Source organism: Hypanus sabinus, chromosome 18 (assembly GCF_030144855.1).
Source record: "Hypanus sabinus isolate sHypSab1 chromosome 18, sHypSab1.hap1, whole genome shotgun sequence".
Classification (NCBI taxonomy): Eukaryota; Metazoa; Chordata; class Chondrichthyes; order Myliobatiformes; family Dasyatidae; genus Hypanus; species Hypanus sabinus.
Genome location: NC_082723.1, coordinates 53,407,147 through 53,479,235, shown reverse-complemented (window position 1 = coordinate 53,479,235; position 72,089 = coordinate 53,407,147). Strand labels below are relative to the sequence as shown.

General features: G+C 44.6%; 1 protein-coding gene across 1 annotated transcript; it reads left to right on the top strand.

Annotated features, from left to right (window-relative positions):
- Positions 1-47,631: 47,631 nt before the first annotated feature.
- Positions 47,632-68,939, top strand: ccn1l1 (cellular communication network factor 1, like 1). Its single transcript, XM_059994322.1, has 5 exons — positions 47,632-48,018; positions 57,780-57,993; positions 59,865-60,230; positions 61,127-61,320; positions 63,970-68,939. Exons 1-5 carry the CDS (start codon positions 47,971-47,973, stop codon positions 64,270-64,272), a joined length of 1,125 nt encoding a protein of 374 aa, XP_059850305.1. The 5' UTR covers positions 47,632-47,970; the 3' UTR covers positions 64,273-68,939.
- The last annotated feature ends 3,150 nt before the right edge of the window (positions 68,940-72,089 follow it).

The following is a 72,089-nucleotide window of genomic DNA, read 5'->3' as shown; positions in this document are numbered from 1 at the left end:
ATGGTAATGGACTGAACACAGACAGCTGGGACTAGCAGAGAGGATGTGGTGGACAGCATGGACCAATTGGCCGAATGACCTGTTTCTATGATCTGTTACTCTATGACTCACATAGATGAAGCACAGATCTGCAGTAAGACACCATTCATATTTCTTTGCAAACAGAATGGTGAATTGTGCTGCTGAACCATTACACTGCTGCTGGGCGGGGAGTCCCATGACTTAGACCCAGTGACGACAGATGACCAGAGGTAAATTTGAGCACGGCGTGCGATGTGATGGTGGACTGCAGGCAGTGGAGTTGCTGTACAGTTGCTAACCTTGTCTTCTAGAAAATGGTGGCTGTGGGTCATTGGCACACATGGGGAGGCAACCTTGGCAAGTTACAACAGTGCGTTTTGTCATTGGACATTATGCCACACAGTGCACCCATTACTGAGGTAATGAATGTTTATAGGGTGGTAAATGAGTAGCCAATTGACTTTGTCTGGGGAGATGTCGCTTCTTGACAGAACTGATAACGTCTGGACAAGTGGAATGAATTCCATCACTCTCCCGAAATATGCCTTTCAGATGGTGGAAATGTTTTGGTGAGTCACTTACCACGAAACACTCAACGCCTGTCCCTGGCCTTGTAGCCACCTTAATTCTGTGGTCTAGGAAAGTCTATGGTCGATGACTCGCCAATGGTAATGGCGCAGAGTGTTAAGGGAGTGAGGTAGGTTCTGTCTAGCTGTACAGCGGTCATCTCCCACATTTGTGTGGCAATTACTACATATCATCACATTTGCCCAGTTTTGCTGCACAGTGCATATTGGAGAGCAGCACAAGCTGAGCTAAAAGTGCAAGCTCAGAAGTCTTGAATCGCCATGGAGCCTAGAAGGAAAACATCACTCTGCCACCCAATTCTCCATGAACTCCTGGCTCTGAGATTTGCAGTGCACAGAAGATACATCAAGGGGGTATACAAAGATGAGGGATTTTTGTTGAGACAGGTGATATCATTGCTTTAGGCACAGGATTATTTCCCGTTTATAGGATGGACAGACATTGCTGCTGTTAATTCATATGTTTAGGAGAGTAAATTCAGGCTTAAACAGCATTAAATATTTACGTTGAAGCCGATCTTGGGTTCCGTCTGCATAGAGTTTTCACATTGTGGCAGTGCGTTGGCCCCTGGTGCTTCAGCTTCCTCCTAAATCTCAGTGGCACGAGTGTTGGTAAATTAACGGGCTCCTCATATGTAGGCGAGTGGCAGATTAGTGGGCAACTTGATAAGAATGTGAGATAATCAAAAATGAATCAGTGCAAGTGGTGGCAGATAGTCAGTACAGAATCAATGGGCTGAAGGGCCTCCTTCACTGCTGTACAACCTCCTCTCTGACACTATAACAACAGAACAATGGGGAACTTTTTTAGTAGACAGATAAATCCTTAAAACTCTAGATATTTGTATTGATATTGGTTAATTATTTTCATAAGTACCAATTTATTGTGAAAATGTCGCAAAACTGTTCATACAGATCAGATCGTTTCACAGTGCATAGTGTGGGATTAGTACTTTCTTTAAGGAATATATGGATCGGCACAACATCGAGGACTGAAGGGCCTGTACTGTGCTGTAGTATTCTAGTGTCCAGTGGCATTGACGTAGAACAAGGTAAAACAACAACAGTGCAAACTAAAGTGTAAAAGTTGCAGAGAAAGTGCAGTGCAGGTGAACAATAAAGTGAAAGTTTATAAAGAGGTAGACTGTGAGGACAGGATCCCATCTTATCGTACAAGAGGTCCATTCAAGAGTCTGAGAACAGGGTGGAAGCTGTCCTTGGGCCTGGTGGTAGGGGCTTCCTTCTGCCCAGTGGGAGGGGGGAGAAGAGAGAGTGGGCGGTGTCTCAGTCACTTGCATTTGACCATCTGCTAGAGTTCTGAAACTGAAGCAACACGCACAAAATGCCGGAGGAACTCAGCAGGCCAGGCAGCATCTACGGAAAAGAGTAAACAGTTGACATTTCGGGCCGGGACTGCTGAGTTCCTCCAGCATTTTGTGCGTGTTGCTTGGATTTCCAGCATCTGCAGATCTTCTTCTGTTTGCGCTTGGATTCTGAGGCTGTTTCACTGTCTTCTCAATCTTTACTTAATCGGTTTAAAGCATCTTCATCTACAACAACGTTGCATCCTCTTCAGGTAATGCATTAGAAGCGAAGGCTCGCCATGACAACTATGTGCTGGTAGCTATGGCTTATACTTTCCAGGGAACGTGAGGCTCCCAGAAAATAAATAATAAATATTTGCTCTAATTTTGAGCCAAATTTCAAACATGTTTGTTTTGATAATAATAAAGAAAAGCAACTCTTTGCAACTTTCCTAGCAGAGGCTCAGAACAGAACCTGATGGAATTGAGGAATATATTTGGTTTTGGTGGTATTTTGTAATTAAAATTGCAGACATTTAGCATTAACTGATATTTTACATCCAGAAATTTGACCCTATGATCCATAGCAGCCTGCTTTTTGGAGCAGAGCATTCTCGATAGGAACAACATCTTCTGCACCGGTGCTCATTTCCACTTCCACCGTAGCGACGTTGAATACCAGAATTGGAATTGGCAATTGTTTTTGTATTGTTACATGCACCAAGGTACAGTGAAAAACTTAATTTTGCAAGTCAACGATACAGATTATCAAGGACATGTATTTAAGTTGAGAGGGGGAAAGTTTAAAGAAGATGTGTGGAGCAAGTTTTTTTTACAACATATGTAGTAGATGCCTTGATCAGGCTGTCAGGCAAGGTGGAGGAAGCAGGCATGTTAATGCCATTTAAGAGACCTTTAGACAGACACATGAATTATTCAGGGATGGAGGGATACGGATCTGTGCAGGCAGAAGAGATTTAGCTTAACTTTGCATCATGGGTCACAGGGCTTGTTTCTGAATTGTACTATTCTATGTTCTATATCTATTTTCTTCTGTACAAGATGGCACTAAGATGCGGTTTCCATCCAGGTCCTGGCTCGGACATAGTTGCTTTTTAGTGGACATGGGACATCCATGGTTGGATGTCTGGCCGGCCTACCAGTGAAGATGGGAGATGGTGGATTCCCTAGGTCAATGAATCTCCCGGGCAATCGTACAGTCAGGTGGCACGAGGGCCGGTGACCCCCTCGGTACGTGAATCGGCATGGCTGGATTTCAAGGCCTAGAGTTGAGAGTCCCAGTCATCGGGGAGTCCAGAGTTTGAGGCCTAATGTTCGGGGTACTCATTCATCAATATCGGTGAATCCTAGAGTCAATAACAAAGATCAAAACCCAAACGTCCATTGGATGTCCAGAAATCCAGGCCGGGACCCTGAGTCCACTGCGAGCCCACTGGGGAAGCTGAACTGCAAAGTCTATGAATCTGTGAGCCCGCTGGAAGCCTGACACAGCCTGTCCTGGGGTTGCAGGACTGTATGTGTGTGGGTGGGGTTTGTTTTGTTGTTATTATTTTGTTGTTTGGTGTGTCTGTTTTGTTGTTTTTTGTGTTGTTCTGCTGAATATTGTGGGAATGTTACCATGGTGCAGGGATGTGTGCATATTCTCAGTCTGTGTTGATTGTTAATCTAAATGACCCACTTCACTCTGCATTGCGATGTACACGTGGTAAATGAAATGAAAATGGATCTGTTGTATGTTCTTCACAAGAAGCCAAAGGGCATTTGACAGTCATTTGATATTGGACAGCTGAACCACCCCTGGCATCGGGAACAATTTGCAGACAATTTGGAATACTGATAGTTCTAGTCACCTCACTACAGAAAGGATGTGGATACTATAGAAAGAGTAGGAGATTTACAAGGATGTTGCCTGGATTGGGGAGCATGACTTATGAGAATAGGTTGAGTGAACTCGGCCTTTTCTCCTTGGAGCGATGGAGGCTGAGAGGTGACCTGATAGAGGTGTATAAGATGCTGAGAGGCATTGGTTGTGTGGATAGTCAGAGGCTTTTTCCCAGGACTGAGATGGCTAGCACAAGGGAGCATAGTTTTAAGATGCTTGGAAGTAGGTACAAGGGGGATGTCAGGGGTAAGTTTTTCATGCAGAGAGTGGTGGGTGCGTGGAATGCACTGCCAGTGAAGGTGGTAGAGGCGGATACAACAGGGTCTTTTAAGAGACTCCTAGATAGATACATGGAACTTAGAAATATAGAGAGGGTAATCTAGGCAGTTTCTAGAGTAGGTTACATGGTCCGCACAACATTGTGGGCCAAAGGGCCTGTAATGTGCTGTAGATTTCTATGATTCTATGAATCTGGTTGACAAGTTGATGTTGCACTGGAAAACCCTCACAGAAATGGGAAAACTACAAAGCCCTGGTAACAGAGTCAGCTAAATCTGTTCTGGGGTCTGGAAAGGGGAACCGCCAAGACCGGTTTGATGAAAATGATGAGGGTATCAGCAAGATCTTGTGAGAAGAGCAGAAAGCGTTTATCGCACGGCAGAATGACTTGTCCTGCATTTTGAAACGTGATCAGTTTAAGCACCCCCAGAGACAGGCACAGAGCGCACTGCGCAAAATGCAGGATGCCTGGTGGGAGAGAAAGACGGAAGAAATTCAGTGCTGCACTGACACAAAAAACTGGAAGATGTCCTTTAGGGCCATCGAACCGGTCTATGGACCCCACAAACTGAATCACATGCCGCTTTTATCAGCAGATGTTCAAACCCTGCACAGGAACATCAATGGAGAGAACATTTTTTAGTAGCCCACTCAACATGCCGGGTACTGTAGATCAAACCATGCTTGATCAGATTCCCAGAAGCCTGTTACCAACACCCTTGACCTTCCTCCTACCCTGGATGCAGTCAGGAAAGCCATTTCCCAGGCAAACTTTGGTAAGGACCCTGGGAGGGATGGAATTCCTAATGAGCTCTTTAAGTCAGCAGGCCCACTAGCACTTACAGCGTTCCACAACATCCTCACATGAGAGGAAGAAGAAATGCCGGAGGACTTCAAGGATGCCATAATTGTTCCACTGTTCAAGGGCAAAGGTAGCAGAGTTTACTGTGGCAACTACTGGGGCATATCTCATCTGTCTGTCGGGGGGAAAATCTTAGCTCCCGTTATCCTCAACCAGTTGATCACCAACATATCAGAGGCAAACCTTCCTGAGGCACAGTGTGGCTTCCTCCCAGCTGTAGTACTTTCGACATGGGTTTCACCGTTCATCAGATTCAAGAAAAGGGTACTGAACAGAACTTGCAACTTTTTGCCATCTTCGTGGGTCCAACCAAAGCCTTTGATACACTTGACAAGGTGAGTGCTGTCAAAACTTGGGCGCCCACACAGATTCGTCAATCTCTTCCGTCTCTTCCACGATGACACGAGAGGCCTTGTTCTGCCAAATAGGTGGACTTTGATGCCATTCAGTATCTCAAGTGGCCAAAAGCAAGGGTGTGTACTGTGCCTGGACTGCTTAATCTGTTCCGCACTTGTGGATCACATCATACATTCGGCGCCGAACAACCCAGGATATAGGTAAACTACAGGATGGATGGATGACTTTTTGACATCCATTGCTTGAGGACCCATATGAAAATAATCAGTAATCTCATTCAAGAAGTCCCGTACAGGGATGATTGTACCCTCATGACACACACAGAAGCCGATCTTCAGCTGCTTGTCGATAAGTTTGCAGAAGCCACTGGTCTGTTTGGCCTCACTCTCAGCCTATGGAACCCGGTACAAAGTCTGCCCCTGCCCCGAAGGCACAGCGGAGGAATTGAAATACCTCAGAAATGTTATTTCTAGTGATGGCTTCTTAGTGCTAGGCCAGCCAAGCCCTCGGGCACTTGTGTTCATGAGCACTGAACCAGCATTAACATCTGAAAAGCCATGGAGCTCAAGGTGTACAAAGTGGTTGTCCTTAGCAGTCATTATATGGCTGTGAAACCTGGAGTGTATGCAAAAGACATGTTAAAATGCTGGAACCCTTCCATACACGTAGCCTGAGATCAATGCAGGACTGTGTCACCAACCTGGAGGTCCTTGAAAGAGCAGAGAGCACAAGCATAGAAGCAATGATCCTGCAGGCTCAGCTTCACCAGACGTTATGCACATGGAGGATTCCAGAATTCCCAAACAGTTGCTATATGGAAAGCTGTTGCAAGAAGAAGGGACCGGGATGACCTTGTAAGAGGTTGAAGGACTGTATGACAGCCAACCTCACACATGCTGACATCACGCCTAAGCAGTTTGAGCGGAATGATCAGGCCCGGACTGGATGGCATGCCCTGGTGAGACGAGCCTCCGACAACGTGGAGAATAGTCATGGTGCAGATCTGGTCGCTGCTCAAGACGGGGGGGGGGAGGGGAAATGGCCATATCAGCTGCTCCAACAGCAGCTGGACGGTTTACAGTACCTGCCTCACTGTCGCTGTTCATACCTTTCTAGAACCGGACAACTGGATGACTGTGCAGACGAACGTCATTGTCGGAAATGACAGACAATCAGCTATGGAAGTGAGTTCAGTAGGAATGAAAGCCACTCTACTCACATCCCCAAATTTTCATCACCATGAGGTTCCTGTACACTCTCCTCACTAGCCCAGTGCAATAGGAAGATGCTTCTTGTGCTAAGTTAATGTGACTCCACCATAGCAAAAAGACACCAATTTTTTCCTGCAGCAACCCTCAGTGACATCGACCATCCGTTAGACACTTACCAAAGGGTCAGAGTTTGGGAGGGATGGATTATGAGGAGTAAGAAATCATGGCAGTATCTTACAAATACGGCAAATGTAAGTTAACATAAACTTAACTGAAGATAAATTATACATATCTTAACTGACTCGGTAAACACTGTGACACTTGTGCACATAGAGAGAAAGAGCCATATAGTCCAAAACAGTGCATGAGTTTTTTTCAGGTCGGTTCAAGAATCTGATGGCATTGGAGAAGAAGCTGTTGTTGAACCTAGGAATGTGGGTCCTTAGGCTTTTGTACCTCCTGCTTGATGGCAGCATTGAGAAGAGGACGCGGCCCGGATGGCGGGTGCTTCCATTGCTGTCTGGAGCCTTCCCAAGACATTACCCATGGTAGATGCCCACAACAGTAGGGAGAGCTGTTCCAAGAGCTTTTGAACACAATGAGGTGGAATTTGTTCTCCCAGCCTCTCATCGTCCTGATTTGGAAATATATTGCCATTCCTTCACCGTCACTGGGTCAAAATCCTGAAAAGAATCCCTCCAGAACAACTTTGTGGATAAGCCCACACCTCAAGGACTGCAGAGGTCCAAGAGTGGAACTCACAAGCACTTCTCAAATGGGTAGCTAAATGCCAGCTTGGCTGCAAGGCCCACACACCTTGAATGAATTTCAAAAAATATAATTAGCATTGACGCAACATGATCATGCTTAGGCGTTAAGCTGATTGTTGGCAGCTCTGTACTGGCATGGACTGAAAACTGCTTGCCAGGTGGGAAACCAAGAGGAGAACTGAGTAGTGTTTTCTTGGGGTGGCTGTCAGTGACTGCTGGGGTTTTACAGGGAGCAAAGTCCAGGCTCCAACTATTTGCAATATCCATCCACAATCTGGATGAGAAACAAGGGTAACATCGATAAGTTTTGCTGATGACATGAGGCTGGGTGGGATTTTGAGACGTGAGGAGGCTCCAGGTTCTGGCGGGACACAGGGAGCCAAAATTCCACATCTGGATCTATGGCACCACACACAAAATGCCAGAGGAACTCAGCAGGCCAGGCAGCATCTATGAAAAAGAGTAAACAGTCGCCGTTTCGGGCTGCGACCCTTCGGCGGGACAGGAGAAAAAGAGCTGAGGAGTAGATTTAAAAGGTGGGAGGGGAGGGAAGAGAGAAGCACAAGGTTCCATAGATGCTGCCCGGCCTGCTGAGTTCCTCCAGCATTTTGTGTGTGGTGTTTGGATTTCCAGCATGTTTTTGTCTTGATCCACGGCACTGGAATTATGTCAGACAAGCGCCATAGGTTCCTCATGTGGAATGCTCTGCCATGTTCTCTCCTTGCTCCTCTGACGCCAATGGGACCGGTACCGAGAAACCAAATAGCAAAAAGAAGGTGGCACAGTAGCACAGCAATTAGCATAGTACTTTACAGCACACCTACTGCAAGATCGGGGATCAGTTCCTGCCTTTGTCTCTAAAGAGTCTCTCCTCATGACCTAATGAATGCTCTATTTTCCTCCCGCATTCCAAACATGTAGAGTAAGGGTTCATAAGGGATGTTATGTTGGCTCCAGAAACATTGTGACCCCAGAACAAATTTTGCTGACATAAGCAACACAAGTTGACTTGCATTCTTCCCCCAGCACAAATCTCGCTGATGAAAGCTACACTTATCTCTGTATTTTGCGACGTTTAATGTACTGTACACGTCACAAATAAAGCTAAATGTTAATCTTCAAGAACACCTTGCAAACTCAACACACAAAAAAATGCTGGAGGCACTCAGCAGGCTAGACAGCATCTATGGAAAAGAGTTAACAGTTGACGTTTCAGGCCGAGATCCTTCTTCAGGACTGTCCAGCAGAAGGGTCTCGGCCCAAAATGTGGACTGTTTACCCTTTTCCATAGATGCTGCCTGGTGTGCTGAGTGCCTCCAGCACTTTGTGTGTGTTTCTTTGGATTTCCAGCATCACCAGATTTTCTTGAGTAGGCAAAGTCAAAGTTGAGTTTTTTGTCATATGCGCACGAACACGAAGACACAGGTGCAATTGAAACCTTACTTGTGGCAGCATCACAGGCACAGAGTGAAAAACTAGTGTGTTGAGATTTAACAAAGTTAGGAAACTGTTCATTAAAAGCGAAGGGGTAAATGCAGCCTTGCTAAACTACTCGTGAGAAAATGCCACAAACCACTGAGGGAATCATGTGCTGGTGCAGATTTCCTGCAAGTATTTTACTGCAAGCTCCCTCTATAGTTCAGAATAGTGTTTTCTTCTATAAAGCCATGCCTGTGCAGTTATGCTTCGGTGGAGCCCGTGGCTCATGTTTGGCAAGCAGTTTCCACAGAAATTTCTCCGGATAAGAAATAAAACTCCACGCATGGAGATCCATTCTTCCTGGATCACTCCCCAAAGATAACCAAAACAGGGCTGGAAAAATTGCCCCTGTTCCTTGCTCCTCGAGTACTGGCTATCCTGATGAATAAATTCAGCAATTCCAGTTTTATTTACGATCCAATAAAAGTTCTGGAAGTGAGATCACCTTTTAGTGGGTGAAAATGTGTAATCATTGTGATATTAACCCAGTGGGTATACTTGGCGGATGCAGAAGCACTTGAACAGTCCTTAATACATCTGCAGTCCTCTGCTGTGTAAATGAAAAGATGTAAATAGAAAGTCACTTTGTAAAGCATCTTTTCATTCAGTTAATTAATTCATGTTCCACAGTGAAAGCTTCAAAGCAGTAATGTTACACACTGTGCATTACATGTAGCATGAAATGATATGGCACTTTCTCTTATTGACGTACAATAAAAACAAAGTATGCTGGAAACTCTTAGCAGGTCAGGCAGCGTCTGTGAAAAGAGGAACAGAGTTAAAATTCCAGGTTGGAGATCCTTTTTCGGAAATGAGACGTGAAAGAATAATTGTGTTTCGTGCTGTAGGATGAGGACAGGCACATGGATGAAAGAAAAATAGAGGGTTATGGGGTAGTGTGGGTTTAGTACTTTTTTTTAAGGATTATATGTGTCGGCACAACATGGAGGGCTGAAGGGCCTGTACTGTGCTCTAGTGTTCTATGGTTCTATGGAAGGGAACAGAGGGACTGAGGAGAATGGAGGGGGGAATCTCATTGAAACCGACCAATTATTGAAAGGCCTAGATAGAGTGGAGAGGATGTTTCCAATAATGGGTGAGTCTAGAATTACAGAGTACAAGGACATCCTTTTCAGAACAGAGACGAGAAGGAATTTTTATAGTCAGAGGGTGGTGATCTGTGGAATTCATTGCCATAGACAGCTATATACTGCATTCAAAGTGGAAGATGATAGGTTCTTCATTAGCAAGGGTGTCAAAGAGTACAGGGAGAAGGCAGGAGAATGGAATTGTGAGGGAAAATAAATCTGTCAGGATCCATTGTTGGAGGACACCCAATGCTCCAAAAGGCAAAATTTTTTCTCTATGTCTTGCGGTCTTATGGTCTATGGAATGTCGATGCTCGGGTGGAGGCCGAGGTTGTCTAGGTGACTCAAGTGCTCTGGGGTTGTCTAAGAGAGGGAAATTAATGCTTGATATATGAGGGTTGTGAATACAGGTGGGTGAATGAGGGCAGTGGAGAGATAACAAAACATACTGGAATGGTGAGATGCAGGAATTCTGAAACAAAGGAGAGTGCTGTAAATATTGAACAGGTCAGGTAGCAGCTGTGGAGGGAGAAGAACCCAGGTTCACAATCTTACATCCGAACTGGCTGGGTCTGATATAAGTACTAGAAATTGTTGAATTCAATATTGAAGTCCTAGGGCTGCCACATGCCCATGTAGAAGATGAAAAACTTACCCCTGACAGCCCCTTTGTACCTACTTCCAAGCACCTTAAAACTATGCCCTCTCGTGTTATCCATTTCAGCCCTGGGAAAAAGCCTCTGGCTATTCAAGGGATACAAGCAGATGTAAATGGACACAGCCAGTCAGGAAGTAGAACTGTCTGTGAAGGTATGAAGAACTAAGATACTGCAGACTTTATTCCCAGCTGTGGACCACTCCTGTGCTCAGTTCTTATGGCCCTTTAACACCACCACTTTAATCATAACAGTTATTGAATAAAGATCAAAAATGAATTGGGAAATGGAGATCAAAAGACAGGCTTTGTTAGTTGACAAGTGGACAAATATACATTGATTCCTGCATTTGATGGTTCAAATTATGTAGCAGGAGCAGTTAATCAGTCATACAGTATGTGACGGCTTAGAAAAGCAGTTGCGTTTGCATTTTGTACATTGATGTGTGAGATAACTCAAGCTCACACTGAGAAAAGTCACTGACACAAAATGATGACTGTTTTCTCTTCCTACAGCTGCTGCTTGGCTGGCCGTGTTCTTCCGGCGCTTTGTTTATGAGTCATTAGGAATTTTTCTTCAGGGTGAAATGTTTAAATAATTCATCTGAAGTGGTGCTTTTAACTCAGTCAGAAAACACAAGCAATTCTCAATCCTAAATCAGCAACAACAATAATAACTGCATGAAGAATGCAAAGTTGGACCTTATCTTACCTCAATATGATTACACAGTCTATGATTATACATGTTCTAAACCAAATGCACAGCTGGGTTTCCATATCAGAAATCAAACATTTCGTCTGAAATCATAATCTTGAATCATTAGTATAAAGGATCAATTTCTGCTTACAGTTATAGAGGTACTGAGAAGACACAAAGATGTGAACAGGTGAGTAAAAACCAACAAAACTGTAGATGTTGTAAATAAAGACAAGGGTCTTTCAACTGAAATGTTCACTCTGCTTCTCCTCCCAAAGATGTGGCCTAACGTACTGAGTATTTCCAGCTTTTTCTGTTTACTACGATCAGGTATCATTCCAAAATGATAAAGGAGATCAGCTTAAAACCACACAAATGTCCAGATATACTAGAATTGATAATACATATTGTTGATATAGAACACCAAATAAATATCCTGGTGTTATAGGCATGAAAGCAATAGCCAGAAGTTCAGTTTATTGACTAGATTAGATGGAGATCTTGAAGATGTGGTGGACAACTCCACCATCTGTTGCAGAGCAAAGCCAGCAAAGACACGGTTATAGAAATGAATGAGCAGCGTATGTTTCATCCTGAGACCTGAAGAAGGGTCTCGGGCCAAAATATTGACTGTTCATTCATTTCCATGGATACTGCCATGACCGCGTTGTGTGTGTGTTGCTTTGGATTTCCAGCATCTGCAGAATTTCTTGTGTTCACCTTTATAGAGTTGGCTTGGCTCTTTTCTGACGTGTGCCACATTGGTTATTGCAAGTAGTGGACCAATGATTTCTTAGTATCAGTTGTTGCGCTATACCAGAGGTCGGCAACCTGCGGCTCCAGAGCCACATGCGGCTCTTTGATCTCTGTGATGCGGCTCCCCGTGGTTTGTTAGCTTTTGAAATGTAATTCGAAATTTGAAGATTATGGTGATCTTGTACAATCTGAAAACTTTGCGGAGACACCGTTTCCTGGCACATCCGAACCGGCTCACAATTAGCCAGCGTTCAGGCTAAGGGAGATAGCCTACGGGGGTTTGTGAGTACGTGTCTTTTGGAGCATCCGCGCCCACGGGGGGTGGGTTGAGGGAGGCTTTAAAGCAAGGCTGTTTAGTTCGAATAAAGTTACCTTTGACTGCAGTCTTTATTTTAGCGCTGCGTGTAGCACTACACCGCTACAATGTGTTTTTTATCGCTATTAATATACATCACCACTGCCAATGCCTGACACCCGCCAGTGTGCGCTTTCTTTTAATTCTTCGATCCAAGGTAGGCTAACTATGGAGTAACCTTCAACCCAACGTCTTTTTTTTCGGAGTTCAAAATGTTTTTGTTGCATGCAGAAATGTAATTTCGTTTTCTCTGCAGGAGTTCATCAATTTCATAAATGCAACACATTATAGTTTGTTTATACATAGCATAAAGGCAAAAAAAAAACCCGTTGTATGCAGTGTTATTTCATTTTGTGGCTCCCAGTGTTTTCTTTTCTGTGGGAAATGGGTCCATATTGGCTCTTTCAGTGGTAAACGTTGCCGACCCCTGCGCTATACATTGTATATCACAACCACAGACTCTGGATACCCTTGTAGGTGGTCAGTCGGCAACCACACTTGTGTGTACCATGTTCCAGTCAAATAGTGTTTCATTGTGGTTGTATTTAACTCCCTTCCTCTCATTTCAGTCTGGTCGAGAATTAAACAAAGGACAGTGTCATCAATGCTCACTGCTTACCATGTCCTTGTTCTGGGATAGAAGGCGACTGTTTCAATTGGCGCTGTAAAGGAGCAGTATTTATTTAGTATTTAGTTATTGCTTCTGAGCCGCAGTGTTGGCATTAGGTTTCAGTTGAGAGTTTTTGTTAACAACCCTGTTGGCCTAGTGCTTATTATCTTTCCTTTTGTTCTGCACAGTTGTCATTAAAATTCAGTGAGCCGTTCATCCACATCAGTGTCTCTCCCTCTGCACTCAGCCCATCACCGGTCATCGACGTCAATATAAGGATGCGATTGCACTAGAGAGGACGTAGAGGAGATTCACCTGGATGCTGCCTGGGATGGAGTGTTTCCATTATGAAGAAAGATTGGACAGGTTGGGTTTACTTTACCTGAAGTAGAGAAAACTGCAGTAGCACCTGACAGGTGGACAGGGACATGGGAAAGGTAGATAGAAAGAAACATTTCCACTTTGCAGAGCTTACCTAAACCAAAAGGGCAACATTAAGGGTGAGGACTAAGAGTTTCAGAATGCATCTGAGGAAGGATAGCTGAGTCTGTGGTGAAAGTAGGTACACTCATAACACTTAAGAAGTACATAGACAGGCACCTGAATGGGCAAGTTAAGAAGTATGTGTATTGGGATTGACGTAGGTCGGGGAGTTCCTAACCATTTTTATGCCATGGACCAATACCATTAAGTATGGACCCCATATTGGATATTTGATGATATGGACTTGGTGGGATGAAGAGCCTGCTTCCACATTGAATGACTAAGATTTAGAGGTGGGAGAGAAAGAGAGGAAGTAGAGATAGAGACAGCATACTAGCTCAAGCCATAGAACGAAGTAATTCAAACAACCTAACAGAGGCTCCTCCTAGACTCCTGGCACTTGGAGATGGGATGCCTGAATCCTTCAGTACAAAAAAAATAGAAGATTGAACTCAAAGTGTAAATATAAATTACTTAATTCCAGCAAGTGAAATACTGTGGTTATGTGAAGCGGCGAAGGTCCAGAGCAGGGTGTGGAAGAAGTCACTTGATATTAAGGTGACTTCATCCTCAAACGTTCAAAGTTAAAAGTAACATTTATTATCAGAGTCACCACATACAACTCTGAGATCCATTTTCCTGCATGCGTACTCAGCAAATCTATAGAATAGTAACTGTAAACAGGATCAATGAAAGGGCAAGAACATAGAAGACAACAAACTATGCAAAGGCAAATATAAATAAATTTCAATAAATAATGAGCATGAAACAACATGGTCAAGAGTCCTTAAAGTGATATCATTGGTTGTGGGAAACCTGCCCTTTCGTACAGCTGTAGGTCGTCCTTTTTGTCCAGGTCATACCTTCCCCAAGGTAAATACTCAGAGTCTTTTTCCCAGAGAGGAAGCGTCAAATATTAAAGGTCATAAGTTTAAGGTGAAAAAAGGAAAGCTTGAATCAAACATGCAAGGTAAGTGTTATACACAGGGAGTGGTAGGTGCCTGGAAGTCATTGTCAGGGCAAGTGATGGAAGCCCTTATGAAAGTAATGTTTAAGAAGCACTTAGTCAGACCCACGAGCAGGCAGGCAGAAAAGGAACTTGGCTCGTGCGGACAGCTGGGAATAGTTTGGACTAGCAACGTGGTTGGCACACAGACATTGCGGGGTAAAGTCTGTTCCTGCGATGTACTGTTCTAAAACAAAGACTGTGGATGCTGGTTATCTAGTATAAACAGAAACTACCAAGAAAATCCAGCAGGTCAAGCAGCTTCTGTGGGAGGGAAATGAAGGAGATTAGTTGCTCTTTTGTTCTGCTATATCAGGGCTGGGCATTATAGCGTACCTTTCCTCTCTTCCCATTTCCCTTCATTTATACATTCTGCCCTGCTGGGTAAGTCCTGGTAGACCAGACTATGCAACATCAACAGATTTCAAAACACCGGCAAAACATTACATAGGCAAAGGAAATGAAGTGCTGACTTAATGGCTTACATTACTGCAGACATTCCTTCTGTTTCAACCATTGCCAACTCTTGTCTTTTCTGCTACCTAGACTAATTACTTTAATTCTTTCTACATTCTGATGAAAGCTCTTCAACCTTCGCCTTTGCATGGTTCTGCCTGAGCTTTTGAGTATTTCCAGAATTTTCTGTTCGTATTTGTGCTTTTTACTGTATTTCTGGAACTACCTACAATTGGTTTGCAAACCAAAGCATGTCATCATTCAGAATACAGGGTATTAGGATCTGGATTTATGTGCTAAACATCATAACTCACTTGAATTAGCTTGTCAATTCTGTACATCCCAGAGTCTTTGTAGAAGCTTATATTAAAACAATATCCTGTCATCTAGAGTCACAAATTCATGGAGTAATATAGCAAGGAAACAAACTCTTTAGCTCAATTGGCCTTGCCAACCATGATGCCCATTTGCCCTCATTTTGCCAAAACCCCTCTCCCATCCGTGTACTTATCAAATGTCTTTTGAATGGTATTATTGTACCTGCCACAACCACTTACTCTGGCAGCTCATTCCTTATATGCCCCAGCTTCTGTGTGAAGGAGATGCCCCCCCCCTCCAGATCACTTTCACCTCCCACCTTAAGCTCCACATTTTTAGTTCCCCTTCCCTGGGGGAAAAAAAACGTATGTAGCCATTCAAAGTATTTGCTGCTTTGCAAATTAAATAAAACTGTTATGTTTTGTAACTTCAAAACATTAAACTGATTCAGAGAAGACCTAAATGTGAGTCTAACTTCATGGTGCTTTCAGAGAGGCATGCACATGTCACATGATGAGGTATGCAATTCACATTTTTTTACATATAACCCATAATGAATTATTTAAAATGAGCAAGAATGCTTTAATCAAATAATATATATCCAAGGTTACTCAAATATTAATGAAATATTGAGTACACAGCATTCCTCCCTCCTTGACTATAAACTCCAGCACAAAACAGAATACATCTCTCCTATATACACAGTATAGTATATAAAACAATCAGAATGGTTTCCTTAAGGAAGAATTTTGCCTGACAACTCTGATGGAATTCTTTGAGGAAATAACGGAGGATAGACAATGGAGAGTCGGTTGCTATTGTGTACTTGGATTTTCAGAAGGCCTTTGACAAGCTACTGCACATGAGGCAAGCTACTGCACAAGACAAGAGACCATGGTATTACGGGAAAGATATCAACATTGTCAGAACTTTGGCTGATAGGCAGGAAGCAAAGAGTGGAGGTAAAGGGATCATTTTCTGGTGGGCTGCCATTGACTAGTTGGCAGGGGTCAGTGTTGGGACCGCTTCTTTGTCTGCTATATGTCAGTGATTTGGATGATAGAATTGATGGCTTTGTGGCCAAATTTGCAGATGGTGTGAAGGTAGGTGAAGAGACAGGTAATGTTGAGGAAGCAGGAGGCTGCTGAAAGACTTAGATTAGGAGAATAGGCAAAGAAGTGGTGGATGGAATACAGTGTTGGGAAGTGTATGATCATATATTTTGGAAGAAGGAACAAAAGTGTAGACTATTTTCTAAATAGCAGAAAATTTAAAAATCCAAGGTGCAAAGGGACTTGAGAGTCTTTACTTTAATGTCACCAAACAATTGACACTAGAGCGTACAATCATCACAGTGATATTTGTTTCTGCGCTTTGCACTCCCTGAAGAACAAATCGAAATAAATATAATAAAAAATTTAAATTATAAATCATAACTAGAAAATAGAAAAGGGAAAGTAAAGCAGTGCAAGTCAGGTCCGGATATTTGGAAGGTACGGCCCAGATCCGGGTCAGGATCCGTTCAGCAGTCTTATCACAGTTGGAAAGAAGCTGTTCCCAAATCTGGCTGTACAAATCTTCATGCTCCTGAACCTTCTCCCGGAGGGAAGTGGGACAAAAAGTTTGTTGGCTGGGTGGGTCTTGTCCTTGATTATCCTGGCAGCACTGCTCCGAAAGCGTGCGGTGTAAAGTGAGTCCAAGGATGGAAGACTGGAAGACCGAAGATTCAATCTTCCAATAAATCTCAAAATAAGTCGTTGAGCAGGGTTCCATAAAGGATAGCTTCCAGGTTGAGTCAGTGGTGAGGAAGGCAGACATGATGTTAGCATTAATTTCAAAAGGACTAGAATATAAAAACAAAGATGTAGTGCTGAGGCCTTATAAGACACATGTGATGGGAACGCTTAGAATATTGTGAGCAGTTTTGTGCCCCTTATCTAAGGAAGGATGTGCTGATACTGGAGAGGGTTCAGAGGAGGTTCACAAGAATTGATTCTAGGAATGAAAGGGTTACTATATGAGGAGCATTTGTTGGATCTGGACCTGTGCTCACTGGAATTTAGAAGACTGCGTGAGGATCTCATTGAAACCTATCGAATGTTGAAAAGCGTAGATAGGTGGGATATTCAGCGGATGTTTCCTATAGTGGGTGATGTTGGGACCTGAGGGCATAGCCTCAGAATAGAAGGATGTCCCTTTAGAACGGAGATGAGGATAAATTTCTTTATCCAGAGGGTGGTAAATTTCTGGAATTCATTGCCACAGAAGGCTATGGAGGCCATGTCATTGGTCATGTTTAAGTTCTTGATTAGTCAGGGTGTGAAAGGTTATTAGGCGAAGGCAGGAGAGTGTGGTTGAGAGGGAAAATGAATCAGCCATGATGAAACAATGGAGCAGACTTGATGAGTCAAATGGCCTAACTCTGCTCCTATCTCTTATGGTCATGGTTGTCCAAATCATTGAACCCACCCCCGGGATTCCTACATGGAATGATTATTAGCTTTGGTTTGTTGGCTACCTGGATCTCTAACCACAAGAACATAGTCATTTCCTAATCAAACTGTGTTAAATTCAGAAATTCATGTTTCTGTTTCCAAGGTAACCTATGTATATCTTTCCCATGCCAATACCTCTCTTCCCCACTCCCTCTACGTCCAGCCAGTCCTTTGATCCTGAAAACTGACAGGGTGTGTTTACCGAAGAAAGTGCAATGAGTTTACCATTTAGTTGACAGAAGCCTGTGGAACCACTGAGGTTACACATCACGGTGTTTTGCAACCAATAAACAAGCACCTCAGTCAAGCAGAGGACCAGAGAACTCCAGGTCTTCAGAACAAGGCAGGGCATTGACATTAGGATCTGATGGAGTTTCATTCATTTAAAAAATGCTGACTTCCTTTGGACTCCTCCCTGGGTACACCATGTACTGAGTAACAAGAATCTCAACGGACCAGGAAAGGGAGAGAGAACAGGGTTGAAGTGTCTGGTAAACTGGGCAAAAAAAATTCTGAAAGTTTGAACATTTCAGGAACATATTTAAAAACTCTTAAGGATAATTGCTCCTTGAGTTGAACAGCTAACAAAATAATAAGAAAACAAATTAATGTTTTTGCAACAAGAAAGGGAATGGAAGAAACCAAACTGTTTACCCAATTCCCCCTTCTTATCCCATGGAATTTCCAAAAGCAAAGGCAGTGTTGTGGCTCTGAACATTACAATAAAAAGCCTACAAAAACACAATAGAAATTAGGAAAAAGAAATAGAGGGTACAAAGAGTTTTCTCAGTCTTCAGTTTCTTCCTTTAACACTTCACAATTGCAAATTTCCCATTCCCATCCTTGTAAAGGACCCAGTGAATAGGAGCTGGATGGGGTCACTCCATCCCTGGACCCAGCTCTGCCGTTTAATGTCACGGCTGATTTGACTGGCTCCTCGGCTCCGCCTTCCCATCTGCGTGTGATAACCTTTCGTCCTCGTGCTTATGAGCAATCTCCTTACCTCCGCCTGCAAATGTCTTGAAGATCTACTTCCGCTGCTCTTCGAGGAAGAACGTTCCAAAGATTCAAAGAGAGAAAGTGCACTTGTCTTAAATGGGTGACCCTTTATTTTTAAACAGTGACCTTTAAATTCTAGGTTCCCACACAGGAGGAAACACCCTGTCCAAATTTATCCTCTCGCAGTTAAGTGCCCTTATAACTTAAGTTGTTATGAACTCAGCCTGTCCATATTCTCCTCATAAGACAATCCTGTCATTCCAGATATTGGACCTCAAAACCTTCTCTGATCTGCTTCCAATGCATTATCATAAGGAGACTAATACTGTACTGAGTACTCGAGGTATGATCTCACCAGTGTCTTATATAAATGAAGCATAAACCTCCCTAATTTTGTATTCAGTTCCCCTAGGAATAAACTCTAACATTCTGGAGACGCTAGAGACTTGCAGGTTCTGGCATCTGGAGCAAAAGAAACAAACCCCAGCAATCCGTTTTTTAACTCTAACATTCTGTTAGCTTTTCTAATTACTTGTTGTATGTCAATACTAGCCTAGTATCATTAGTGCTTTTCGCTTAATATTTACTGCCATCGCTATAGAAGGCGATCTGGTAAAGGTGCCTGCTGATGAACTCTTCCACGTAAAGCTGCTGAGATGACACGATTGAACTCTGTATACCAGCGAACTGGGTTTATCACAACTGAATCAATTAATGTTGGCTTAAAGTAGTGACTTCAGGAACAGGTTACAGACATCACATAACCACTGGTTCATCAAAAGATGCAAACCCAATTGACCAAAGTGGCTTACGTACTTCCAGTCAGTGCTGAAAATGTGTCCACTGCACTGTTCCCTCTATGCTGGGCAGGTGGCACAGCCTCGCAGTAACTGAAATTCTCCTGCGCACATAGCCTTCGTTGAAATGCAGCTGGAATTTTCTTTTATATAATGTTGATATAATTTTGAAATTATGTTTTTAATGTTGAAATTATGCTAATATAATTGTGAAATGACCTATGATTAATTATTATTAATAAATATAACCAGAATTATAATTATAAATATAACCATAATTAGGGGATCGTTGCTTGCTGATGCTTACGTGCAGGAGGGAGGGGAGCTGGGGGGTCTTTAAGGTTCTAATATTCAACTGTCGTTCATTCTTTGGGGCACTCCTCTGTTTTTGCAGATGGTTGTGAAGAAAAAGCATTTCAGGATGTATATTGTATACATTTCTCTGACATTAAATGTACCTGTTGAAACCTTTGACTATTTTAAAATAATAACTGTACCACAACCTTTACTTTAAAATATTTTAGAACTTCAACGTATTTACATTGTCAGTGTTTCAAGTGACAATGCTGTTACAAGTTGCAACAATAGACACAGAATGGAAGTTGGTAGCTCAATGTTGATAAACTGCAGATGCACATTACAAAAAATATATATATAATGCGCAGCGCACTTTTCAGGCTGTAAAAAAAGGTCCTGCTCAGAGCAATGGTTGGCCCACGCAACTGTAAAAAAAAATTTGGAGGGAATGTTGATCCATTGCAAGGTGACTGTTGGGAATCTAACTAATTGCACCTTGTGTTGTGCAGCTGTGTGGTAGAAGGTTGACAGATTTAAATACTTAGCTTGGAGCGTTAAAGCTCTAGTACCCCATGGAAGGAAGATGAGCTGTTCGGGAGGGTCTCCCATCTGCCTAGACCATGCTGTGATGTTGCTTGCTCCAAACAGTATGGAAGGGGATGCCCCAGCCCCTGATGTGGCTATAGAATCATGTTGCTCCCTAAGAGAGAAAAGTTTAATACAAGAAAGAAAAACTGCAAAGGCTTCAGTCCATGGTTATCGTCATATATTGGTTATGGAGAGGGGACACTGCCTTTTGATCGCTGGGGGATCGCTCTGTTACTGTTTTATCACTGGTGGGATCGCTCTGCTATTGAGAGGGGACACTGTCTGTTTTATCACTAAGGAATGCTTTGCTACCAGACAGGGATAAGTCTACAACTGTGCCTAGAGAATGTTACCCAAGTTCTCTGTGTCTTGGACATGCACTTGAACTATAGACCTTTTTCCAGTTTTATAGTTGTTTTTATTCTACGTTTTTCACTTGATCGTTCTTGTTTTCTTTTTGTGTCGACTTGGGGGTCGGTGTACCTGTTCCGTTTTTGTTCAGTTTTTTGTGCGGGGCGGAGGGATTTGGGTGTTGATAACCATGCTGCCATCCTTTTCTTCCTTGGTCTCCTGGTTATCTGGAGAAGAAGAATTTTTCAGAGCTGCATACTTCGATAATAAACGGACCTCTGAACCTTTGATCTTCAGTCCAGAATCTAATTATTTCTTTTACATTTGATATGCAACCCATCTGGGTACCTCAACCACATTCTAGCACCAGTTTACACCACTTTAAATCCCACACACTAAACCTCTCTAACTTGTTACTACCTTTAATGTATTCCCCAGCCTCCATTAAATAAATTCAACTCTTTTTTTTATTCTGGTTTCTTTCTCATTCTGTATCTAAGCTCATGGATCCCTCAATTATAAACCGATCCTAAAGCAATGAATTAACCCCAAACACCCCATCCCCTTCCACATAAATTGGGTGTAGAATTGCTAATTATGAGTCATTCCAAAATCAAATGTGGGACTGGAAGCAGCAATACCCAAGGAATGTAGCTGGTGTGAATGAGGTTATTGATGATGCTGTGCAAAGTATTTGTGTCACACATTTCATGGCTTGGCTTTGCGAACGAAGATTTAGGAAGGGGGCTGCCCACGTCTGCTGCAGGCTCACTGGTGGCTAACGAGGCCAATACGGGACAGGCAGGCCCGGCCGCAGCGGCTGTTCAGGGAGGCTGGTCGTAGACATGGGCGTGTTCTTCACCCTGCGCAGTGGTTTCTTTAGGTGGAGTACAGTGTGTGCTGCAGTGGCCCCACCCTTTACACCTGGGGTTCATCGGCCATAGCCTAGCAAGCTGGGACAGTGACAGCGAGGTCCTCAGGTCATAGGAGTTACGTCGGAGTATCCTTCTCCTAGGTGGATGGCCTGACAAGGCTGACAAGCCCCACCTGCTCGGGTTTGGAGTCACAGTTATCCTTCTCTTAGGCTGGCTGCCAACCAAGGCTAACGAGCCCAGCCTACCCACCTAGGTATACTGCTGGACACTCAGTCGCGTCATGACGTAGCAAAGTCGGTGGAAATGGGGGGCACCGACGAAAAGCTGTTGCTACGGATGCAGTAGTGTAGGAGAGGCCGTTTGCAGTGGCCTCCTGCCTAGCAAGCCAGACAGTGACCGCGCGGCGATCACTACACTAAGAAAGGAGAGACGATGTATTGTGCGTGCACCTTCCCTGGGTGAGCAGGACGTCAAGGCCAGGCCTCACCCGCCCCCCTACACATTTACTGCTAGGACACATCATCGCAGCCTCACACCGTGTATGAGCATTCTGTCTGCCGTGCTCCAGTTGCCCAATAAAAGAGCTATACTTTGGTTCCATTCCTTTGAACTTCTGCCTGGTCAGTCCTGACTCTTTAAATGACCAACCAGGCACCTTCTCGATAGAGTTAAGCGTTTCTACCATTACTGTCCTTTCAGGGAGTTCTAAATTCCAACTACAATTTTGGTGAAGAAAACTAGCTATCTAATTGTTTTATCATTTTGCGCTCGATATCCTTCCTGTGTGGTCTATCTAATCAACATAAAGGGAACAAACTGGGTCAGAAGCAGGCCATTCAGCCCATCAAACCATCCCTACCATCCCATGATCCTCAATTTCATGCCTTATCCCCATAGCTCCGGTAGCCGGAAATTAACCAGACTTTGCAATCAATGGCTGAGTTTTGTGGGGTAAACGTTCTGAAGGTACTCCACACTGTGAGTGAAACACAAGCTCTTTTCAGAATCAGGTTTATTATCACTGACATGTGTCATGAAATTAGTTGTCTTTTTGGCAGCAGTACAGTACAAGAAATGAAACAATTACTAAAAGTCACAAGAAAAATAAATAAATAAATAAATAAATAAATAAATAAATAAATAAATAAAGCGAATGAGAAATAATAAGGTAGTGTTCATGAAGCACTCAGGGGTGTGACGCCAGTGCAGAAAAAGCTGTTCCTAAGACACTGAGTGTGGGTCTTTCAGGCTCCTGTACCTCATCCCTGATGAGAAGAGGGCATGTCCTGGACAGTAAAGGTCCTTACTGATGGATGTCCCATTCTGTAGGCACCACATCCAGAAGATGTCCTTAAGTAAAGGAAGGCTCGTGCCTGTGATGGAGCTGGCCGCGTCTATAACCCTCTGCAGCCTTGTTCGATCTCGTGTATTGGAAGGTCCATTCCAGGCTGTGATGCAAGTAGTCAGAATGCCTCAATCTTAAATGGCTTCTTCCTAACTTTGATACTGTGATCAATGGGTCCTCCACCAGGGGAAACATCCTCTTCACTTCCACTCATTCCAGCCCTCTAAATTGTCTGGATCTTTCAGCGGGGTCACTTCCCGTTTTCCTAAACGCGTATTCAATTTCTCCTTGTGCAATGGACCTGCTGTTTGGAGGCCTGACTGGTGAATTTCTGTCACCCTTTCTCTTTCACAATCATATCCTTCCTTAGAGAAGGAGCAAAATTTAGTCCAGGTACAGACTCACTGCAGCCTGTCTAAATGCAATATAGCATCTTTCCCTTTTGAGCAAAATCTTCCAGCAATGAAAGACAGCATAACCATTTGCCTTTCTAAATGACTGCTAGCTTTCAGTGGCTTCTGTATAAAACCCAAGTCCATTTGAACATCCACATTTCCTGTCCCTCACTATTTAAAACAGAACTATATCTCTGTATTTCAACTAAAGTGGATCACCTCAGATTGATCCATATTGTACTCCATCCTCCATGTTGTGGCCCACTCGCTCTGCTTGGCCATACCCCATTGCACTCTCTTGCTGCCTCATCACTTCAGATTCCCGTTTAGTTTCATGTCAGCGAGATGTTACTCTTGATTCCCTCAGCCAAACATTTGCTTTGATCCCTGTGGTATCCCACTAGTCACTAAAATGACCTGTAAATTCTTCTCCTTTGTCCTGTTTCTGCTGACAAACTTTCACACCACTGCAGTGCAGTTCCACGTGTCAATGCCATTCACTAGATTCCTGTGTGAGCCTCCGAAAATCCCTTCTGGTATTTATGAACAGGACACAGTGCTCTAAGTATGGCTTTGTGTTTCTGTGCATGTATGTTTATATATATGTGTATGTGCACCTGTTTGCATCATTACACACACACACACACACACACACACACACACTTATATATATATATATATATTTGTATACATGCTTGTGTATCAGGGTGAATATGTACAGTAAGTGCATGTGTTTGTGTGTCCATGTTGCTTTGTGCCTGTGTGCACGTGAGGTAGGTGTGCGTGCGTGCGTGCGTGCGTGCGTGCGTGCGTGTGTGTGTGTGTGTGTGTGTGCGTGTGTGTGTCCACACTTGTATAAGCATGGGCTTGTGTTCATATATTTCTGTGCTATGTCAACGACTGCATTGGTGCTGCTTCCTGCACCCATGCCGGGCTCATCGATTTCATCAAGTCTGTCTCCAACTTCCACCCTGCCCTCAAATTTATGTGGTCCATCTCTGGAGATAGACTGTCTATTGATAACTTATATAAACCTACAGACTCTCACAGTCACCGTGCCCATAACTCTTCACACCCTGTTACTTGTTTTCTCCTGTTTCTCAGTTGCTCCATCTCTGCTACATCTGTTCTCAGGATGAGGTTTTCCGTTCCAGAATGTCCTCCTCTTTTAAAGAACAGGATTTCCCTTCCTCTATTACTGATGCTGCCCTCATCCGCATCTCCTCCATTTCCCGGGCATCCGCACTCTCCCAATCTCCCTGTCACTATAACAAGGATAGAGATTCCCCCGTCTCACCTTCCACCCCACGAGCTTCTGCATCCTGCAGGTCATTCCCTGCACCTTCCATCATCCTCTTCGGGATCTTATCACCACGCATTTCTTTCCCTCTTTCCCCCCCACTCACCACTGATCTCCTTCCCAGCCCTTATCCCTGCAAACGGGACAGGTGTAACACCTCCTCCCTCGTCACCATTCAAAGCCCCAAACAGTCCTTCCAAGTGAGGCAACACTGCATCTGGTGCTGCTGGTGTGGCCGTGTCTACGCTGGTGAAACCTGATGCACCATGGGGGACTGCTTCATCCAGTTGTCTGCCACAATGGGATCTCCTGGTGCCACCCACTGAAATTCTACTTCCTATTCTCATTCCAACATGTCGGTCCACGGCCACCAGGAGGCCACTCTCGGGTTGGAAGAGCAACACTTCACGTGCCATCTGAGTTGCCTTCAACCTAATAGGCTGAACATAGATTTCTCTAACTCCTGGTAATTCCTTCCCCCTTCTCCCCTCTCCTTTTCAATTCCCCATTCTGACTCCTCTTTCACACTTCCCTTCTCCTCACTAGCCCATCACCTCCCTCTGGTGCCCCATCTTCTTCCCTTCCTCCAATGATCCACTCTCCTCTCCTATCAGATTCCTTCTTATTCAGCTCTTTACATTTTCTACCTATCACTTCCCAGTTTATCACTTCATCCCACCCTCCCCCACCTCCCACTTCACCTGGCTTCGCCTATCACTTGCCAGCTCTTACTCCTTCTCCTCCCCCACTTTCTTATTCTGGCTTCATTCCCCGTCCTTTCCTGTCCTGACGAAAGGCTTCGTCCTAAAATGGCTACTGTTTATTTCCTTCTACAGATGCTGCCCAATCCGCTGAGTTTCTCCAGCATTTTGTGTGTTGCTCTGGATTTCCAGCATCAGCGGAATCTCCTGTGTTTATGAGGATTTGTCTGTTCGAATCTTGTGTACATACTGAGTGTGCGTGTGTGTCTTTTGTGGATGTGTGTCAGTCATAGAGGAATCCTTCCTGATGGGGCGTTGTTAATGGTCGCGATAAAACACATCCAGGCTGGAAGGGAGATGTTAAAAATGATGGAAATAAATATCCATTGGCTTTCCCTCTGAATTTGCCCTACGGACAGTCCCTTCTCTGAGAAGGTTGACCACTGCTGCAGTTCAAGTTGGCAGGTGACAAGCATTCCTTAGAGCCTAGACAGTGGCTATTAATAAACCACTGGATCAGTGGGTAAGTGGGAAGGGGGCGGATTCATAGCCCAGGCCAGTGATATCATTGACCACCATCCTCATATACACATTATCTAATCAAGCGGTGTCAGTTTACAGTGAACATGACGAGGCCTCCCTAACCCTTTTCCCTCTCAGCCTTTGAGCTCCAGTTCATGCCTTTGTTTCACATTACATTACCAGTGCTCCCAGCTGAGTTTGATTTCGGATGAAACGTGGGCCCAGCTTTCTTTCGTGCCAAGAAAGCTTACAAAAGATAGCAGTATTCCTACTCCTCGTGTGGGCCCGATTACATCAGCCCATTTTAAAAATTGATTCCATGACATAGGAGCAGAATTATGCCATTCACCCCGTCAAGACTGCTCCACCATTTGATCATGCCTGATTTATTTTCCCTTTCGACCTCATTCCCCTGCCCTCTCTCCATTACTTCTGCTGCCTGTACTAATCAAGAGCCTATCAAACTCCACTTTAAGTATACCTAAAGACTTTGCCTCCACAGCCGTCTACAGCAATAATTCCTACAGTTTCACCACCCTCGGCCTAAAGAAATTCTCCCTCATCTCCATTGAAAAGAGATGCCCCTCCGTTCCCAGGGCAGAAATAGCTGGTGCTAGTGGGCATAGTTTTAAGGTCATTGGACAAAAGTATAGCCGGAATGTCAGGATTAGGTTGTTTTTGAAACAGAGCAGTGGGTGCATGGAACACACTGCCAGGGATGGCGGCAGAGGCCTTTAGGGATCTTTAAGAGACTCATGGATGATAGAAAAATAGAGGGCTACGTAGCAGGGAAGGGTATAGTTGATCTTGGAGAAGATTAAACTGAGCAGAATAGTTCAGCACTGACTAATGCACACAAAATGCTGAAGGAACTCAGCAGGTCAGGCAGCATTTTGGAAAAGAGTATAGTTGATGTTTCGGGTCCTTTGGCAGGACTAGGTGGGTTAGAGGGCCGGTTTCTGTGTTGGAGTGCTCTATGACTCTGTGACCTATAACAGGCCAGCACAACACTGTGCGCTAAATTGTACTGTACTGTTCTATTTTCTATGTTCTATACATTACAGTTACACCTTCTCCAATAATGCACTGCCCACAACTCCTCCTAAATTGAGTCCAGGTTACAGGAATAGCTGGAGACTATTCAGCTACTTATAACTGTTGAAAACATTTATGTAGATGTCATTCCTAGCATGAGACTCACAGAATGGTCATCATTTCACTTTTGTTTGTGGGAGTACTGAGGAAAAATGAATTCCGTGTCTCCTGCATTAAGCAGTGACCATACATCAAAAATATTCCATTGCCTAGTAATCAGTATGAAAGTCTCTGAATACACATTGTATTGAGAGGATAGGCAGGAAAGCAGAGGGCGTGGTGATGCACCATCAATAACTCACTCTGAGACGTAAGGCGAGATATCAGCTTTTACTGACTGAAGAAGGAACCAGCAGTGAGTGATCATCATATTACATCCTGGAGAATGAGGCAGAGGATCAGACCTCGATCGCCTTTGTACAGGGGCCTGTGGGAGGAGCCACAGGAGCAGTCAGAAGGGGGCGTGTCCAGACAGGCACATAGTTCACCACACGTGGTATGGCTCTGCTGGTAAAAAATAAAATTAAGTCATTAGAAAGAGGTTACACAGGGTGTTGAATCGTCAATAGAGCTAGAGAACTGCAAGGGTAAAAAAAAACCCTGATGGGAGTGTATACAGACCCCCCAACCAGTAGTAAGGATGTGGTTGACAAGTTACAACGGGAAATACAGAAGGCATGCCAAAAGGGCAATGTTATGGGGGATTTCAATACACAAGTAAATTGGGAAAATCAGGTTGGCACGGGATTCCAAGAGGGGGATTTTTTAGAATGCCCATGAGATGGATTTTTAGAGCAGTTCATGGTTGAGCCATCTCAAGGATCAAAGCCAACATAAAAGCCAAAGAGAGGGCATATAATCTGGCAAAAATTAGTGGGAAGTTAGAGGATTGGGAAGCTTCTATGTACCAACATAAGGCAACTAAGAAAGTTGTTAAAAAGGTACAGATGGAATATGAAAGTAAGCTAGCAACTAATATTCCTCCTGATGACTCCTGATGAAGGGTTTCGGCCCAAAACGTCATCACTACCTCCTCCATAGATGCTGTCTGGCCTGCTGAGTTCTGCCAGCATTTTGTGTTTTTATTTATTTCCAGCATCTGCAGATTCACTCGTGTAGCAACTAATATTAATGGGGATACCGAACGTTTCTTCAGATACATAAAGTGTAAAAGAGAGGTGAGAGTGGACAAAGCAATAGCAGACAAACTAAATAAGTATTTTGCATCAGTCTTCATTGTGGAAGATACTAGCAGTAGGCTGGAAGTTGCAGGTGTTGGGCGTGTGAAGTGTGTGAGTTGTCATAACTAGAGAGAAGGTTTTTGAGAAGCTGAAAGGTCTGAAGGTGGGTAAGTCACCTGGATCACATGGTATACATCCCAGAGTCCTAAAAGAGGTGGCTGAAGAGATTGTGGAGGCATTAGCAATGATCAGGAATGGTTCCTGAAGACTGGAAAATTGCAACTATCACTCCACTCTTCAAGAAAGGAGAGAGGCAGAAGAAAGGAAACTATAGGCCAGTTAGTCTGACTTCAGTGGCTGGGAAGATGGTGGAGTTGGTTATTAAGGATGAAATCTCAGGGTATTTGGATGCACAGGTTAAAATAAGCCATAGTCAGCATGGTTTCCTCAAGGGAAAATCTTGCCTGACAAATCTGTTGGAATCCCTTGAAGAAATAACAAGCAAGACAGATAAAGGAGAATCAGCTGATTTTGTGTACTTAGATTTTCAGAAGGGCTTTGTCAAGGTGCCACAAGAGGCTACTTAACAAGCTTCGGGACCATGGTATTACAGGAAAAATTCTAGCATGAATAAAGCAGTGGCTGATTGTCAGGAGGCAAAGATTGGGAATAAAGAGAGCATTTCTGGTTAGCTGCTGGTGACTAGTGGTATTCCGCAGGGTTTGTGTTGGGACTGATTCTTTTTACATTATTTGTAAATGATTTGGATTCTGGAATTAATGGCTTTGTTGCAAAGTTTGCAGACAATATGAAGACAGGTGGAGGGGCAGGTAGTTTTGAGGAAATAGGCTACAGAAGGACAGACAGATTAAGAGAATGGGCAAAGAAATGGCAGATGGAATACAATGAAGGGAAGCCTATGGTCATGCACTTTGGTAGAAGAAATGAAAGGGTTGACTATTTTCTGAAAGGAGAGAAAATACAAAAAACTGAAGCACAAAGGGACTTGGGAGTCCTTGTGCAGGATTCCCTAAAAGTTAATTTGCAGGTTGAGTTTGTGGTGAGGAAGGCAAATGCAATGTTAGCAAGAGGACTAGAATATAAAAGCAAGAATGTAATGTTGAGACTTTATAAAGCACCGGTGAAGCCTCACTTGGAGTATTGTGAGCAGTTTGTGGCCCTTTATGTTAGAAAGGATGTGCTGAAACTGGAGAGGGTTCAAAGGTGGTTCACAAAAATGATTCCAGGATGGAATAGCTTGTCATATGAAGAGCGTTTGGTGGCTCGCTAGAATTCAGAAGAATTAGAGCTGACCTCATTGAAAGCTATCAAATGGTGAAAGGCCTTGAAAGAGTGGATACGGAGAGGATGATTCCAAAGTGGGATAGTCTAAGACCAGAGGACACAGCCTCAGATTAGAGCAGCATCCTTTTAGAATGGAAATGAGGAGGAATTTCTTTAGCCAGAGGGTGTTGAATCTGTGGAATTCTTTGCCACAGGCAGTTGTGGAGGTCCCATTTTTATATATATTTATAGCAGAGGTTGATAGATTCTTGATTGGTCAGGGCATGAAGGGATATGAGGGCAAGGGTGGGATGGCAGGAGATTGGGGCTGAGAGGGAAAATTAATCAGCCATGATGAAATGGCAGAGTGGACTCAATGGACCAAATGGCCTAATTCTGCTCCTATATCTTATGGTCTTTTGGAATATCAAAGAGGCAGCTTAAAAAATCTTATCTAAATCATCACTGATCATTATCTTAACCCTGACTGGGCGCTATGGTAAATCCCCTTATCCAAAACGATTCATCAATGTCAGCTATCACAGCATTTTGGAGAACAATATTTCAAATTCCCATTGCCTTTTCTGGCACTGTCCATGAATGACCTAATTTTAGTTGGAATATGTTTGGGTCCATTGGGTTCAAAGATACTTGATAGCTATTTTTGGCCTTGCTGTCTCTGTATCTATGGATAACAAAGAAACTAAAGGCAGGAAAAACTGGAAGGAAAAACATTGGATTCTTTATTTAATGTTTTTATTTTATTGAGATAGAGTAATATGGGTAAAATAGGATTACAGTAATAAGCATATGGAGAGAACAGAGAATGAATGGCGGCTCCCAGACTAGAGACACTGGCTCTGTTTCCCTTTACACAGATTCTGAGTGGTTTCTTGTTTGTACTTGTTTTTACCTTAGAGAGAACGGGCGTCAATTTAATGAAAATATCAGTAAAATGGCCTCAAGAAATGACATTTGAAGCTTTCTATTGTCTTTGCACTGTGTCACCTTTATCCTTGTTCCCATGTCTTAAGTACAATTTTAAATCTAATCTTTTACAAACTGCATAAACCCAATCTCACTCCATTATGTCTTAATTCGTGACCTCTTCTCCTGCATTGTTCTTCAGCCTCTTGGGGCTCACTTTCCTTTTGGAGATGAAGGCAATTCATGGGAAAGAAAATTGGCATCCGATTGGCTGGATACCAATCTGTTTTAACACGGAGCTCAAAATCATTGTGGGAGACGCACCAAGTGTGAAGATCTTGCCGTTGAAAGCTCAGTGAACCATTAACACATTAAACCTGACTCAAGGGGACTAGGTCTCCAGTCTCTTATTTGTACACTAGACATGGTTACTGCCGTTATCTCACCGACTGTATGTTGTGTACGATGTGCAGCCAGTGTAATGTCATCAAGTTTGCAATATCACCCAAACTGATTCAAACCTTCTGAAGAGAAGGGTCCAAGAGGAGTGGCTTGCTGGGAAGGGACCATGTATCACATGTTCATGGAGTCTGTGAGGTTGCAGTCCCTATATACCTATATGAAGGGGCTGTTCCTTGCCTTCTGGTTATATTTTAGCCCCAGCCTTTAAGTATTTGCCCACTGTGGAGGAGAATAGGTGGGCTGGGAGGAAGACATCCTGGTTGCCTTGTACCAGGTCTGGCCAAGCTGGCCATTTTTGTTCACGAGGGCCAGACTCCAACCAAGCTGACTGCTTAACCACTTTCCAGAGTTGGGTACGTGTCCGGGTATCCCTGGAGAAATAACGCACGGTGTCCACGGGGATGTGCTGGCATTGGAGGGGTTCCAGAGGAGGTCTACAAGAATAATCGCAGGAATAAAAAGTTTAAAAGTATGACAAACATTTTGATGGCTCTAGACCTGTGCTTGCTGGAGTTTAGAAGAATGAGGGAGGATTTCAATGAGACCTATTGAATATTGAAAGGACTAGATAGAGTGGAAGCGAACAGGATGTTTCTAAAAGTGGGATCAGAGGGCACAGTCTCAGAACAGAGGGGTGTCTCTTTAGGACAGATATGAAGAGGAACTTCTTTAGCCTGAGGTTGGTGAATCTGTGGAATTCATTGCCATGAGCAGGTGTGGAGGAAAGTCCTTAAAGCAGTGTTTGGTAGGTTCTTGATTAGAAAGGGTGCCAATGGTTACCCTTTGAATGTGGGAAGAATGTGGTTGAGAGGGAAAATAAATCAGCCATGACCGAATGGCAGAAAAGCCTCGATGGGCCGAACGGCCTGATTCTGCTCTTGTGCCTTATGGTCTTATTGCACCGTGGGGGCGCTCTAGGATTGTTGAGTGCAGCTAGGAACCAATTATGCCTTTGATCAGAATGGTAAAATCTTAATTTGGCTGAAGTTTAGTCGCTGTTATAGTTGCTGTAGTGTTCTGCTTCTTGCAATAAACCTTTTTTATTAATATAAAAAAGAGCAATTTGCCTGGAAATATGTATTCCTTCACAGAAGAGCAAGAGTTAATGGGAGGCTCTATTTTTAAAAGCTCCTGAGTAGCCTTTCACAAGCAACGGAGAGCCTTCCAGCGACTGGTGGAGTCAGTCCGATGGTCACACTGTGTGTCTGAGGCTTGGCCACCACAGGTCTGCTATAAGATTTAAGCTGTGCCAGGAAACTCTGTTGCCTGGTGTAAACAAGGCGAGCCAGCTACAGAGCCACTCAATCACCTAGGCAAGTTCACAGGGCTTTGATTCTGACACTCTCCAGCTGCAAAGTGCCAGGTTAAATTGTCACAACCTTGCGTGAATTTCATGGAAGCACGGGATATAAATATCTTACAGTACATATTGTGGTTTACCAACAAACAGCAGACTTGACTCAGACCTCCCAACATTCTGGGTTACACCACAAAATTCTTCTCTGCGATGCATTTTTCCACTGAACTCTTCGTGAGTAGATGTATGAGCAAAGCGTTTTCTTATACGCAACATAAAAGTGAGATTTACTTTAAGCTGTGTTTTCCTGTCCCCATTTCAGACAGGCAATGTTGCACTGAAGAATAAACAAGACAAGACCTAATGGAAAATAAATGGGTGGTAGGGAAGGGATGTCTGAGGCAAGTATCTCCAGGTACGTCCTGAAAATTACAGTGATCCAGTATAGAATCTTTCTATTAGATACAAGTTCAGGAGTTAAGGAGTTGGTGCTACAGTATGATGTGCCCATGGGATCTCCGGATATTACCTTTCACAGCCTCGGACTCTTCTCAGCTATTCCCCACTATAGGTGCTGCTTGGTAACAAAACGCAATAGAACCCCGTGACAGTATTTCCTCTTTACATCTCTATTATGACATCACCCCTGAACAATATCTCCCTGTAACATCCTGTAATAATCCCTCCTGTTATAAAGTCACCCCGTGATATTATCTTCCTGTGACCATATCTCTCTATGCTTCTACCTCTCTGTGACAATTTGTGAAAAAGATGTGGAGGAGGATGGAAGGGATGGTGTCAAGATTCGTGCCCAGCAGCCGCGTAACTGAGGACTTCCTGATTTACGGGCTGTTCCCGGGTACGCACACAGAGATAAACATCTGATGCTGCTGGCAGATCATCAACTTGGTGAAGGACATTCTTTGGTCAGCCCGAAGCTACCAGCACATGGAGATGTCCATGGCTGAGTACTGCCGGCTGGCACATTCTCGCCTGCAAGAATACATGCTGAGGGATACACTCAGGATTGGTGCAGCCACCGTAAAGGTCCATTGGGGAAGGACCACAGTTTAAGGTTCATCACCCGCGGGAGTGGGAGGAGAATACCCCTCATCAGCGGTGTGGATAGATGAGTCAACATGGTGCCCCAGGAGTGGCTGGAAATATATAGACCGTAAAGGAATGAGAGTCAACGCCTGGATGTTTATCGTTAATAATTTTTATTTTATTGTAAATAAGTCTTTAACCCTTGCCTAAAGTTTGAGAGTCAATGAATGTTTTATTGTAAACATCTTTAATTTGAATAGGAACAGAGAGCCAACGCATAATTTATTTTAAATAATTTTATTTATTGTATAAGGACTCAGATTTAACTAATGGTTTTTTGTATGTAAATAACTTTATTTTGTAATATTTCTGTATAAAGTATTTTTGGAAAGAAAAAAAATCTCCCAGTAACAAGAACCTCAGTAATGATAACCCACTGTTATAAAATTAGTCCATTTCACAATGACTTTCTGAAGCAATATCTTCTTTCTATAATACCTGCTTTTGACAAAATTTCCCAATATCTCCCTTGACAATATCTCTCTGACAAAATCTCCCTGAACAATATCTTGCTGTGACAATATCTCCCTCAGAAAGTATCTCCCTCTAACATTATCTCACTGTGACAAAATCTCCCTTTGACAATATCTCTCTGTGATAATGTCTCCCTGTTCCAAGATGTCATCTAAGTATGGAACCAAGCTGAGCCCACCATTGAACTGTAGCTTAGATTAAGTTTGTTAGTTTTTATTTAGCTTCGTAAGGATGGTATTGGGAACGGAGAAGGGAGTTGAGATCAGGTTAGGGTTGTGAGCTGGGGTTCCCAAGCTTTTTTTGCTATGGACCCTACCATTAACTGAGGGGTCCATAGATCCTCGGTTGGGAACCCTTGGTTTAGAAGAATTAGAGGTCATGTCAGAGTCTAAACATCTGCTCTGCATTCGAAGGCCAGCACTGTGGACATGGAGATCCATGGCCGGATGTCAGATATTGGCGGGCTCCAGACTTGGAGTTGAATCAAGTTCCGACGACCCCCTGGATTCGAGAGTCAGTGAGGCCAGAGTTTAAGGGCCAGTGCTTGGGGCCCTGCTACTGGCGAGTCCAGAGTTCGAGGCCTGTTGGTTAGTGATGGGCGTGTCCTGGGATCGATGCTGAGGATTGAGGGCTGAGAGTCGCATCAGAAGTTCTGAAGTCGAGGCCCGTTGGCTGAGCTGAGTCAGTGAATCTCTGCAAGTCTACTGGTGAATTTGTAGCCCAACGTCTGCAAGTCTGAGTTTGCTGGAGGCTGGAGGCGTGTCCTAGAGTTAGAGGGCTGTGTATGTGTGTGGAGTCAGAGGGAGGAATGGGACCTGTTTTTCTTCTCTTATTTTGTTGCTTGTTTCATTCTGTGCTGTTCTACTGACCTTTGTGGGCATGCTATGTTGGTGCCAGCATGTGTGGTGACACTTGCGGGCTGCCCCCACCACACCCTCATGTTTTAAAGCAAATGGCACATTCCACTGTATGTTCGAATTACACATGATAAATAAACTTGAATCTTGAATCTCCTTATGTTGATATCTTTATGCTATCTCCTTGTGATGGCACCTCTCTGAGACATTCCTATTCTGCCTCAAATGATATTTTCTAACCAGCAAAAAACTTCAGATCGTCTGAAGTAGTGAAGTTCCATTAATTCCTGTTCATCCATTAACCCTTTGTTGCCAGCTGGCTCCCATTTAAGTAGCAGCTTAATTTGCAGCCAAGTCTGTTTAGTTGGCTCATGGCTTCACCCTTCCCAATCTCTGTTATAGCCCCCAACCTTACAGTCCTCCCGCATATCTGTTCTCCTCCCACTCTGCTCTTTGAACCATCCCTGATGGTTATGCCAGCATTATTGATCCAGTCATCAACTGATATCCAAAGTTTGATCTCTAGAATTCACCCCCATCCCTGAGCCTCCATATTGCTTCTTAAGCATCTTTCAGCCGACATTTTGCTCAGTTGCTCCAGTTTTTCTCAATAGTGCAATCTTCAGTTGATAATCTCCCATTTCAGGCATCACTGCAGGGGGACACAGTGGATGTGCTCCCTCTGGAGATCCAGAGCCCCAAGTTCAATCTTGACCTCCAGTGCCGTCTGTGTGGACTTGGCACACTTTAGAGATGGAGGGTGGGCTTAGTAGAGACTGCAGTGTGTTATAGAGAGAGGGAGGCGTGGAGTGGTTGCAGGGCGCTATGAGATAGTGAATGTTGTAGTGGCTGGAGGGTGTTAAAGAGACAGGGAGAAGCGTAGTGGCTCTCCAGTGTTAAGGGAGAAGTGCAGGAGCTGGGGGATGACAGAGATGGGGAAAGGAGTAGAGCTGCAACAGGAAGGCAGAATGGCTGGGGAGGGTTACTGAGGTGGGGAGGGGCAGGCCATGTAGGGATTTCAAAGCTAGATTCAGCGTTGTAAATGTCGAGTGTTGTTTGACAGCACTGGACCAGAGTCTGATGTGTGAGTTGGAATAGGCAGCACCATTCATGATCAACATCTCCTGGCCAATATTTATCCTTCTGCCAAATCTACAGCGTAAACAATCTAGTCACTGACAAAACACTGATTATAAGAGCTTTCTACAGACAAATCCGTTGCCATGGTGTCTACCTTTCCCAAAGACATCAATGGTTTTAAATACCAGCTTAAGGTTATCCAGGCACTAGATGCACCGAAGTCAGTTTCTACAACTGTTGGGCGTTGTGCTGGAACCTGTTAGAGATGCAGCTCATTGCTATCTTCCACATTGAGATGGACCTGTCAAGAGAGCTACATGGGTTTGTACACCATACAAGTGAACATTCAATGTTCAAAGTTCAAGGCCAGCTTATTATCAAAGGATTTATTTACCTATTGAGATAGAGCCTTTCTGACCCTTTGTGCCACTGATTAAATCCCCTGATTTGGTCATTTACAAAGACCAATTAACCTACCAACGTGTATATCTTTGAACTGTGGGGTGAAGCTAGAGAGAACACACGCAGTCACGACAGCGACGGGAATTGAACCCGGGTCACTGGTACTGTAAAGCATTGTGCTAACCATTAGGCTACCCTGCCACCCCTAACTTATGTCACCACATACCACCTTATTTACCACCATTTATTTTCTTGCAGGCATTCACATTAGATCAAAGATATAGAATAACAGAGTGAATGAAAAACTAGACACAAAGACTGACAAACAACCAATGTGCAAAGCAAGTATAAATAACAATAGTACTATTAATAATAATAATAAGTAGGAAATTGAAAGACTTTGGAACATGAACAAAATATACATTTAGACAGTGATAACTACGGGTATCACCCCAAAGTCACTACACAATAGCATTAGACAATTAGGGCTAAACCTTCTGAAAAAGCCACGATACTAAACACCACTAGAATAGTCCAAAGTCCCTAGTAATTGAGAAATAAGTGTGCTTGGCTCTGCCCGTACCTCGGGTTTTACCAGTTTAAGCTGAGAAAATATGAATTCCTACAATAATAAAACAAAACTTGCTGTCATTCATATCTATTAATACATATCAACTGTTTTCTTAAAAATCCTAACAAAGTGCCTGAAGTTTTTACAGAAGGCAAAACATATTTTTTGCCTAAAGCAGAAATCACAAGTGACCCAGAAAAATATCATCCTATTACTTGTTTACAAACTATATATAAAATTGTATCATGAATCTTGCAACTGATCTCTTAGATAACCACAATACCCTTACAGAGAGCTGAAAGGATGCCATAAGGGTTTGAAAGGATGTAAAGAACATCTGACAATAGATTCTGCAATTCTAAATCAAGCCCCATAGAAATCTTTCATGTTGTTATATTGACTACCAAAAAGCAACTGACTCTGTCCCACATTCATGGTTAATAAAAATTTAATATATATAAACTAGGCAATTCCTACAACATCTGATGAAGCATTGGCATACTATAATCACCTATCTATTTACAACCAAAAAAGAATAACCACTGTTATCAAAATAAACCACAACATTTTCCGGGGCAACTCTCTAAGCCCACTATGGTTCTGCCCAGTGTTAAATCCGCTCTCTAATTTACTGAATTGGACAAAATTAGGGTATCAAATCAAAGACAACCAAATGAATTATACCTTGGCACATCTTCTATGCATGAAGGATTTGAAATTATACAGTTCTTCATCAGTATACCTAAAGCAATTAATTCAAATAGTAGAACTGTTTTCTAAAGAAATAAACAAACTTTGGACTGGGTAGGCGCAGAATGTTAAACATAAAGGAAATTGCAATAGAGCTCATAGAATACAAAACAGAGCAGCAGGATGCAATATAACTAATGGATGAGTGTGAAACATATAAGTATCTGGGTTTATCGACAAGCCAAGAAAATAGATCATTGAGCGATAAAGGGAAAACTTCTGACAGAATTTGCCTTAAGGCTTAAGAAAATCGGCCAAAGAGAGCTCAGTAGTAAAAATATACCAAAGGGGATAAATACTTTTGCTCTACCCTTATCAATGTACTCTTTTGGCATAATATCTTGGTCCAAAACCGATGGGAAAACTTACAAAGAAAAATATGAACTGAAATGACAAGCTTCAGAAAATACTATGTACACTCAAACACACTTAAATTAACTAGGATAGTAGGAGTAAGAGGAACAACCGGCATTAGAAAATTACACAACAGTCAGATAAAACTTCCAAGGATACATTTTCATCAATAAAAACAGGACTCAGCACTCCAAGTGAGCATATGCAATTCTGATAAGTACACACCACTAAACTTAACTGAAAGCACAATCTAGAAAAATAAATACATTATCACTATAGAAGAAAAATTTAACCAATGGAAGAGCATGACCCTCCGTGGAAGATATCTGTATGATCTGAGCAGAGTAGGTTCGACAAGGAAGCATCGATGATCGACAAGGAAGTTCAGAGTTGGAGACCTCTTAACAGAAACAGACTGGTGTACAGGACCAGGTGGTTAACACAAAAATTGTCAAAAATATTTAATAAAAGATCAACAAATTCAAGAGGACAAATGTAGAAAATGCCTAGAGAAATCAGAAACAATCCAATACATTACAGGATCCCGCAGCAATTTAACTCAATCTGATTACTCACACAGGCACAATCAAATGGCAAACATCATTCACCCAAATCTTGCGTTAAAATACCAACTCATAAAAGACACCCCATACCTTACTATAAATACAAGCCTGATCCAGTTTTAGAGTCAGATTCCTACAAATTATATTATAACCAATTCATTGTTATAGATAGGACAATCCATAATAACCATTATATAATTTTACATAATAAACAGACAAGAAGAACTTAATAATAGATACTGTAGAGTCATTCTAAAAATACATAACATACAGAAAACAATAAGACAATAAAACAATAAAACAATAAAAAAACACCAGAAATATGCTGAATCAAAAGAGGAAATTGATAGATGTTACACAGCCAGCGTATACATTGTCCCTATAGTAATATCTACAACTGGTATCATCCCAAAGTCACTACACAACAGCATTAAACAGTTAGGCCTACACGGTAATATTTATGTAAATCTCCAGTGAGCTACAATACGGAACGCCACTAGAACAGTCCAAAAGTTCCTGGCAAATGAGAAACAACTATGCTTGGCTATGCCTGTACCTCGTGATTTACCAGTTTGAGCTGAGAAAAAAATAAAATACACCAACAACAAAATAGTGATGATGATGATGATGATGATGATGATAATAATAATAATAATAATAATAATAATAATAATAATAATAATAATAATAATAATAATAATAATAATAATAATAATAATAATGAGAATATGAATTGTAGAGTCCTTGAAAGTTAGTCCACAGGTTGGGGAATCACTTCAGAGTTGGGGTGACTGAATTATCCATGCTGGTTCAGGAGCTTTATGTTTGAAGGGTCACTATTCCTGTTCCTGAACCTGATGGTGTGGGACCTCAGGCTCCTGTAGCTCCTTCCTGATGGCAGCAGCAAGAATAGAGTATGGCCTGGACATGGGGTCCTTGATGATGGATGCTGCTTTCTTGTGGCAGCGCTCCTGGTAGATGTGCTCAATTGCGGGGAGGGACTGGGATATATTGTACTACTTCTGTGGGCTTTTCCATTCCTGGGCATTGGTGTTCCATACCAAGCTGTGATGCAGCCTGTCAGGATACTCTCCATTGTGCATCTCCAAAAGTTTGTCAAAGGTTTTGGTGACGTACTGAATCTCAGCAAACTTCTAAGAAAGCAGAGGCACTGTGTGCCTTCTTTGTAATGGCACCTACATGCCAGGGCCAGGACAGATCCTCTGAAATGATAACGTCAAGGAATTTAAAGTTACTGACTCTCTCCACTTCTGATTCCCTAATGAGGACTGGCCTGTGGACCTCTAGAATCTTCGTCCTACAGTCAATAATCAGCTCTTTGGTTACGCTGATGTTGGGCGAGATGTCGTTTTACAATGGCTGGATCCAACAAAGGCTCATCCAAGATTCCATGAAAACAGCAAATAACCGAGAAATTAAATTTTGAAAATTAATATTTCCGCTGTTTCTTGAAACAAGTGACCTTGAGCCATATCAACAAGCCCAAAATCACAGCTGGAGGATTTTAGTCCATTAATTTAAATCTAGAATAAGTTCTTGGCCCTCTTTCTGGTTATTATGAAACCTGTTGTGAAAGCCAATCTAGCTTATAAATATCCTTCAAGGAAAGGAATCTGTCCATGGTCTGTTCAGTCTGTTATGCCAGACCTGTAGCAAATATGGTAGGCCTGTCCAATGAGCTGTGATAGGAAGCCACCAAATTGCATCCCGTTCCCATGGCACAACCTCAGTAATTATAAAAAATATTTGAACAAAGTATTCTCTAGTTCCAGTTCATCTGCTCACCCCCACCCTTGTCTCTTTTCTTGCTTAGACCACGACACATAGGAGCAGAAATAGGCCATTCAGCCCATCGAGTCTGTTCTACCATGGATGATCCCAGATCCCACTCAACCTCATACACCTGCCTTCTCATCATATCCTGCGATGTCCTGACCAAACAGGAAACTATCAACTTCTGCTTTAAATATACCCACCAACTTGGCCTCCACTGCAGTCTGTGGCAGAGCATTTCACAGATTCACTGCTCTCTGACTAAACAAATTCTTCCTTATCTCTGTTCTAAAAGGTCGCCCCTCAATTTTGAGGCTGTGCCTGCTAGTTCTGGATACCGCCCCCCCCCCCACACCATAGGAAATATCCTCTCCACATCCACCTGACCTAGTCCTTTCAGCATTCAGTAGGTTTCAATGAGATCCCCACGCATTCTTCTAAATTCCAGTGAGTACAGGCCCAAAGCTGCCAAACGCTCATTGTATGTTAGCCCTGGAATCATCCCCGTGAACCTCCTCCGGACTCTCTCCAATGACAACACATCCTTTCTGAATTATGGGGTCAAAAACAGTTGACAACACACCAAGTGCAGCCTGACTAGTGTCTTACAAAATGCCAACATTGCATTTGCCTTCTTTGCCACAGACTCAGCCTGTGAATTAACCTTCCGGGAGTCTTGCACGAGGACTCTTAGATCCCTTTTCACTTCCTAATCTACCCAGTTCCTCCTACACCCACCCTAGTTTACATCACCCAGTTTCTTTCCCCTCTTCCCCACTCACGCCGTGTGGCCATCACCAGCACACTCCTCCCACAAGTTCCCCTACCCCTACAGTCCCCATTCTCCCTCCCCAGTCTCTGCCACTATTTCCACTCACCCTCTTTAACTGGACCCACCTATCACCCACCAGAACTTCTTCCACCCTTTCCTTCCTGCAATATATAATGACCATCCCCCTCTATTCTCAGTCCAGATGTCAACTATCCATTCCACTCCCTCCACAGATGGTGCCCAAGTACCTGAGTTCCCTCAGCCTCTTATTTGTTTTCTGTGCCAGATTCCAGCGTCTGCGGTCCCTGGTGTCGCAATTATAAAGTGTCTTTGGCATCGGCCCCGACGTTGGACGGCAGCATGGTGGCACACACGACCGAGCTGCCGTCTCGCCCCTCCCGCAACCCCGGTTCAACCCTCGCCGCGGGTGTGGAGCTTGCACATCCTCCCCGTGGTTCTGTGAGTGTCCAAAGCGTGCCCTGGTTGTCTAGTGCGTGGGCAAGTGCTGGGATCTAGAGGAGGTTAACAGGAATGGTTTGGAGAATTTAAAAGAAAATGAGTTAACCTTTGCATTATCGTAGGGTCAGGATGTAAGCCCACTGATGACATTCGGGTTCCCCCGGGTAATAGAGCAGCCTATGCAGGCATGTAGCAAGACCTGGGTTGAGAAGCAGCAGGTGCTGTCTGTGTCATACAAGCACCAGGCAACAACCATCTTAGATATGAGAGTACCGAACCACTGTGCCTTAACAGTTTCATGGTGCCGTCATTGATTGCCTCCGCCCATGGATAACATCCTGTGGGTTAATAGGGAATCTGCAGGAGAAATTCAACGGGCCAAGCAGCATCTGTGAGAGGAAAGGGAATGTCAACATTTTGGATCAAAACCCTGCTGCAGGACTGGCAGATTGTTGCTCTGGATTCCAGTAACTGATGTCTCGTGTGCCTCCATCCTGTGGATTAACATTGACCAGAGGTTTCCCTGCATAATGACAATAACTACAAAAGAAGGTTTATATTAGGTATTCCTGAATGAGAGAGTAAACTCTTGATTGCACAAGACCCGCCTCTTATCGGAAGCCAAGATGTTGGGATTTTCCTAATGTCCAGATGAGCGCTGCTCCAGTAATTTCCAAAACTGAGACAATGATCGTGCTCTAACAGGGAGACATAGTACATAAGTACTTCATAAGTAAGTAAGAGAGAGTTTAAATATATGCAGAATGTAGAACATAGAACATTATACAGTACTGGCTTTTTGACCCACAAATTGGGCCGACCTTTTAAACAACTCTAGGGTCAATCCAACCCTCCCTTCCCCATACTCCCCATTTTTCTTTCATTCATCTAAGAGTCTCTCAAATCTCCATAATGTACTTACCTCTACCACACCCCCAGGCAGTGCCTACACTCTCCATTCTTTGAGATAAAACATAAATCTGACCTCCTACACTTCCCCCCTAATCCCCCCTATACTTACCACTAACCAACTTAAAAATTACATCTCCTCGTAATAGCCATTTTAGCCCTGGGAAAAAGTCTCTGGCTGAACACCCTATCTATGCCTCTTATCATACTGTACACCTCTACCAAATCACCTCCTATCCCCCTTCACCTCAAATCGAATAGCTCTAGCTTGCTCAACCTTTCCACATAAGACAGGCAGCATCCTGGTAAATCTCCTCTGCACCCTCTCTAAAGCTTCCACATCCTTCCTATAATGAGGCATTCAGAACTAAACACAACACTCCAAGGGTTTTATCACACTGCAACATTGCCCACCGCTCTTGAGCTCAATACCCTGACCAGTGAAGGCCAACCTACCAGACGCCTTCTTAACTACCCTATCAAATTACCTGGCAACTTTAAAGAATTTCCACAAGATTTCTCTGTTCCCGTAACTGGTAAGAATCCTAGAATTAACTCTGTGCTCTGTCCTCAAGTTCACGCTTCCAAAATATTTCACTTCTCACTTTTCCAGAGTGAGCTCCAGCTTCCATGGCCCAGCCTAGCCAATGTCATTGACATCCTGTCAATGTCCTGTTGCAACCTACCACAACCTTTTACACGACCCACATCACCAACCTTTGTGTCATCTCCAAATTTACTAATCTACCCTTCTACTTCTTCATCCAAGTAACTTATGAAAATCACAAAGAATAGAGGTCCCAGAGCAGATCCCTGCAGATCACCATCCTCCAGGCAGAATGTACTACCACCCTATGCCTTCTCCGGGCAAGACACTTCTAAATCCACACAGCCATGTTTCCTTGGATCCCATGCTTCCTGACTTTCTCAATAAGCCTACCATGGGGGAGCCTTGTCAAATACTTTACCAAAACCATATACACCACATCCACCACTCTACCTTTATCAATTTGTTTTGTCACTTCCTCAAAGAATTCAAACAGGCATGTGAGGCCCGATCTGCCCCTCACAAAATCATGCTGACTACGCTTCTCCAAACTCTTGTAAATCCTGTCTCTGAGAATCCTCTCCGATAAGTATCTCGTCACTGATGTAAGATTCAGCGGTCTGTAATTCCCGGAGCTCTCCCTGTTTCCTTTCTTCAACAAGGGAATAACATTTGCCACACTCCAGTCCTCTGGTACTGCTCCTGAGGCCAGTGAGGATCCAGCGATCATCACCAAAAGCACGGGAACCTCTTCCCTCACTTCCTGTAGCAATCTGGGTTATATTCTGTCTGGCCCTGGGAACTTACCTATCCTAATATTTTATAGAAGTTCAACTGTGTCTTTTTTTAATGTTGACATGTTCCAGCATATCAGCCTGTTTTACACTGTCCTTACAAACATCAAGATCCTCTTGACTGATGAATACTAAAGCAAAGTATTCACTAAGGGCCTCCCCTACCTCCTCAGACTCCAGGCACATGTTTCCTCTTCTATCCCTCATCTCACTCTAGTCATCCTCCTGTCCTTCACATACCAGTAGAAGGCCTTGAGGTTTTCATTAATCCTACTTACCAAGGTCTTTTCATTTCCCGGTCTAGCCCTCTGAAGTCTATTCTTTAGCTCTTTCCTTGCAACTCTTTAGAGCCCTGTCCGATCCTTATTCTTAAACCTTAAGTACTTTCCTTTCTTCCTCTTGACCAGGTTTTCCACATCTCTTATTAATCGTGGCTCCTTCACACTACCTTCTTTTCCCTCCTTCAATAGGGCAAACCTATCCAGAACCCTATGCAAGTGCTTCCTAAGTAACCTCCACATTTCCATTGTGCATTTCTCTGAGTATATACGTATGTTCCCAATTTTCGCTCCCAAGTTCCTGCCTTATAGCATCATAGTTTGCATTCCACCAATTAAATATTTTCCCATACAGTCTGCTCCTATTTCTGTCCAAGGCAATGGTAAAGGTCAGGGAGTTATGGTCACTATCTCCAAAAATGCTCACCCAACTATGAGAATCTAACACCTAATGAAATGATGATGCAGTGATTGCACCATACCTTAAGTGAGTAAGACTGTGAGTTTAATTACATTCTAACTGCCTGAGACAAAGTGTATAACTGTGACATAGTTATCTCATAATGCAGTGAGACAGAGAACGTACTGATCCCGGAGTAGGGGAAGACAGTCAGTATTACTGTGCTGCATTTGAGAGAGCTAGTGGTGTAACTACACTATAATCGACTTAGGCAGTAATCTTCCTCTTGACACAGTTGACCTTGAGTGAAATGCTTCTCCAAGTTGATCAGACTGGATGACATCATCATCAGATCTGTTCTGGCCAAGGTTCTCTGGCAACTTACACATGTTGTGATCACTAGACTGTGACCGGATAACTGCGAAAGAATTTTCATGAGGTGTTGATCAGCTTCCGCGACAGGCAAGTGGAGTGTAATTGTTCCATTGCACCTGACCATGGAAATGATGGAGCTGCCTTTGACACTGTCATAAATCATCCTCCTCTTAAACGCTAAGCTTCAGGGGCAAATCCTCACTCCCCGCCCTCCTCGGGATTGAAGACTCGCAAGCCATCGTAAAGGAGCAATGTATGAAAAAGCTCAGAGCTGGGCAGCAGAGGGAGGTGATGTCAGGAACAGTACCTGACTGTCTGGAACCCTCTCCGACAGAACACGGTGGGGCTCAAGGTCAACAGGAAACATAAAGAGTGAGATGGTTGGATTTTTGTGAGGTTAGCTTAACCAAGTCAGCCCTGATCCAACCAGTGGCAGAGCCAGTTCTGATGGGCGGCTCCATCCCTGTGCTCCTCTGCGCCAGCCTCCCTACCCTGCTCACTCAAAGTTTTTAATGATATCAAAACGATACCCAAATAGACTCTTTTCCACACCTCTCCAGCAACTTGATTTATGGACTAAATTGAAAGATATTGGTGTTTGGAATTATTTTCCATAATGGTCAACTCGCACACCCGTCATTGCCCGAGAATGTTACCTCTCACCACAGTGGGGAGGGCGCGTTTGCAGTCCAGTTTCACGGGATGGCACGGTAGCGTAGTGGTTAGCACAACGCTTTGCAGTACGGGTGACCCGGGTTCAAGTCCCTCCACTCCCTGTGAGGAGCTTGTATGTTTTCCCCGTGGACTTCTTCCGGGTGCTCCGGTTTCCTCCCACAGTTTCCGTCGCTCCATCCCGCTACTGAGCTCATATTCTGCGGCAGCACTCGTTCAAGTAGGAAACCGATCCCAGCCTGACAAAGGTCCAGGGCAGGCCATGGGCAGTGAATGGACAGCACATAGCCTGAGCTTGAGCCAAGTAATCTCTTGCTCCTTGCAATGGGAGCAGCACCCTGACCCTGTTTCTATATATTCTGCTGCTGTAAGACCATAAGGCATAGGAGCAGAATTAGGCCATGTGGCCCATCGAATCTGCTCTGCCATTCAATCATGGCTGATCCTTTTCCCCCTCCTCAGCCCCACTCCCCACCCTTCACCCGGTAACCTTTGATGCCGTGTCCAATTAAGAACTGCTTAAATACACCCAAAGACCTGGCCTCCACAGCTGCTTGTGGTAGTAAACTCCTCAAGTTCACCATCCTTTGGCTAAAGAAACTTCTCCACATCTGTTTCAAATGGACACCTCTCTATCCTGAGGCTGTGCCCTCTTGTCCTAGACTCCCCCACCATGAGAAACCACCTCATTCTTCTAAATTCCAGCGAGTACAGACCCAGAGCCATCAAACGTTCCTCGTACGATAACCCTTTCATTCCCAGAATCATCCTTGTGAACCTCCTTTGAACCCTCTCCAATGCCAGCACATCTTTTCTTAGATGAGGAGCCCAAAACTGTTCACAATACTCAAGGTGAAGCCTCACCAGTGCTTTATCAAGCCTCAGTATCACATCCCTGCTCTTGTATTCTGGACCTCTGGAAATGAATGTTAGCATTGCATTTGCCTTCCTCATCACTAACTCTACCTGAAACTTAACCTTGAGGTTACTCCCAAGTCCCTTTGCATCTCAGATTTTTACATTGAGGAGGGAGGGGTATCAGAGGGTGTTACATTGAGGGGGAGGGGTTTCAGAGGGTGTTACATTGAGGAGGGAGGGGTATCAGAGGGTGTTACATTGAGGGGGAGGGGTTTCAGAGGGTGTTACGTTGAGGAGGGTGGGGTATTGGAGGGTGCTGCATTGAATAGAGAGAAGGGTATGAGAGGGTGTCACAGTGCGAAGGGTGGGGTATCACAGTGAGGAGGGTCATGTATCAGAGTGTTACATTGAGAAAGATGGGGTTATCAGAGGGTGTCACAGTGACCAGAAATGTTTCACTCGTTCTGTCTCCCCCTCCCCCAACACCGCCCGACTTATCACAATCCTCTGTTCTGAATTGGATATTACATGCAGGTAAACCATTGTAAAATAAGAAACTTTTAAAAAAAAGCCCCGAGGTAAGTGAGGGACCGCCGCAGTCGTGTCCCGTGTTCGGGGTCTGCAGCTGTGTGGAGCAGCGACGCCCAGCGACGGCGGCCGGTATCGCACCTACCTGCGCTGCAGCAGCGACGAGAAAGCTCGTCGGAACCGCGCCGCTGGCTGCACCGGCTGGTATGCTTGGAATTCATGTTATCTGCAAAACACATTCAGTTGCTTCGGAGACTAGCAATTATAGTGATGTACACAGGGAGCGACAGCTTTTGTTTTTATTTTGCTTGTTTTGTTTTCTAACTTTTATATCTACTCCGAAAAGTTTGCGTTTTAATTGCAAATTGCATTTAGATCTGGAACAGTAGGTGACAACTGTGACATAACTCTTCTCTCCCAGAGTCTGTTGGTGAACTCTGTCACTCATGCTGACGGCTTATTTAAGTAAAAGCAAGTCCCCATTTACATAATAAGCATTTTATTTTTGAAGAGTTTAATGTTTTGGAGGAATTGCATTAGATAATTGCGTAAATTAAGCTTTAACAAAGAAGTGTACAAAATGTTTCCTTTACAAAGAATTAAGGCAGATCTTCGTTGAAAATTGTAAATTATTGACTTGTCGCGGATTATTTAAAATTGGTAAAAATATATTTTAATGAATAAGCTTAACGAGCTGACTTGTGTGAGTTAAACAGAGCGAACTATTCGGGAAACCTGTTTGTTTAAAGGTTCTGTTTCTCGCTCCTTGATGATGCCTTTTTTTTTGCCGTTCTATTTCCTTTTTCTTGGCTGCGTTTCCACGGTGGAAGATGTTTGGGTCTGGCGCCGGAGATCTGTGTTCTGAGATCGGCCAGGCAGTGACGCGGGGCGGTGGGAGGGGAGAGAGAAGGGGAGGTGACCAGCCCTCCTAGTTATAAAAATCAGCGCGATTTCACTGCGGCTCAATGAATCGCGACGCGCGGTGTCGGAAGCTTGACACCGCCTAGACAGATCAGTGACAGCGGCACTTTGAAGTAGCACAGACCGGGAAAGGCACTTCAGATCTGGACTGGTGCGCACTTTAATCCCCCCCCCCCAAAAAAAAACGACGAAGCTTATTTTCTTCCCCAGTAATTTATAGAAACGAGGTGGATCTGGCGCCGCTGAAACTTACCTGAAATTAACAAGACCGTCTAGACTTGGAGGACAAGTTTAGAATTTTTTTCCGTTTGCACAAGATTTTTTTTAAAAAAGTTGTTTATATATCAGTAGATAGGGAAATATTTTGTTTATTATTTGACGCTCGTTGGTGTAGGAGATGGAAGCATTCGTGTATCTGGTTCTTGTGTTTTCCGTTACGGCGGGGGTAAGTATCTATCGTTAAGTTAACAACTGTGTGTGTGTGTGTGTGTGTGTGTGTGTGTGTGAGGGAGGGGGTGAGGAATACATGTTACATCCTCTACACGCCGCTTATCATCACTCAGACTGTAGACGTGCGTTTGCCTGCACGCGTGGAGTGTCAGACGAGGTTCCCAATTTATCTGGTCTGCCAAATGATATTAAATATTTTCCTAGCTATTGCGGGCAGGTTCCCTGTTAAAATGCATGTGTTATCTTCAACTTTGTGATTATTGAAATGTTAAGGATTGCGGTCCCGATTTGCCATGTGTTGGGTGTCGGTTCGGAGAGGAAGTGGGAGTCTGTGGCGGGAGATTCTTTTACTGCGCCGTCACCCCGAGTCCGACCCTCAATAGGAGGCATTGCGCCGGGAAACATCTTCACCCCGACCCTCATTCTCTGCCCCGGGTCTGGCGGTGGTGGTTCCGAGTTGCAGCCCCGAGCTTGGGAGAGAGCCCTTGCTTGTGGCGCTGAAGTAAGACCTCCAAGAGGAGGTGGTGACAGGAGATCTGACAGCACCGTGTTAAAGAGCAGGGAGAGTTAACCCTTCAGACAACATTATCAAAAGCATTGTCACTGATTCCCAGTTGTAACAAAGTATACGTTTCAAAACTGCTTAGTTGGCTATAAAAGGTCGCGCGGTTCTGAAAGGTGATACACTTACATAAGTCCTGTATTCACAATAACATTTCTCAGGGCAGTCGCGGGGTGGGGAGGGGGGGATTTACTAGACCGGTCGATGCTGTTCTGCTATTAGGCTCTCTTCAGCTTCTGATCTGCTGGAGGTGGCGTCCCTGAGTCCGTCTGACAAGTCTATCCTGTCCGCTTGTCTCCCATTAACACCTGCTCTCACCGCGGTACGGTGGCGCAGCCGGCCAGAGCTGCTGCCTCTCAGCACCGAGGACACGGGTTCGATCCTGCCCGAGGTCGAAGCAGAATCTCCTTTTAACCTCCTCGCTGCAACCGGGCGCCCTCCCACAGCTTAACAAACAGCTGTAAATTGACCTTGGTATGTGGGTAAGGGTAGGATCTAGGAGTAAACGATCGGGAAAATAGAGCTGGCACGGAGTTGATGGGCCAGATGGTATCCTTTATATTGCGAGTCTAGAGCCAGGAGCCAGCTCTCCCCACATACCTGTCTAAATGTGAGGGAGCGTGGTCCTCAGTGCTGTCCCAACTGTTGGCGGATGCAGATCAGATTTGGTAATGGCTTTAGTCTGGATTTAATGTTGTCACATAGACCAAGGTATTGTGAGAAGCTTTTCAGACAACATCATGGCAATGGTAGATAAAGAAGTCAGGCAGCAGCAAGGGCAGGGGTCCGGGGAGGCTGAGCTCACACACGAGGATCGGGGGGTCTGCAGGGTCCGAGCTGGCAGATGCTGGGTGGGTCCGATTGGACTCCACAGCATGGCTGACCCACCAGATCGACAGAGCACCTTTGCCAGACCCAGCACGTCCCAAAGTACTCCACAGCATGGCACGGAACGCCAGCAGTCTCTGCGATGATCCGCGAAACATGCGCAGCCTGTGTGTAGATGACAAGATCTGTGTGCTAGTGACTAGATAATTTATAGTTGTGGTTTTGTTGATTGGCCAGACGGCAGAAAGGTGCTCCATCTCGGCTGGCAAAGTGCCAACATGGACTTTGCGCTCAAGACTTTGAAGCCGGGCTTGGACTTGCAGAAGGTGCTCCTAAACAAGCCCAGCAGATGTGCAAACCAGACGGCTTTGGATAATTCACAGCAAGCCCAGCTACGCCTTCCTCTCCTTCACCACTGACGGGCTCAGTCACGACTTCCTATGTTGACTGGCAGGTCCTGACGGTGTTGATCGGAGCGACAGGTCACAGGGCAAATCCCAGCCGCAGCTCTGGCCTGCGAGTCGGCTGCAGTCCAAGCGCTGGTTTTGTGAGCGAAATGCATCTGCGGGTCTCCCCGGTGACATCGGTGGGACCCATTGTTAATCGGGGCGGGGGGAGGTTGCTCGTTCAGCACCTCCATCACATCTGCCAGAAGTTGAACTTCCCGGTGGGGCAAACATTTTAATTTTGATTCTCATTCCTGTTCCAGCGTGTCAGGCCGCTGCCTCCTCCCGTGCTCAGGGTGGAGAAGCATCTTATGTTCTGTCTGGGTACCCTCCAACCTGACAGCGTGAATGCTGATTTATCTTTCCAGTAAAGGAATATTCCTCCCCCCCCCCCCCTTTTCTCTCCTGATTCTCATTTCCCCAGGTCCCCTTCTCATTCCACTTCTCCTATGTCCTCTCTCCTCTCCTATCATATTCCTCCTTCTCCAGCCCTTTACCTTTCCCACCCACCTGGCTTCACCTATCATCTTCCAGCTAGCCTCTTACTCCCCCACCCCCCACCATTTTATACTGGCATCTTCCCCCTCCTTCTCAGTCCTGATGCAGGGTCTCCACCTGAAATTAATTCCATGGATGCTGCCTGATCTGCTGAGTTACTCCGGCATATTGTGTGGTGCTTTAACAGTATCTGCAGGATTTCTCATGCTCCTGATTTGTGTGGCCGCCTCAATGCCGTGGGTTGTCTACGGGTGCTTGCTGCCACTGCATTCCTAGGATGTCAGAGACCCTGAGGTGCACACAAACTGCAGGACTGAGTGGAGCCGTGTAGAAGTGTGAGTCTGGGCCTCACGGTAGTGTAGTGGTTAGCGCGACGCAGTTACAGTTCGGGGTGTCAAGAGTTCAATCCCGACGTCTTCTGTAAGGGGTCTGGTGCTCCATACCGTTAGCAAATTAATTGGTCATTGTAAATTGTCCTGTGATTAGTCAGGGTTAAATCAGGGGTTGTTGTGTGGTGCAGTTCGAGGGGCTAGAATGCACGGTATCTAAAAATAAATAACAATAAGTAATAATCACAACCAGAGACAGCGGCTGCTTTCCATTTGGGAAGGTCTCACTCCCCGCTCACTATGTGGACGCGGGAGGGGAGGGGAGGGGAGGGGAGGGGAGGGGAGGGGAGGGGAGGGGAGGGGAGGGGAGGGGAGGGGAGGGGAGGGGAAGAAGTCTGCAATAAAGGAACTGCAAACTGATCTCGGTGCTGGTCACAATGCAAGGCTCCGAATGACCTAATTCCCCAATTTATCAGAATCAGGTTTATTATCACTGACGTAAATAAAGAGCAATGTGTTATGTTCAGAGTTGGTTTCATCGATAGAGATTGTTTTCTTGAGATTTACTGCTGCTCACTCAGAAGCAGCGACCTTCCCTCTTGCAGTTTCGCCCTTTGCGTCAAACCGCTCCCTTGCTGTCCAACAGCACCCCTAAAGAGTTAACCACTGTGGTTTCTGCCGTGCAGTCTCCTGTGACCCAGCTGACTATCACTGCCATCTCAAAACATCCCGCTGCTGTAGTCTGATTGTTGCAAAAATAAGAATACACAACATGCACATTTTTCTGAAGATACAAATCCAGGTTAGACACCCGGACAGCAGCTGCATTAAAAAAGAGTGTTGGGTAGTTGGAGTCAAAGCTGCTCAGAGAGAGGGAGGAATGAGAGGGCATAGGGTTTTGAAGAAGGCATCGGCTGTTTGTGCTTCTTTCCCATTCAGTAAGATCATGACCAATTCTTGTCTTGCACTAACCTCACTTCTTCTGATTCCCCAATATCCAAAAATCTCTCTGTCTCTCTGTCTCTCTCTCCCTTATGAGCAAATGAGCCTCCTCTTGTACAGAGCGGTTTGCAAAAATTCCCCACCACCTGGGTAAAGACATTTCTTTTCCAAAGAGTCGCCATTAACATAACACCCACTCGCAATCCCAGATCATCCCAAAGCATGTTGCAGATCATAGGAAGTGCAGTCCCTTTGGTGGGGAATAAGGCAGTTAGCACCGACTCTCTGGAAGGAATGAGGTATTGAGTGTATAAACTGCATATTGGGTTTGGGGATTAGCCTCCTCCTGATGGGCCTCTGTTTTACATTTTGTTGCAAAATACAACATCTCAGTCTGTGTAGCACTAGAACATCAGCGTAGATTAAGTACTTGGGTCTCAAACAACAGAAGCTGACTTGGCAGAGGTTGTCCTCTCAGTCACAATTGGCCTCCTGTTTACAGATGCTCCTCCTACATGACATGGGTAAGGAGCAGCAAAGTGGTGTGGGAGTAACATCTTAATGCCAGATCACCATGGAGATAACACCGACTTTGTTAGTGGTACCCCAAAAAGTGCTTAAATAATACTCATTGACCTAGTGTTGTAGATGGCTCAGGTGCCTAATTCCCTACTGCACCATTCTTAGAAGGAGAGATTGAAGATAGGCTCCAACGAGATGCTCCCTCTGTTCTCTCTCTTGAACCTAGACCCCTCTCGGGAATAAGGAATTGGGGGCTCTACACAAATTGCCAACAGGCTCTTTGTATAGGGGTTCCTGAGTTGTGCCAGAGGACACTCAGTTTGATACTTGGGACCCATTGTTGCCAGAAGCGGAAGATCAGTCTGCCAGTTGTTGGCACCAGAGCTTTCACCTAACAAATAACCACTTCATACTTTCCTATTACTTCCTGCTCTAGTTTCTTGTTCAGTTCAAGGGAAGGTTCGGCTTTCTAAAACAAAATTCGTATTGAAGTACAGTGAGTAGAAACAATGGACGAGAGGAAGCTGTGTCAACATTAGCAACATCAATATATTTCAATAATGTTGATTTAATTAGAATTTGGTGGTGTTTATTTTAGTTATCAATCTCTAGCCAAGGTTTGAATGCATTCTGTTAACAATGTAAGTCAACATCATTCTCCATAAAGTTTGAAAACATGCAAGCTGTAAAAGAGAATCGATATTTCCGTGGACCTGTCAGGGTTAAAAGGCGTCAAAGAGTTTCACAACAGAGCATTCTAGAGGGAGTGTAATTGTAAATCACATAATGAGGAGTACCAGAGGTCATTAGCACCACTGACAAGTCTATTTCTAACTGGTGCTGAGTCATGTTTCTGAGTACAGGTCATAATGAGCAAAGCTAAGAGAGTGTCTGGAGTGACAGATTCAGTGTTTCACTGCCTCCCGCCTCCTGCGTAGTGTATGGCTCGGTACAGAAGTGAATCATATCATGAGGTTTTAGCAAGTTAACGATTCCCAGCGGTGAGAGTGGTAATGATTAGGCACCAAGTGACCACAAAAGCATCCCTTAGCACCCACAAAGTAGGAGGATTGGGCATGAAACTTGTTCAGTCGTGGGGCAGTGAATCGTTGAATTATCTACCTGTGAAGACTATGCAGGTTCAGCTGCTCAGTATACTTGAAGACAAGAGATTGGGAGTTTATTGGCATGGGAGGAAGATCTGGGGTAAAAGGTCGGTTGCAGAACAATTGAATGGCAGAGCAAAGTATAAGGGACTGATTCTATTTTCTTTGTTCACCATCTCAAAGGTTCTGCATTGGTTTAACATCCATTCCAAAAGACAGCACTTCCAACAACCAGTGCCCTCTCAGCACTGTGTTCAAAGCTCACAGTAAATTTATTATCAAAGGGTTATAAATTTATAACCCTAAAATTAACTTCCTTGTGGAGATACCCAGATACCCAAGAAACACAGCAGAATCAATGAAAGACCGCACCCAACAGGGTGGACAAACAACCGATATGTAGAAGACAACAAACTTTGCAAATACAAAATAAAAAAATATATTATTAATTAATAAATAAGCAATAAGTATTGAGGAGATGACATTTACGGTTTTGGGAAGTGAATCCATAGGCTGTGGGAATAGTTCAGTGTTGGGTGAGTGAAGTTGTCTCCACTGGTTCAAGAGTCTGATGGTTGAGGGGTAATAGCTGTTCCTGAACTTGGTGGAGTGGGCCGTGAGGCTGCTGCACCTTCTTCTTGATGGCAGCAGCAAGAAGAGAACATGACTGGTGGTGGGGTCCCTGATAATGTACGCTGCTTTCCTGCGACAGTGCTCTGTGTAGATGTGCTCAATGGCAGAGAGGGATTTACCCGTGATAGACTGGGCTGTATCCATTACATCTTGCAGGAGTTTCCATTCAAGGGTGTTGGTGTTTCAATACCAGGCTGTAATGCAACCAGTCTATGTATTATCACATCTTTAGAAATTTGTCAAAGTTTAGATGTAATGCTGAAACTTCATAAACCTCTAAGAAAGTAGAGACAGTGCCATGCTTTCGTCGTAATTGCACATACATACTGGGCCCAGGATAGGCCCTCTGAAATGAAGAATTTAAAGCTGCTGACCCTCTCCACCTCTGATTTCCCCAATGAGGACTGGCTCATGGACCTCCAGTTTCCTTTTCCTGGCATCGATAATCAGCTGTTTGATCTGAGTGAGAGATTTTTGTTGTGGCACCACTCAGCCAGATTTTCAATCTCCCTCCCATATACTGTTTCCTCACCACTTTTGATTTGGCCAATGACAGTGGTGTCATCGGCAAAGTTAAATATGGTATGGAGCTGTGCTTGGCCACACAGTTATAAGTGTAAAGCAAGTAGATCAGGGGTCTAAGCACGTAGCCTTGTTGTGCACCTGCGCTGATGGAGATTGTGGAGGAGATGCTGCCAACCCGAATTGACTGGGGCCTGCAAGTGAGAAAATCAAGGTCCTATGGCTCAACAAGGTATTGAGGCCAAGGTCTTCGAGCTTATTGATCAGTTTCGAGGGGCTGATGTTATTGAAAGCTGAGCTGTAGTCGATAAACAGCATCCTGATGTATGCATCTTTACTGGCCAGATGTTCTAGGGTTGAGTGAAGGGCCAATGGAATGGCATCTGCTGTGGACCTGTTGTGCCAGTAGGGAAATTGGAGTGGGTCCAGGTCACTCCTCAGGCGGCAGTTGAAATGTTTCATTACCAACCTCTCAAAGCATTTCATTACAGAGAATGTAAATGCTACTGGACAATAGTTATTGAGGCAGGTTACCATGGTTTTCTTGGGCATCAGTATAAATGAAGTCTGCTTGAAGCAGGTAGTTACCTCAGACTGCTGAAGTGAACACTCCAGCCTGTTGATCAGCTTAGGTCCTTAGTACTCGGCCAGGTATTCCATCTGGGCTGAACACCTTCCATGGGTTCACCCTCCTGAAGTCGGCCTCAGAGACAGAGATCACAGGGTTATCGGGGACCGTGGGAGTTCATGGGGGTTCCTCCATGTTTTGATGGTCAAAGCGAGCAGAGAAGCCGTTGAGCATTTGGGAGCAAAGCCTTGTTGCAAACTCGCTTGGCTTCACTTTGTGTTGTCAGTTTTGGTGTCCTAGTCAATATCAATAATATCCTTCAGGATAGTTAGTCTTGCTGCTTCTAGTGGAGTTTTGCTGTGTAGTATCTTGTACTCCGGCTGATCAATATTGCAAACTTTGTCCCACTTTAATCTCTGATATGTGAGTCAGAACACAGAACCACATGCTTATCAACATAGACTTCACTGAAGCATAATGAAAGTTTGTTTAGATGTTACTACTTAGCTTTAATCTTTATTAAATATTATTATAAGTAGATCTCCGATCTCCTGTAAGTCAAAAATGTTTTGTGAAGAGGAACTGAGCTCTCTGAACACTCTTACTGAGTTATCATGCTGCCTGTAAGCTTGCAGCGGTAATGAATACGTTTATTTGCACAAATTTAATTCCTCTGTCTGTATAATTGGTTCATTCACAAATGGCATGCTGAAGAATTTGAAAAATGTCACTGCGATACTCTAACTGTAGGCCTTCAATATGTGTTCAAACAGTGATTCTTTACAAGGCTGGATTGGTATTTAAATACATCATTGAGTACACACACGTATACTGACACTCACACGCACTCACGCACGATCACACACACGCACATACATGTATGTAATAAACGGCCAGAATAATTGGAAGAAAAGGTAATTGGCTGAGGTTCACTTGCACCTTCTCCAATGTGAAAATTAAATTTTTAATATACACCTATCTACTTATAGTAATATATCAAAAGATCATCCCACATCCCTGGGCAGCCTGGTCGGCCCATGAGGTGATCCCAGAAGAAAGGAATCCTGTTAAGTCAGTCTCTAATAGCTGAATCTCTAACTGACAGCTATGTTATGCACTGTGTGTAATACCCAACAAGCCTACCAGCTCAAAAAGCAAAGGCGCAGAAAATTATTCCATATCATCTCCCAAAGATGCATCTCACTCTCTATATTTTATATTAAAATTAATTTATAATCTGTCTTATAAATACATGTACAACTGTACATATGAACTTTAGTATCCATTTCACACTTTCTGAGTACTACACATCAGAATATACACTCATTACTCAGGAAATTTATTATATGCTGCCTATTTTATTGCCCTATTTATTATATTGATCTATAACGATGTATATGTTTGTTTTCTGTCTTTATTGAAGTGATAAGCCTTTCTAACACTTTAATTCTGAAACTTCCTCCTGAACATCACTACATTATACTGTTCTTTTGATTCAATTTTGGAAATATGTAATTTTGCTAGATGCGAGTGCTCCTGCAAAGTGCTGACTCCCCATCCCAAGTTGGTCCTGTGAAGCTGGCTGCTCCCCTTGCGGCCCATTTCAATGATGGAAGGCACAATTAGGAAGAATCAGTGATGCTGTATGTTTCCAAACAGAAGTATTCCATGTCTTGGATTGCTGCGCCAATAGTTTGCTATTGTCACGTGCGTCAAGATACAGTGGGAAGCTTTCCTTGCATGCTGTTCCTACAGGTTTCATTGTCACACAGAGCACTGAGGCAGGACAAGGTAAAAGAATAACAGTGGGAGAATGAAATGTAAGTGAAATGGAGAAAGTCCTGTGTCGTTGAACAATAAAGTGCTAGATATGAAGGTACATACACGTCACCAGACACAATCCCGAGACTGATTTTCTTGCTTGCGTAAACAGTAAATCCAAGAAGCACAGCCGCATCAATGAAAGACCACGCCCAACAGGACAAACAAACTACCAATACGCAAAAGACAGCAAACTGTGTAAATGCAAAAGTGAAATAGTAGTAATAACTAATAAGCAATAAAAATGGAGAACACGAGGTGAAGAGTCCTTGAAAATGAGTCCATAGGCTGTGGGAACAGCTCAAGGATGGGGCGAGAGAAGTTGCTCCCTTTGGTTCGAGAGCCTGATGGGTGAGGGGTAGTGTAAGTCCCGAGGCTCCTGTACCTTACTCCTGATGCAGCAGTGAGAAGAGAGCATGGTCTGGGGCCCTGATGATGGATGCTGATTTCCTGCAACGATCCATGTAACTGTGCTCAGAGATGGGGAGGGTTTTACCCGAGGTGGACTGCGCACCACCTTGAAGCACTCTCTCTGGTGCAGGCAGCAGCACAATACACCTCAAGTCGAGCTCCTTCCGCTTCTCCGCCAACTAGCAACTGCAGAACTTTAAGTTCTTAATGTCCAGCACTGAAAAACCATTGATAGATTAAATACGTGCATAGGATCAGTTTAGAGGGATATGGGCAAATGAGATGTGTCCAACGTGGGCACTTTGGACAACTTGGGCTGAAGTGTTTGATTCAGTGCTGTATTACCCTGTGGCTCTAACTTGACACCAGGAAAGGAGAATTGAATCATTGAAGGCGTGCAGTAAGTTTCAGTAGCGTTTGAGTGCCAGCTGTGTTCATTATTCAGTTTGGATCACAGTCTGCCACTGAGTTGCATCCAGTGTTATTGGTGTTTCAGTTTGAAATAGCTGTGGTAACCAAGGTTAAAGCTCAGCTGGAGGCTGACTGACGTCCATCTTGTTTGCTCCAGGTGAAAGGCGGCTGCGGGCCCGAGTGTCACTGCCCCGAGACCCCTCCGAGCTGTGCGCCGGGCATCAGCCTGATGACCGATGACTGCAGCTGCTGCAAGGTCTGCGCACGGCAGTTCAACCAGGACTGCAGCGCCATGGAACCGTGCGACCATGTCAAGGGCCTCGAGTGTCACTATGGCTCGAGTGACGGCGCAGCACGGGGCATCTGCCGAGGTAAGCGGACCATCCGGCCGGGGGTGGCAGGGGGGAAGAGTCACCTTGTTTGCTTGCGATAGAAGTAACGAGCGGTATCAGACCGGGGCTGCGTCAAGGTGCTGCTCATAAGCTGATCCCTCACAGTTCCAGGGTGCAATCCTGACTGCTGCGGCTGCCTGCGTGGAGTTTGACTGGGCCGGTTTCCTCTGGCTCCCCCCCCCCCCCCCCCCCACATTCCCAGGTCTAGTGAGATATGGGCCCAACTCCAGCTCAGGTAGGCAACTTGCTGAGCACAGACAAACGGGGCTGAAGGAACTGTTCCCATGATGCCAACCCAAAGGCATGCTGGGTATCTTCTGTAAATTGCCTCCAGTGCGTAGATGAACTGTGGGAGATTCTGGGTTGTTAACGTGGGGAAGAATAGGTTTCTGGTTAAAAATATGGTTAAATAAGATAGGAATGCTCTGAATTCTGGCCCAGTCTTGAAAGCTCCCCTTCTATGTCGTAACAAAACATGAGATCATCCAAAAGGCGCTGGGGGGTACTGAATGGGTGAAGCAGCATTATGGAAGGATATAGAAGCCAATATTTCAGATTGAGATCCAAAAAGTCAGCCGCTCATCTCCACACTCCCCTCTCCCCCATAGATGCTGTCTGACCAGCTGAGTTCCTCCAGCACCTTTTGTGGTGCTCCAGATTGATGCATCTGCAATTGTCCCATCTGCAAATGCGAGATAATGATGTCACAAGGACCATCTGTAACTAGTGACGTGTAGTAACCTTCCTGATCATTAGTTACCCATAGTTATCCTCACTACCTGCAATAAACTTGATTATCAGTAACTACATTGAATGCTCTGGTTCATGGAGGCCTTTTGAATCTTCCAGTTCTTAACAACTGGTGCTAACCAGCAGGATCCTTGTTACACTTCCTGAGGCACAGCTTACATAGCTGGACTGGTCTGGCCAAGGTAGCCACCCTCCGATTGCACAGAAAAAATGTGTAGCTGAAGTAATCCATAGCAAATCCCACTGCTCTCAGTAGTGTGTGTAGCTGCAGAGTTTGTGGTTTATTACTGCCACATGTACTGAGGTACAGTGAGGAAGTTAGCTTTGCATGCCACCCATCGGGAGCATTTCACCTCCTCAGCGGCATCAGTGCCGGGCTTCGGAAGCAAAGGCTCCCAAGTTCGAACCCAGTTGCCCCCCCCCCCCCCCCTCCCCGGCACACTTTCCATCCGTGCCGGGCTGAGCATCGAGCTAGCCACTCGGCCTTGTAAAAAACAAGGGTCGAGTCAGGAATGTTCATATCCTGACCCGGTCAATCCAAAAGGAGACCAATCCTCACACGACGCGCCGGACAAGAATGGCTGACCCACTGGCGTGACAAGCTATGAAATGACATGGAGGTGGTACAAGAGAGAAGCAGTCACCGAGTGCAGAGTAGAGTGTTACAGTTACAGAGAAAGTGCGGTGCAGCTGGACAGTAAGGGGCAAGGTCACAAGTACTGCACTTCCATTCACAGTTCTTCCTACTGTAGCACCAGGCAAGGCTTTAAACAGGCGGGGCTGATGGAGAACGGATGTGATTAGAAGCAGAGAGATCTACTCCAGTGAGCCTTAACGTCATAGAATAATGTTGCACAAGGGGAAACTGATTGTCAATCCTACTTGTGTTGGTGTTTTGAAAGCTCTATCCAATCGGAGCTGTGCTCCAGTTGTTCCTCTGTAACCCCGTGCTCAGTTACCATATTGTTGCATCAGCTTTCTTGGCAAGTGTATGCCTGCAGTTAATGATTTGGTGGTTTATTCGATATTCAGTCCCGAAAAATTTTTAAGCTTAGAAGATTCTTCTGTGTGTTGAAGCCTCTGCGTTTTTACTTTTCTAGCAAAATCCGAAGGGAGGCCTTGTGAATTTGCTGGGAATATCTACCAGAATGGAGAGAACTTTAAGCCCAACTGCAAGCACCAGTGTACTTGTATCGACGGTGTGGTGGGTTGCATGCCACTGTGCCCGCAGGAGTTCAGCCTCCCAGCCATGGAGTGCCCCAAACCTCGGCTGGTCAAGGTGCCAGGCCAGTGCTGTGAGGAATGGATCTGTGACACCAACCACATCGGCGAAGACTCTGGAGACAGCACCGAGGAGGCAGAGGACTCCATGAGTTATGAGGAGATTGGAGACCAGCCAGACTCAGAGCCGCTGTCGAGCAAGGAGCTGACCGACCTTGTCCGAGTGGGCTTACAGATAGAACCAGGTGAGACAGACAGCTGATGTGTCTTCCCTTGCAACGCACACAATTTCCACGTCTGCAGATCTTCTCTTGTTTGTTTCTTCCCTCTGGTTGCTGTGCAGCTCTGGGGTGCCTGCACGTGTCGGGTAGCGTGAGTTTAGGTTTCAGTGGCCTAGAAAGCCCCAGTTTTATTGTTACTACCTAGCTATTGTACCAAGATACAGCACAAAGCTTAAACACAGGAGATTCTGCGGATGCTGGAAATCCAGAGCAACACACAAAACGCTGGAGGGACTTAGCAAGTTAGGCAGGATCTAGGAAGGGGAATTATCAGTTGAAGTTTTGAGCCATAACCCTTCATCAGGACCCGATTCTGTTCCTCCAGGGCTTTGTCCGTTGCTATTGCAGGTTGTTACAGAATGTGTTGGATGGCTTTTGTTTGGCGAGTCATTCAGACGGACCAGCCCACACACAAGTCTATGGAAGTAATGAAAAGAGAACAGAGCTGGGGATGCAGTGTCGCAGTTAGGGAGAAGGTGCAGTGCAGGTTTGGCCCTGTGCTGGTGCTGGCAAGTCTCAGCTGTGGCAGATAATGATTCCCACTGAGTCTGAGCCAGGAAATCCTCTGTAGAAGCTTGACTGACCACTCCAACGTGTATGTGCTATCACTACCTATTATGCTACTGGAGCCCTAAGAAAGATCTATAAGGTGTACAATCAATAATCCATAGTAATCCTCGTGGGTGTTAGTTATGGTAATTCTCATAGTCATTACAGTGTCCAATGACCCTTGATGACTGCTAAATCATAAGAACCACAGTGAAGATCCTGGTTCTCAGTATCCCTGAGCATCTTGTTATTGCTGTCTCATATTAACCAGCAGGACTGTGTTTTTGATGAGGACTTGTTTGTCTCTGCAGCCTGGAGAGTACAGGGCCACGGCATGAACTCCAAGTGCCTGGTCCAGACCACTGAGTGGTCGCAGTGCTCCAAGACGTGCAACATCGGGATCTCCACCAGAGTGACCAGCGACAACCCCCAGTGCAAGCTCATGAAGGAGACGCGACTTTGCCAGCTCCGCCCCTGTGACCTGCCACTCAGCACCAACCTCAAGGTGAGGGCCGCGCACAGCATGGGGTCATCAGTGGCGGGCACCATCCTGAATCTACCCTGCACAGAAAGTAGTCACGGCCAGCGGGCAGACACTGTGATTTTTGCAATGGGATGTAGATAAGTTGATGATTTGGCTGAAAACCTGGTAATGTGGGGAAGAGTGAGGCTTACGACTCGGTAAGAGGAAGCAAAGGTGGATTACTATCTAAATGGAAGGGTCTGCAAATGAGTGAAGTTGAGTGAGATGTTGGTATTCAAGAACATAAATCTTTAAAAATTAACAGGCAGATCCAACAAGTAGGGGTTGCAATTTATGAATAAAAGTTGTACAGGGTACTGGTGAGCCTCTACCTGGTGTACCGTGTACCGTTTTAGTCCTCTTGTCTGAGAAAAGGATGTGAAGGCTGTCCAAAGGAGATTCACCAGGCTAGTTCCTGGGATGAGAAGGTTGTCCTGTCAAGAGAGAGTAGGCAATTGAGGTATGTGTGTCTTAAAGTTTTAAAGAATGAGGCAACCTTTTCCAACTACATAATATCCCTGGAGGGCTTGACAGGGTAGGGTTCGGAAGAGTCACTAGTAGAAGAGCCATGAACAAGGAGACGTAACTACAAATCAAGCAACCGGTGACTTAAATAGAGATTTCTTCCCCTCAGAGAGTAGTGGATCTCCACAGATCTATGCCACCAAGGAGGGTGGAGACCTTATATATATAAGGTGGAGATAGATAAGAATTTGAAAGACCGAGGAATGAACAGTGATGAGGGACCGGCACAAGAGAGAAGATGAGGCCAGCGTAGATCACACAATGATGATGATATTAAACAGTAGGGCAGGGACCGGAGTTGGGGGGCGGGGGGTGGAGCTGGTGACTTGCTCCTGCTCTTTCTTGTGATTAAGCTGACCTCAGGACTCCCCAAATCATTTTATATGACTTTTGAGCCCATTCTACTCCCCTGCTGACTCTTCCAGCACCACACGCACCAGAGCCCTTTGAGAATTGTTCAGAATTTTCTGGCTCAGAGTGAAGGGGCTGGCTGAGTGACTGAGCAACAGCTGGCAATCGAGCTCTGCTTTGCTCTTTGCACTGTGGACATTGATTGGTAGAATTATTTGGCTCCAGTCTGTACTCCAAATCTTTTAAATACATGCACGAGAACAGCCTTTACTCTGGATCTACTGTTACTATGGCAACATGGCGAGAAGGTCACAGCTCACTCAACACAACATCTTAATACTGCCCATCTTCTCCCCTGAATTGGCTGCTAAAAAGCTCACTCTTGCCTTTGTTAATTAGATTTGTTGATTTTGACAATCTCTTCCCAACTATCATCCTTTGAAAACTGCAAAGCATCTTCACTCCTGCCATAATCCACCCATGCTGACATACACTGGCCCCTGATCCAACAAACTAACAGTATAAAATATCTCCAGCCCTGTTTTCAAATCTCTCTGTGTCCTCATGTCTGTCCAGCCTCTACAATCTTCCTCCCAATCCTGCCGTTCTTCATTGTCCTCCAGCTCTAACCTATTGCTTATGCTGGACTTACATTGTCAAGCCATCGGTGGCCATGCCTTCAGCTGTCGACCTGTACTTAGCCAACCTGCGCTTCCATTATCATTTCTTCTGGAAAGTTGGTCACGCTGGTGACCAACTCTGATGTTACCCTGCATTCCTCCATGATCAAGGTGCTACAGGAATGAGTTATTCTTGTTGAAAAACATAGCTGACAGGTGATGACCTCCTCTCCCAGTATAGGAACTGCAGATAAACTGACCAGGCTGAAGTACGCCAGATGAGAGTAGTCTGCAGTTCCAAAGGTCACTGTTCGACCTTGTGCTCCAACAGCATTTGAATCCCACTTTCTCCGTGTGTGTGTTAGCTGAGGTTCAAGGGCAGTTCAGAGGCATGATGAGCAGAACTGATGCCTCACAATTCCAAAGACCCAGGCTCAATCTGACCTCCGGTGCTTTCCGCGTAGAGTTCGCACGGTCTCCCTGTGATCGAATGGGTTTCCTCAGGGTTTCTGATGTCTCCCCACATCCCAAAGCTGTGCAGGTTGATGGGTCACTTGGCTGCTGTAAATAGCTCCTGGTCTGTAGGGGAGAGACAGGACCTGGGGGTGGAGGGGAGATGATGGGAAGGTGAAGAGAATAAAGTAGACTCAAGTACAATTAGTTAAGTTTAAGGCCATAACATATAGGAGCAGAATTAGACCATTTGGCCCATCAAGTCTGCTCTGCTATTTCATCATGGCTGATCCATTTGCCCTCTCAGCCCGAATTTCTCCCCTTCTCCCCATATCCCTCGTACCCTGATTAATCAAGAACCTATCAACTTCTGCCTTAAATACACCCAATGTCTTGGCCTCCACTGCTGCTGGTGGCAACGAATCCCACAGATTCTCCATTCTCTGGCTAAAGAAATTCCTCCTCATCTCCACTCTGAAAGGACTCCCCTCTATTCTGAGGCTGTGTTCTCTGTTCTTAGACTCCCCCACCTCCTCTCCACATCCACTGGGCCAAAGGGGCTGATTCAGTGCTGCACCTCACTCTGATTCTAAGGCTGTTCACATGGTGTTGGGATGTGAATTGGCCGTTGCACACCTGAGGGCTTGTTGTAAGGGTGTCCTGTCTCTTTCTGTGTCTGTAGAAGGGCAAGAAGTGCTTCAGAATGAAGAAGGCCAAGGAGGCTGTGCGGTTCACCTACGCCGGATGCACCAGCGTGCGGAAATACAAGCCGCGCTGGTGTGGCTCCTGCACGGACGGGCGCTGCTGCACCCCATCGCAGACCCGCACCATCCACGTGCGCTTCCGCTGCGAGGACGGCGAGACTTTCTCCAAGAGCATGATGTGGACGGACCGGTGCCAGTGCCATTACAACTGCGCCTACCAGAACGAGATCTCCTACCCGTACTACATGCTGCACAATGACATCCACAAGTTCTCCGAGTAGGCGGGACAAAGGGAAAGAAAACTGTGTCATTGTCCAGACTGACACCAACTTGCCACGTCCACCATTCAGCTTTGCTGCCTCTTCACCGGCAGCTATACCTGTCCAGTTTATTGAACTATTTATCCAACCCTAAAGACTTGACTGATGGCTATTGGCAGCATTGGCTCCTGCAGCTCATTTAAATTTTTATCGTCTGGTTTAGGAATGGCTAGCTGTCGTGTCTATTGACTGTTAGCTCCAGTGGTCCATGCCCAGTACACCTCCCATCGTTCTCCAAGCCTCATCTTCAGCTGGTCTTTTGCTCCGTTCCATATTATCATCCTGCAAACCGGCTGGCCATTTGAACAAGAAGATTGTACTAACCAGAAAAGACATGAAACATTGCAAAGTCTTCCATTGATTCAAAGAATGAAATCAGCTGTTAAGATTTGCACCTCTGAAAATTATTTTTATTTTTAAAGAATCAAAGACACAGATGCCATCTAGCCAGGAAAGAAAAATCTTCAAGCAAGAATTGAATAGGTTGGTTTGTGACTTGAATCTCTTCTAAACCAGTTTTTAGCTTTGGTTTAGAAAAGATTAAATTAATTGTAACAAAACAAGTTCATGTTGGCATTTCTACTTGCCTAATTTAATCAGAGTTAGTGTTATTGTAAATAAAGCTGCAGCTGTTTTTGTTAATGTTATTTAAGGTCATTGGACATAATTTCTCCTTGAAGTTGATAACAGAATTGACACATCTACCTGGTGGATATTTGAATGTAGTGCCAACAAAATAAGGATTTCTTGTTTCTGAATTGTGGCTTGTTCCTCCTCCAGAACAATGCAGAAACCATCCAAGACATATTGAGGGGTTGTCATCTAGGCTCATGATGATGTCAGTAATGGTTCAATTTTTCTTTCCTTGAGGAGACTTAAGATGGTCAGAGCTCGGGTCGACTCTGCAAAGCCTTGATTTAAAGCTTTGTGTATATTGAGACAGCAACTTCTGAAAGTATGTCCAATGGTACCAACAACTTTTGGTGGGTTCTAATACATTCTGCTTAGCACTTCTGAACGAGTTGATCAGTTCTGCATCAAAAGGAAATTCGGGGTCTGACTGCTTTTCCATTAGAGAAGCAGAAGCTATCAGTGACTGAGGGAAAAGTATGCGGCAACTTAACCCATGCTCCAATCTCTCCCTGAGATTTGCAGGATTCATTTGTCCTTTCCCTATTTTTGTGTTCCCTTACTTGCCTCATGCCACACCAGGCTTCGGAATTGTGCAGCAAACTATTGGCACCAGCTTTCAGTTTTAACTCTCCTTGCTGGCAAGAGAAGAGTGGGTTCAGACTGAATTGCCCAAGGTATTGCTGTTAGACAGAGATAAGGAGGAATTTCATTAGCTAGAGGGTGGTGAATCTGTAGAATTCATTGCCGCAGATGACTGTGGAGGCCAAGTCATTGGGTGTACTTAAAGCGGAGATTGATAGGCCATTGATTAGTAAGGATGTAAAAGGTTACAGGGAGAAGGCAGGGGAATGGGGTTGACAGAGCTAATAAATCAGCCAAACTCAATGGGTCAACTGGCTCAATTTAGCTCTTATGTTTTTGAAGTTAATGCAGTTGAATATAACTCATTCTATTATGTTGATCTGGTTAGAGCTTAGCTTCAGTTGTTGATAACATTGATTTATCATTTAAAAACTTTATCCTGCCAGCCCTGAGTTCGAGCAATTAGTGTATGAGAAAATTACAATATATGACAATGCCCGAGTGCAGGAAAATACTTTATCCCCTAATAGACTGTTCATACCTTTCAACTCCCACATTAATGGGAGGCTCGATGACTTAAACTTTGAGAGAGCTGTCATCAACTATCCTTTAACCCCATGGAGACAATTTTCCTCTTGTTTTGCACAATTGGAAATCTATTGCATGGAGACTGTTAACAGTTAGATAGATAAGGGGAAGCTCTTTCAGAAGCTAAGAGTAAAGGGAGACCTCCACGAAAATAAGACAGCACCATTGAGGAGGGGGTCTGGAAACCTCTCACTCAAGTGGAAATGAATGCTGGATCAATTAGGTCTTCAGAAGTGGGAGTGACAATGACTTTCCAAATGAGAGCATGAAGTATTATGGTAAATGTACAGATCATCCAAGATCCATCTGAGTGATAGGGCAGACTTGATCAGCCGATTGGGAGATTGGCTGATTGTTTGGGACTTAGCTTTCTTTCCAGGTGTGAGAGAATCAGGAACTTGGTGGAAAGCAGTTGGTAAATGCTTACCTAAGGTATTTGATATTTTCGTAGGAGAAGGACAGAAAGGTAACTTTTGCATGGAACTGTTTTACATTGGAAACAGATAGAGAAGGGGATCTGCCAAACACATTGACTGTGAAGTCAATGCAGTAGCAATGATGTCTATTATCTGTGCTTTTAAAGTGGGGTGAACAGTCATTTCTGCCCATCTTTTCCCTAAATTTCTAAATGCTGCCTGAGTGTGGGGAGATAAAATTGGAAGTTTAGCAGTGGGTTATTTCATTAGAGAGGGTCTTTAATGTGGGCCATTGAAATCCACGCAGCATCCCTCTGTCATAAAGAGACCATTCTAAAAGGCCCAGGCCTTGGAGCTGGAGTTACACACGCACTCTATCTAGTAAGGCATTAGAGATTAACTCTTGAATGTGCACTGTGCAACATGAGATGTGAATATTTTAGTTTCGGGCAGCTATTGCCTGTGCACTGAGGTGAACCTTCCTACAGAAACTCTATTTAATTTGTACTCTTGTTACTTACTTCCGCCTAAAACAAACTTCACTGTAGTGGAGTGATCCAAACTGAACCTGCTTCATTGTTGAAGTGCGATCAAACAACTGTAAAGGGTCATGTGTCGTAAATATTCTCTGTGTCTATTTAAAGACTTTTTTTTTGTTCTGTCCTGTATGTGTTTTAATATATTGCTCGGTGTCTGCCAGTATTACTGTTGCGTGGAGATGTGGCTGTATCGTTATCTAACCAACTTTAGAATAGATATGTGTGCAATCTAACGCTCGAGTGTGGGTCTACACTTCACCGGAATAGAACAACCTTGCCAGGTAGAATGTGACCTTGGTGTGTTTCAGCTGGTCCGGGTGGCAGGAGCTGCCAATTGAAGTAAAACATTGGTTTAATTGGGAGCTGCTCCCCCCCCTGGCAGCCCGTAGCACACATGCCTTCCATTGCAAGGCAAATAGTACCTTAAATACTTTATTTTGTTTGGTTTAGATGTGAAAGGACATGGGAGTTTGGAAACTTTGAATGCACTTGTCTTGAGTTTGGCACTGCATCAGTGTCTCTCAGACACTAGCCAGGAGGTGTCAGTCTTGAGGCCTGGCTTATCTAACAACTCTCTTCACTCTCTTCTCATGGGCCTTGCTTGTTACGTCATCAGAGACAAACCTATTCCCAATACAAAGTGACTTAGCTCTTTTATTTAGATAAGCTTTAGTATCTATCCCTATTCCCTTTCCTTGGGCTCAGGAGAATGGGATGTCTGGGCGGTAGTGGGAATTGGCGCAAGGATGTTGGGTCCTCTGTGATCCAAGCTTCCCTTGAGGGAAATGCTTGCTACTCGTTCTGTCATCTACTTGTAACAGGCTGAGGAGAAGTCCCAGGCAGTGAAATCTTGTACTTGAATCACCCAATGAATCATATACGACGACGACACCTAGCATGAGTCTTTAATGAAGGTAAATTTTGTAGCAGTGCAGTGGGTTTGTTAACGATTAACGTTTGGATTTGTACAGCAGGCCGATCCACTTTCACCTCCGCTAAAAGTCGGGGTTTTCTGAAAAAGCAAAGGAAGTGAAAGCCCTTCTGAGAACAGAAGGGCAGTACCAAGACAGCCCAGGGACCTCGGCAACGAGCCCTGTCTAGAGACTGGTGCATCCGCGTCAGAAGTGCAGTGGATCAGGAAACCTCTGGAGTAGATGCACTGGCCTTTCTGCTCTTCGGTATTCATTTCCATGGCTTGGCTGTTTGACTGGCTTGAACTAGATCCCTCTGACGTAACACCTCCCTGATTCTGAGGGCCGAGCCTATAGGTCACCATGTTCTCAACCATTTTGCAATTGATCAAACACTAGGGTGGGGGATCCATAAAGCCTATTGGGATCGCCAGCCTGGAACTGCTTTACAGTCAACGTGCCAACATTTAACTTGCGGCCCTAGTGTGCCTGTGTGTGCGACAGCACGGGGCAGGTCACCAGGACAAGAGAATCCTATCCAGTGTTTATATTCCTAAGGTAGGAAACAAGGTTGGCTGGGCTAGTGAGAACACCAGAAAGGTGGGATGGGAGCTTACAGACAGGAATTATCCTTCAACCCACCTCATTGCCCTCAGAGATACCTCTTGCACAGTGTTGGAGGCACCCTACTAATAAAGCCAGCCCAGCGCAAACCCTGGGTCCAAATTCCAGATATACTTGGGGTTGAATTTTTTTTTCTGCCTTATACTGAATGCAGCCACGTTGTGTCTCCCTGGGTCAGCCTGCAATCTTTTATCGCTCTCTTGTTGATATCTTATTTCAATATGTTTGCAGATAAATAATGTATATACTGATGTTTTGCACATATTGTAATTAGAATAATGCCTTTATGGAAACATAAATACTTAATTTCTTAATAAATATTTTAAACATTTTATAATAAAGGATGAATCTTGTATATTTTTTTGAAGTTGCTCCCTTCTGATCGACTGCAGAGTTTTCTTAACCCATCCCTGTTCCTGTTCAAAAACTCACTTCTTGTCTCAATCTTTGCTCCTGCGCCAACATTTCACATTGTTAACTGCAAACCAAATCTTTCCCTTTTGAACTGACTATACCCACAGTTGGACCGTGGGTGGCCCTGTGCTGTGAGTTTGCAAGGCCTCAGCTCGGATTCCATTATAAATGAACGAGGGCAGAGACTCGTGTCTGAGAAGCATGCAAACAGTAAAAGCAAGCAAATGGAGTCCGCCCACAGACCTCAGTTCAGCACAAAGCCGAATAAGTGTCGTGGAGAAGGGAATGGCCCGTCAGTTGCCTAGAGGGCCATCATACCCTAACCTTTTCGGTCTAGGTTGGCGCTTAAGCCTTCATCCAAACATTGGTTCAGTTGCTTCGATATGCTCCAAGGCCTGCAGCCCGCTGCCTCAATTTGGCCTGTCTCTGACATTTCCAATCCAGCCTGGCGCTTAAATCATAACATTGAGTCAAGTTGTTTTGATACACTCAGGGGCCTGGACCCCACCAACTCGATTTGGCCTGTATCTGATGTTTCCAACTCAGCCTGGCGCTTAAATCGTAACATTGAGTTCAGTCGCTTCGGTACGCTCTGGGGCCTGGACGCCGCTGCCTCAATTCAGCTTGTACGCCACCTTTCCAATTCGACCCAGCGCTTAAATCGTCGCCCAAAGATCAGGTTCTGCTGCCTCGGTACGCTCTGGGACCTGGATCCCACCGCCTGGAGTTGGCCTGTACCTGACCTTTCCAACTCGGCCCAACACTTAAATCGATCGAACCTCAGGACAGGCCCACTGCCGGCCTCGGTTCTGCCACTTCAAATTGCCCGCGCTCAAAGGGAAGTTACGTGCTATTGTTTGTGGTGACTGAGTACCTGAAAAAGTGTGATTACTGAAGTATTCAATTGTTTCATTGGCCACCAGCAAATAGTCTCTGAGCTTCACCAGCGCCATCTTAAACCAGAATCCCTAGCTGGTACCAGGACTATGGGGATGGTCACCTGCCCCTGACAGAAGCCTCAACCCTATGTGCTACAAGTTGGGCTGTCATTGGGAAGACAGTCTAATATGAAACACAAATTAGGAAATGCATTTCCACAACAGATGAGAAAGTCTCTGTTAGTCTTCTATCAATGGTAGCATTAGGTGAGAATTAGATGTTGATAGTGATGCCAGCTAACTGTCACTCTTGTATATTTAGAGGGCCATGGAGTCTTGAGGAGATACTGCATGAAGGTCCTTCACACCACCAAGTCCATCCGTTATACCCCACCATGCATTTCCACTAATCGACCATGTACTTACACATGGCCGAAAGTAATCCCACCTTTATTCTCCCCAGATTCTCATCCCCCAGGCTCTACCACTAGCCTGCACACTTGGGGCAATTTACTGTGACTAGTTAAACTAGCAACTCGCTTGCTTTTGGCCCACCAGCCCGTGTGTCTTTGAGATGTGGGAAGAAACCAGAGCAGCCCGAGGTAACCCACACGGTCACAAGGTTGAAGCACTTCGCTGGTAGCACCTGAGGTGGGCATTGAGACCAGGCCTCCATGGCTGTGTGTTGGTTCTCTGCCAGCTGTGCCACTGTGTTGTCCTGGAGGTGGGGGCCCCAGACTAGGAGATACTGCCATACAAACTGGCCGAACTGTAGTAGTACATATTATGGACGGTAAATGCCACAGGCACGTGATGAGAGGAATGTCGGTCTAGCGTCTGGTGGCAACCAACTTCCTGACCACTTGCTCACACTCCTGGCCAGTGCCTCGGTGATGGGAAGGCTATAAGGAATACAGATGACACAAAGATTGGTGGAATGTAGAAGGTCGCCACAGGCTACAATAGGACATTGACATGATGAAGAGCTGGGCTGACAAGTGGCAGAAAGAGTGCAATGCAGAAGAAGATGGTGGAACACTCTGGAAGGTCAAACTTGAAGGCGGAGTGTAGGGTTAATGGCAGGACTCTTAGCAGACGGGTCTTGGGGTCCATGTCCATAGATCTCTTAAAGTTGTCGCACAAATTGACAGGGTGGTTAAGAAGGTGTGTTGCCCTTCAATAGGTGGGGTGTAAGTTCAAGGTCTATAAAACTCTGGATACACCTCAACTGCGGTATTGTGCTCAGTTCTGGTCGCCTCATTATAGGAAATGTGTTGGAACTTTAGAGAGGGTACAGGGGAGATTTACCAGGACGCTGCCTGATTAGAGAACATGTCTCAGGAGGATGGGTTAAATGAGCTAGAGCTTTTCTCTTTAGAGCAAAGGAGGATGAAAAGGACGTGTTAGAGGTGTGCAATATGATAAGAGGCATATATAGATTGGATATATTTTTTATACATATTTATTGGAAAGATCTTTTTCCCGGGTTGGAAAATGGCGAGTATGAGAGGGCCTGATTTTAAGGTGATAGGTGGGATGTCAGAGGCAGCTTCTTCCACAGAGTTGTGGGTGCATGGGATGTGCTACCAGAGGCAGCGGTAGAGGTGAAAACATCGGGGACATTTAGACAGGCACATGGATGAAGGAAAAATGGAAGATTATGTGGAAGGAAACAGTAGATTCATCTTAGAATAGGTTAAGTTATGGACCAAAGGGTCTGTACTATGCTGCGCTCTTGTATGATGTGTGTTCTATGTTTCATACAGCCTCTAGTGTACTCACAGAACATTGTTACTACAGTAACCATCAAAATGCAGCAGTTGGTAGGAGAAATAACATTTAAATTGCAATGCAAGAGTGACTAGATAATCTATCTGAAGTGATTATAAATGAGACAGGTTTTGACCCGGACATCAGAGTGTATGCGCTGGCAATGACAGACTCCTATGTAGAGAATTTGTACATGGGAATTGCAACAGAACATCGGTGGTTTGACTGAGCCACACTGCGAGACAAATCATTCTCAGAATAGGGATCCCATGATAAGCACTAATCGGGCCTCTGCTTTAAGCAATCACAGTGCGTGGAAAACCCGTGCCCGTCAAAATACATTTGACAAAATTAAACAGAAAGCACAAAGGTTTAACGACTCCAGTTAAGACAACAATTAACATATACAGGTGCTCTAGAAAC

What these genes read in the sequence shown, in the direction of transcription:
- ccn1l1 (XM_059994322.1), top strand. Translation starts at nt 47,971, where the DNA reads ATGGAAGCATTCGTGTATCTGGTTCTTGTGTTTTCCGTTACGGCGGGG. An exon ending in TGTTTTCCGTTACGGCGGGG is followed by an intron (nt 48,019 to 57,779) that starts GTAAGTATCTAT and finishes TGTTTGCTCCAG; the next exon opens with GTGAAAGGCGGCTGCGGGCC. An exon ending in AGCACGGGGCATCTGCCGAG is followed by an intron (nt 57,994 to 59,864) that starts GTAAGCGGACCA and finishes TTACTTTTCTAG; the next exon opens with CAAAATCCGAAGGGAGGCCT.